This window comes from Vicia villosa, linkage group LG5, assembly GCF_029867415.1.
Source record: "Vicia villosa cultivar HV-30 ecotype Madison, WI linkage group LG5, Vvil1.0, whole genome shotgun sequence".
Taxonomy (NCBI): Eukaryota; Viridiplantae; Streptophyta; class Magnoliopsida; order Fabales; family Fabaceae; genus Vicia; species Vicia villosa.
In genome coordinates, this window is record NC_081184.1 from 143,799,881 (window position 1) to 143,871,969 (window position 72,089).

Genomic DNA, 72,089 nt, shown 5'->3' on the forward strand with positions numbered 1-72,089 from the left:
TAAATTATTTATCTTTTCAAGTGATTAATAAATTACGTATAGTTAAAAAGAAAGGTTAAAAATATATTCATTTTTAATAAAACGTGATTCTAAATATTTTTTTAAGATAGTCATGGTTCTTAATAAAAAATAATTTTTTCTTATTTTTAAATAAATTCTTTTATTTAAATTAATTTATATTACATTTACTTAAAATAATTATCTAGTTTATGAACTCATAATTTAATTTAAAATGAAATTTTTAATTTATTAAAAATAACAAAAAAAATATTTATTTATTAAGAATCATGTTTTTCTCAAAAAATATTTAGAATCAATTTTATTCAAAACTATTATTTTTTTAACATTTATTTTAAATATATGAAATTGATCAGTGACTTGAGAGAAAGAAATAATTTATTAATATATAGGTATACATTTTAATTTTTTCTTTTCACAATTAAATTATTTTAAATTCATTATTTATTATAATTTTCTTCTAATAAAAATTAAATTATTTTGCACTCATTATTTTGATATTATTCTATTATTATTGGATAATATTTTAATTATGATTATAAGAAAATTATATCAAAATAATGAGTACAAAATAATTTAATTATGATTAGAAGAAAATTATAATAAATAATGAGTGTAAAATAATTTAATTGTGAATAGTAAAAATTAAAATGTGTATCTATATATTAATAATTTTTTTTCTTTCTCTCAATTCACTAATTAATTCCACATATTTAAAATAAAAGTTTAAAAAATAATTGTCTTGAATAAAAATTTATTCTAAAATTTTTTTAAGACAAGCATGATTCTTAATAAAGAAATATTTTATTATTATTTTTAATAGATTTCATTTTTCATTTAAATAAAGAAATTCTAATTACTTAAATTAAATTATGAGTACCTAGGAATTAGACTCTATCACTTATTTTAAGTAAATAGAATATAATTTAAATAAAAATTAAATCTATTTAAAAATAAGAAAAAATAAATAAATTATTAAGAATCATGACTATCTTAAAAAAATATTTAGAATCACGTTTTATTAAAAATGAATATATTTTTAACCTTTCTTTTTAACTATATGTAATTTATTAATCACTTGAAAAGATAAATAATTTATTAATATATAGATACTATTTTAATTTGGCCGTACATATGAGTATATATGTATATGAAATATATTGTGAAAGAATACTGTATTAAATATAGAGTGCATAGAATATCTATATATGGAATTATTTAATTATGTGAGAAAGGACAATATTTTATCAAGCTACATTTTAATAGCCATTAGATTTAAAACAAATCAAAGGTTATAAATGAGTGTAATAACTAGTGTAACTCATTGGTGTAATTTGATCTCTCCTCTCTATATATACATAGGGCATATCATATGAGAATGACATATTTATATGAGAATGTGAGAATGAATCCGAACTATTGGATTTTAAAATAAATGGCATGGAGATTATGAATGAATCTTTTTTTTCTCTCTCCTACTTCATTTATTTCAAGATACAGGAGAGAGAAAAAAAGATTCACTCATAATCTCCACCATTTATTTTAAAATCCAATGGTTGAGATTCATTATCACATTCTCATATATATATAGAGAGAGGAGGGTTATATTGACTCTAAGAGTAAGTTATAATAACTTATAACACATCTTGACCATTAATTCTTTTCAATCTAATGGTTAAAAATAATAAGTCATTAAATTTTTGGAAACAGAAAACTATTTCTTATTATTTTTAACCATTAGATTGAAAAGAATTAATGGTCAAGATGTGGAGTAAATTATAATAACTTACTCCTAAAGTAAATATAACCCTCCTTTATATATATATATATAGGAGGGTTATATTTACTCCAGGAGTAAGTTATTATAACTTACTCCAAATCTAGACCATTGATTCTTTTCAATCTAGTGGTTAAAGATAATAAGTAACTAAATGTGGAGAGAGAAAATTATTACTTATTATTTTTAATCATTTGATTGAAAAGAATCAATGGTCTAAATTTGCAGTAAGTTATAATAACTTACTCCTGGAGTAAATATAACTCTCCTCATATATATATATATATATATATATATATATATATATATATATATATATATATATATATATATATATATATATATATATATATATATTCAAGAGTAATTTATTAACACTTTATTGATTCTTCTCAATTTAATGGTTAAAATTAATGAGGATTAGTTTTCTCTCTCCATATTTAATTACTCATTAATTTTAATCATTAGATTGAAAAGAATTAATGTTTAAGATGGGAGTAAGTGTTGATAACTTACTCTTGGAGTAAATATATCTCTTTTATATATATATATATATATATATATATATATATATATATATATATATATATATATATATATATATATATATATATATATATATATATATATATAATAGAATGTCAAAATTAGACTTTTAATTTATAAAAAACAAATTTGGAAAAAAAAATATATTTAAAAAAACATTTTATAAATATGATTGTTAAAAATAATTTTTTTTTTAAAAGCTCAAACCAACATGCCATTATTTGATAAATAAAATTACTTCTAATTTTATTTAAAATATATAGTTGATACTTTAAATTAATTTTTAAAATAAAAGAAGTGGCTAATATGAATCTAATCCAATGATAAGCTATACTCTCTGTTTAAAACTCTTTAAAAACAAGTGTTATAGTTGACATTTTCACACAAATTAAAAAAATATGATGAATAAAAGAGAGAATGACAATTTTATCAAATTATTCTTATTTGTTATTGCTGTATTTCTATTATCATTAATGCAATAAAAAATAGTAAATTATAAGTATTAATTAGAGAATACAATTAGAAGTGACAGTTATTTTGGGATAAATCATTTTTATAAATGTGACATTTATTTTGTGACAGAAGGAGTAATAAAATTTATATTTTTCATTAAATTAACATTATAATTTTATTACTATTATTATTATTATAAATTCTTTTTTTACTAAAACAATTTTGAAATTTTAAAATTTTAGAATTTGCTTAAAAAAAATACTATATCAAACAAACTCATTATCAACCCACAGTAAATTTAATATGTATGGTTAAGAACCCAACCTCAATTTGTGTAAAATAAAATAAATAAGTGATGTGATATTAAATTCTATTATTTGACTGGAGGAGGATATCTTTACCTAACTAAACTCAACGGTACCGCAATGTTCACCTTATTTTATTCCAAATGAGTCACTCATTTAAGGATGGAGGGAGTAATAGTTATTTGACATAACCTAATAAAAAAATGTGATTTAATTTATAATATTATTAAGAGTAAAGACTCATTTTGGTCCTTCACAAAAATTATAGAACTCAAATTAATCTCTAATAAAAAAAGGACTTGATTTAATCTCATACAAAATTTAACCGAGTCATATATATTAGTCCTTTCGTACATATTTTTTTCTACTTTTAAACTGTCACGTTAGATTTTATTTTATTGTTCATTTTAAATTTAAAAATAACTCATATTTAAAAACATCAAAAAAGCCAAAATTTATTTCTAAAAGAATTGAACCAAGAACTTTAAGGCACGTCATATGCTTTGACTATTAGACTAATGTACATTGGTGATAAATTATTCTCATAATTTGCAGTAATATTAAATATTTTTAAATTTATAATGAAAAATACAAATTTTAAAAGATAAAATGATAGTCATTTTAGAACTACACAAATTGTTCTTAATATTTTTCATGATGAATGCATAACTTAATAATCCATAACAAACATTCACTTATTTACTTATTTTAAATAATTTATAAATAAATATTTACTTATTTTAAATAATACACAATTTAAAAAATTAAATTAAATTAATAAAATGTAAATTTTAAATATAATTAATCAACCAGAAATAAATAAAATAGGAATAATCAACATTTACCCTGTCATATAGGCGAGATTCGGGTTACCCCCTATAACTTATCTTTTTTAGATTGCCCTTTGGAAATATGAAAAGTTCTATGTTTTTGACCCCTATGACCCCCCTGTAAAATCGTTTTTTTATTTACCCCTAGTTTTTCACTATTTTTTACACGCTTAGTAGGGGTACCCTAAAATTAAAGGGGGGCAATCCAAAAAAGATAAATATAGGGGGTAACCCGAATCTCGCCTATATGGCAGGGGGTAAATGTTGATTAACCCAATAAAATAACACAAAAATAAATATTTATTTTTTTAAATTAAAATAAATTAAATAATTATTATTTAATTTTAATAATAATTCTATTAATTATTGAAATATTTAATTAATTCAAAATTAAACAATCAATTAATTTTAAAAGTATTATTTAATTAAAATAACAATAACAATAAATTAATTTAATAATAATTCATGTTAATATTTTTTTATTAATTATATTTATGATTTATATTTTATTAATTTTATTTTTGAAATTTGTGTATTATTTGAAATAAATAAATAAGTAAATATTTATTCTGAATCATTAAGTTAAGTATTTATCATTAGAAATATTAACAACGGAAACAGATTGATATAATTATAAAGTAACTACCGTTTAATCTGAAGAAACTTAGGTTTGTATTTTTTATTTTTTTAAGTTTAGAAATGTTTAATATTTCTACAAATCATGAAAATTATTTGTGACTAATGTATATTAGTTTAGTGATAAAGACATAGGATGTGACTTAAGATTATTGGCTCGCTTTTTTCAAAACTAGGTAAGTATTTAAAAAATGAAAATAAAAATAAAATTTAACGTGACAGTTTAATCACGGTTTAAAAGTAGAAAAAAATCGATTTGAGAAAAATATTGACCGAGCGACTAATATGACTCGGTTAAATTTTGTAAGAGATTAAATCAAATCTTTTTTGTCGGGGATTAATTTGGATTTTGTAGTTTTTGTGAATGATCAAAATGGGTCTTCACTATTATTATTATTATTATTATTATTATTATTATTATTATTATTATTATTATTATTATTATTAGTATTATTAAATTCTTCTTTTACTAAAAGAATTATTAAAAAAATTAAAATATTTTAATGTTTAAAATTTGCTAAAAAGTACTATATCAAACAAACTCATCATTAACCCTCATCATTCGACATATTTTCACATCCTTAAAAACTTTAAACATTCATTGAAAACTTAACATCACTTTTTTCAATTAATTTTTTAAATCATAATGGTTATTTGACATAACCTAATAAAAAACGTGACTTAATTTATAATATTATTAATATATCACTGCAATGTTTTATTAATAAAATTTGACTACCAAGAAAGTTTCAATTATCAATTGGATGAAATTTCTTACTATATTTATTACAATTCAGGTTTGAAAAACATGTAGCCACTGGTTTTATAAATCCATATGCTACATTGGAGGAAATAGAACATCTATATATAATGTGTGGTAGTGCATGTGACTTATATTTAAATCTGTTCAAAATTTTCATTGACCGAAAAACATCGCGATGAATGTCTCGACTATTTTTGTTGTATTGATGATCATGACAATTTATCATGTTCATTGTCGTGAAGGTCAAATGAGCGCAGAAAAGATAAATGTACGTGTTGAAAATGATTTGCAAGTTGACACTGTTCTTGCTTTACATTGTCGATCAGTAAACAATGATCTAGGAGAAAAAACACTTCACAGTGGACAATTTGTGGAATGGTCTTTCAATGTAAATCCACGCATCATTACTCTCTATTCATGTGACATAAAATGGAACAATAAGCAACAAAATTTCACAGTTTATGAATCAACAAAGGATGAATCAACATGTGCATCCAAATGTTATCGCGGTATTAGCGCACAAGGAATTTATTTTTTTAATGAATTTAAAAACACTTGGGAAAAGCGATATCCATTGAATTAGTCTATTTTTAAGTATGGATAATATGTAAAATAAAATCAAATAATTACGTTGATACTATTATCTATGTTATATTTATATCTCAATTTTAAATACTGTTGTGACATTTTCCTTACCCAGACGTCATCCTTTTTCATCGAGGCAAGAAAAAAATGTTGTGTGTGTTTTTATGGCTATAATATATTATTGTTTCACATGCATATAAATTTTTCTCAATTCAAATTCTCTCTTTGACTTGGAAACAAGGTTTTATAAAAAGTCACATTACAACTTTGTCTTTTGATAATGTTCAAATTGATTAAGAAGGTTTCTTTTGATTTTAGAAAAAAAATCTAGGAAGAAAAGAGAAAGCCTATGCATGCATTGTATAAGTCATTAAAGAAATCCAATAGATTTGCAATTTTACGTTGTTTTCTATGACTTTATTTCATTTTCTAAAATATTTTTAAAATAAATTAATGCTAAGAATGACTGCATGATGCGATTATATTTTGAAGTCACTATAGTATACTTTTTCTTAAAGAATATGTGAAATTGTTATTACGTCTTAAATAAAATTAATTTAATAAACGAGTGTTTTATAGAAAAGAATTGTCTTGGTTCTAGAATATTGAGGCAACTGTATATTTATTTTAAAAGAATAAATGTTTTAATAATTAAAAAAAACAATTTTGACATTCTAAAACTCAAATATTCATTGTTAGATATTTTAACAAAATAAAAATAAAATTCTTCTAAATAAACATTGTGAGAAACTACTCAAAAGAGCTTTTCATTTTTTTTTATTTCTTGTCATTCATCTAAAATCATAGAAAAAAGTTATAATACTTAAATTGACTTTATGAGATGTTATTTAATCCAATATTTCTATTAGAGATTAGGCTTGTTTGTTTCATTTTATCAAAAATGATTTTTATGGTGTTGCATATTTTTGTTAAAAACAAGTACAAATAATTTTTTAAAATAAGCTTCAAAACGAAAACTTTATGTAAATAGTTATTTTTAAAATGTTACTTTATATATTTTATTATAATTTTTTTTTTGGAATTCAAAATCTTAAAAAATCAGTTACATTTGAAGCTATTTTAAATAGCTTTTCATAATTTATATTTATGTTAAAAGATGTCAAAAATAGATTTTTAATTTATAAAAAAACCATTTTTAAAAAAAATATATTGAAAAAAAATATTTTATAAACATGATTGTTAAAAATACAAATAAAAATCTATTTTTTAAAAAACTAAAACCCACATGCCCATTATTTAATAAGTAAAATTACTTAATACATTATAATAAAATTTATAATTTTTACTAAATAAACATTATTATTTTATTATTATTATTATTATTAAATGTATTTTTTACTAAAACAATTTTTAAAAATAATTTGACCATTTAAAATTTTGGAATTTGCTTAGAAAAATACCATATCAAACAAATTTCGACCTATTTTCACATCCTTAAAAAAGTTTAACATTCGTTAAAAACTTAACATCACTTCTTCTATTAAATTTTAAAATCATTACGGTTAGTAAAAAAAACAAATGTGTCTTATGGTATGTTTAGAATCACATTTGACTCAACAAAATAAAATCACGCTGCAATTGATTTTCACCGTAGAAATAGAGAAGCTACTAATTGAAGCTTTAGAAGAAGTGCTTTTTAGTAGAAGTGCGTTTTTTACTGTGAAAGTGTTTTTTCCAAAGACACACTTAATTTATGATATTATTAATATTCTACGGTAAATTTGCATTTTTAATTATTAAAAAAGTTTCTGACATATTTATTACATTTCATGTTTGAAAAACGTGTAGCCACAAGTTTTATCATTCCATATGTTACCCCGAAGAGTTATACTATGAATTACACTCGCTCATAACTTTATTTCGAATAAATATTTTTTAAAATTAACTGTTGGATTGAAACATAATATCATATAGATCATACCTATAAAATTTGATATTAGTCTATAATGATTTACTATGTCATTCAATTACATCAAAATTAACAATATATTAAAATTCATTTTAGTGTTAATCTTAGGGTATCTTGATGGTATAGTAAATCATTATAGATTAATTTCAAATTTTATAGGTATGATCTATATGATATGATGTTTCAATCCAACGGTTGATTTTAAAAAATATTTATTCGAAATGAAATTACGAACGAGTGAGCTTTTCGATACAAGTGAGTCGGTCTCTTTCTCGAACCAAGCTCTGATACTATTCGTTGGGGGAGTTTTTTCACTAAGGAGCATTGATACATAGTATTGAACTAGACATCTTTGTGAGAGACACACCACTTGTCCACATGGGTAAGTGGGTTCTCCCACTTATAAATGTTCAACTCACCACATTTCTATTCAATGTGGAACTATTTCTCCACTTACTTACACTTGCATTATTATTCTAACATGTGAATTATGGACTCACACTTGAGGGGGGTGTTAGAATAATAATGCAAGTATGAGTAAGTGGAGAAATAGTCCCACATTGAATAGGAATGTGGTGAGTTGAACATTTATAAGTGGGAGAACCCACTCACATATTACCTTAAGGTTTTAGGCGGACAAGTGGTGTGTCTCTCACAAAAACATCTAGTTCAACATTATGTATCAATGCTCCCTAGTGAAAAAACTTCTTCAAAAATGATAACGTCACTCGTTATTCATGTGAAATAAAATGGAATAATAAGCAAGAAAACTTCACAGATTCAACAAAAGTTGAAGCAACATCTACATCCAAATATTATTGGGATGTTAGCGCACAAGGAATTTTTTTTTAATGAGTTTACAAATACTTGGGAAAAGCGATATCCACATATTTAGCCTATTTTTTTACTATACTTTAAATGTAAAATAAAAAAGTCAAATAATCATAGTCATATTATTATACATGTTATATTTTATTCTCTATTTTAAGTATTGCTGTGACTTTTTACTTACGCATACATGATCCTGTTGGAATAAAATTGGTTTGTACTATATTCTTAAGATTTTGATGATAATAAATGTATTTAAAGAACAATTGGGTATATTAACTTATGTTCAAGTGTCCAGAATCATTGACTAAAATTTATGATTGAGGCTAAGTTCTAGCATAAAAAATTGAACATTAAAAAGAAGCTTGGAGATACTGAATTTGAAAAAAATCATAACTTGAGCATCACACTATGAAGGAGGTTAACTTCTGAAGATCAGGCTTTGAAGACCTGAAGATCTAGACTCTAAAGACTTATACTCTGAAACTAGTCGATGCAAGGATCAAGAAGACTCTGAAAGATCACTATCAGACTCTGAGGTCATTTTGTCTTCTTCTGATCACGTGTGGAACCAGACAAAAATCTATACAAACAGCACAGATGAAACAGATAATTACTTTTGGAGCAAAGGATATTCAAATGTCTTTTGCAAGGGATTAACCATATCAAGTAACATTGCAACGTCTCTGATCAATACTTCTCCAATAGTCACTTATGCAAGAAGTCTTCTTCAACGACTATTTTCTGTCTCTCTTTATAAGGAGCTGAAGACTTAAAGAAAAAAATAACGAACCATTGACAAGCAAAGAGTTGTTAATCTGTCAAATTAAAAGAACAAGTTTAACTTAGAATTTCTTAACAATTGTTTATCTTAGAAATTCTTAAGTCTTAAGAGTCTTTTGTGTTGTATTTTGTTTACACCTCTGATCGTATATCAAGTGTAACACTCAAATAATCTCTCGTTTGTAAGTTAGATTGTTAGAAGTCTCTTGCTTTTATGCTTGAGCATTTGAAGTCTCTTGCTTGTATGTTTTTGCATCTTAAGTTTCTTGTTTGTACGCTTGAGAATTAGAAGTCTCTTACTTGTTTCTTTGAGAATTGGAAGTCTCTTTCTTAGGTATTTGAGAAATTGTAATCAGTTGTGATTATAGTGAAATCTCTTCGAAGTGCAAGAGGACTAGACTACTACTGACTTGTGGGAGGAACCAGGAAATATCGCTTTTGTCTCTCTTTCCTTAACTCTCTAACTCTAAACTTATTTTATCCACTGCAAATTATTATTTATGTATCATATTCTAGAATTTGTGTTCAGAATATGATAAGAGAGTCTTAAAAAAGAAGAAAAAGTTAACACAACTCAACCCCTTCTTGTGTTTTTCTCATTTTCAGTTGGCATCAGAACGCTTGGTATGTGCTCTAGCACTTATCAATGGTACATAAAAAATCCTGAGAGAAAAACATGTCTAGTGGTGATGGATCTGGCGTTAGTAGTCATCATAATGTGAGACATGATTATAGTGCCTCTAAGAAGAATAACTATATTTCTAAACCTTCGGTGGAAATTCTACAGAGTTTGAATGGTGGAAAAGTAAGATGTATACTCATATCATATGTATTAATGATGAGTTATGGGATATTTTAAAAGATGGAAATTCTATTCCAGTTGAGGGAGTAGGAATGGTTGCTGACAGAAAAACTATCACACATGCACAAAAGAATACATATATATATATATATATATATCAGAGTGTATGGTATTTTGGTAGATGACTTGTCTCACTCTAAGTACATCAAGATTATTGACAAATCTACTGCTAAAACCATCTTTGAATCTCTGTTTGCTACCTATGAAGGAAATCAACAAGTTAAAGAGGTAACAACAAATCTTTTGGTCCAACAGTATGAACTGTTTATAATGAGGGAAGATGAGAATATTGAAACCATATTCTCAAGGTTTCAAGTTCAGGTTTTTGGTCTTTAGATTCTGAACAAGATTTATACAACTTATGATCATGTCAAGAAGATTCTTAGGAGTCTTCCTATCAAATATAGACCAAAGGTGATAGCCATCACTAGGCTAAGGACTTGAACAGGATTAGTCTTGAAAGTTTGATAAGTAATCTCCAAAGTCATTAGTTGAAACTTATAGGAGATGAACCTGCAAAGAAACTCAACCTCTTGCTTTGAGATCTATTGGTCAACCTTCCAAATCTCCTCAAGGCTAGGAATCTGAAGAAGCTCCTTTGTAGGAGGTTCTAAAGAAGGCTCAGATGATGAAGAAATAACATTCTTGATCAAGAGGTTTCAGTATCTACCCTAAGAAGAATAGAAGACCCTCAGGAAGAAGTCGTGGCTTCAGAGGATCTCGTTCTAGAGACAAGAAAGATGACCGAAAGGGATGCTTCAACTACAAGAAGCCTAGTCATTTTATTGTTGATTGTCTAGAGTTGCAAAAGGACAAGTCAAAGTAAGCAAGCTATTAAAAAGACATAATTAGAAACAAAGTCTAGAAGAGTTTCATGGAAACATAAGATGAACTTGACAATGAAGAAGAATCCTACAAAGATGAGGAAGAAGCCAATTTAGCTTTAATGGTTTAATTATTTTAATTCAAGACCTTATGAGTCATTATCAAGAAAAAGGCAGACACAAAAATTTTTGAAAAAAGTCAAAGTGAATTAAAATCTCTTCACATTAGATATGATGATTTAGAAAGAAGTCAAAGTGAAAAAGTGTTTGATAAACCTCCAGATAAGTGTGAACTTGCTCTTCAGGAGTTTATCATAAGTGGCTTTAACATGACAAACTTGCTACCATGATATACGGTGTTAGCATGAGTAGAGGAGAAGGAATTGGTTGTTCACAAATACCTATTAATCCAAGGATGGGAACCTTGGATAAACCAATGGAACCTTCTTACTCTAGCTTTGTTGAGAAAGTGATATATTCTCATTTTGTATTTGTTACTAACAAAACAAAGGTTCCGAATCAGATAGAACTAAAGCCTGTAGAGTTCAAGATTCTGAGCAATTCAGAACCTAGTAATTCAAAGTCAAAGGTATTAAAGAATCCAGAACCAAGGACTCATAAGTCAAAACTTTCGAGTAAACCAGAACTCAAGACGACGGAGTCTAAGATTCTGAAAGGTTCACAACATAAGGCTAAGATTAATTCAAATGCGAAAAGCTTTTAAACCAAAAGTCTTGAATGATCCAAAGCCTTGATATATAAATTCTAAGGTAAAAACTAAGAAAAAACCTTTTGGAACTAACCCCAAAGGACCCATAATATTATGAGTACCTAAATCTGAAATAGTCTTTGCATAAGAAATGCTTCAAGGGAGAAGCAAAGCAACACTTATGGTACCTGGACAGTGGCTGCTCGCGAATATGACAAGAGAAAAACATATGTTTCAAACCCTAACTCTAAAAGAGGGGGACTGTAGGATTTGGAGGAAGCCTGAAAGAAATGATCATTGGTATAAGTACTATTGGTAATTCCTCTATTTCTATTAATAATGTTTGGTTAGTAGATAGACTAAAATATAACTTATTGAGCATCAATCAATTTTGTGACATTGGTTATGAAGTAGTGTTTAATAAGAATAACAATATAGTCATGAATGAGTTGAACAATTCCATAATGTTCAAAGGTAGGAGGAAAGACAATATTCATAAAAGTAATTTCTCTTAATTGGTTGATTAGAAAGTTACTTTGCTTTCTATCACTGAGTTATGAAAAGTGGATCTGACACATGTTTAAGTCATGCAAACTAGAGATTAATCTATAAACTTAGCAAGTTAAAACTAGTTAAAGGTTTGCCATAACTTAATTATCAATCAGACGTTCTTTGTGGAGCATGCTAAGTAGGGAAAATAAACAAAACCTCTTTTAAAACTAAAACATTATTTCTACTTCTAGACCTCTACAATTACTTCACATTGATTTATTTAGTCCAATTAAAACTGCATCAATCAATGAGAAAAAATATGAATTCGTCATTATTTATAACTATAGCAGATAAACTTGGATTAAATTTATAAAAATCAAACATGAGTCAAATGATGTATTTAGCATCTTCTGCATAAAAAACAATATCCATTGAATGTGTCTATTTTGCGACTCTACTTCAAATGTAAAACTTAATAATCAAATAAATATACTTATGATATGATACATGTTATATGCATCTCCCTAATTACTATTGTGACATTCTTCCTTATAAGCCATAATTAATCTTCATTCATAAAAAATATATATTTAATTGGCGCCTAATTTATTCATTAATATATTGTTGTTTCTGAAATTTTTGATTTGTTTCTCAATTCAAATTCACTTCTACAACCCACATAACTTTTTAAAATAGTATGCAAGACTAAAAATAATTTACATATTAAAAATGTGTTTATCAAACAACATGAAAACCCATAACAGTTCACAAGAAAAAACAAAACTATAACCAAAATTAAATAATGTTGCAAGTTTCTCCCTCTAATCATTTACACATAAACTATGAATAATCTAAATCATTGCATACCAGTGATTTTTCTCTATTCAGATAGTAAATATTTTTTTTTACCCCACCAAATAGAAACAAGGAATAGCAATAAGCAACTCACAACTGTGCCAACTGTTGTGGCCCAAAATTGACGAGGTTGGCCATCAAAGAGATCAATATGAATATTCATGCCAAACAATCCAACCACCACAATACCTGCGTTGATTATCATAGTTATTGTGTTGAATATTACTGATACTTGTAGTAGTTGGTTTCGTTTATCATCCAACATTATGTTAATGTAGTCCTCTGTGTCATCCACATACTCACTCAACTTAACCAAAGTAAAAAAAAAAAACATGTATCAGTCACATTTTCAATCAGTCATAACCGTTAAAGTTATTCGACTTTAATCATATCTAGTGAAATACTTACGCTAGACAATTTTTGCAAAATTCCATTTATTTGTGCGAAATATGCTTCTAAGAGCATCTCCAATTCTTCAACATTAGGCTTAGATTCATATGATTTTTCTTGAACTGGTTCATCACTACAAATTTAAGAACAACTTGTGAGCATGTACTCATATAAATGATATACAAAACTATATTATTTACTAGTAGACAAGTGTTAACAGTTTGCACCCTTGGTATATATATTCATCAAAAGGTGAATTGCATCCTTCTTTTATTGGTGTTTGATCCATTAAGTGAGCATCAGACTTTTGTGACAAGTACATTTCAGCCATGTCATTATCATCATCCAACAAATGTTCTAGTTGATCTGCTACCTGTTCAATCCAAAATTACTTTTAGTCTCTTTTTTTGGAAGAATTAAAAAATGATCACAAATATTTGAGCTTGATAATTGTTTACCTTTTGCACACGTCCCGAAAGTGCAACCAAACGATTCTTAATCTGTCTTACACGTTCAAGATTGAGAGTACTAATTCGAGAAGTCAATTCATCCAACGCCGGATAAGCCTCTTTTTCCAATCTTTTAGTCTAGTGTAAACACACAACACAAATCATAAATCATAAGAACCATATAGAATATTTATAGTTCTACCAAAAAGCTATCTCCAATTTCGAAATATCAATGTATAGAATTCATGCAATGATGCAAGTCTATATACCTAACATGATAACATGCAAAATAATAACTAAAATCAAATGGTAAAATCGTCGAAATTAACATATATTTATCGGTCGAAATCCCCTACATACCTCAGATTCAAGGCACGTACATGCAGATTCAATACACGACTCAAGAGCTCTGAACTCAAATGGTAACGGTTTACGATTAGTCTCAGCCGCTACAACAGGTGCACCATCCACAAAACTCCCCTCCCATGCATTTTTCGGAGAATCATCGCCGATCTGCGACGTTTCTTCCAATAAAGGTTTCTTTTCAGGATCACCTTCCACGCCATCAGCAACAGATATAGACGTTTGAATATTACACGGAACACGCTTTTGAAGATCTTGAAGGAACCGAATAAAAAAAGGGCTAGAAAGATTAATCAAAAGCACTTCATTTGACATGATGATGGCTTTAATATGTTCTAGGTTAACAACAATGGATTTCTCTCGTCCGACAATAGACGAAGGGCTCGAAAGCGCGGGATCAAGAACCCTAAGATCGCGCGCCGGTAATCCTGTCCGTCGCATGATCGAGTGTTTGTCGATACTCTCAACGACGGATTCGCCTGTTTTTGAAACAATCATCCAACTCATGATTTCAATCGCAACGGCTTTTCGTCTACCTCCTCTAACGGCCATTGTTGCGGTTTTTACCATCTCTTCTTCTACGATGTTATTGAATCTACCCATCCAGCACCAACGTATTCAATTCAAGACAGAAGAATGTAAACTGATTGGTATGAATGACTAGGTCTATGGTTTTACGAGGTTGTCTTCCTTACATCTTTTAGGTTTTTATTCTGATTTTCAGGTACGGTGTACTCCGGTTATATTTAAGAGAAGATCTGGGTGATTTGTTATGAATAAATATGTCCTTTTTTTTGGTAACAAACAAATTTTCTTTAAAACTTTTTGACTTTGCAAGGGAATTTCCTATTTTTCTATTAAAATTATATTGATGATAAGATAGATATTAATGAATTTTTATTGAATAATAATGTACTATCTTTAATTTATTTATTTTATTTTTAATAATAATAATATTTATTTTATATATTTTTTAAATTAATAACAAAAACATTTATATCATATTTTTTATATATATGTAATAAATATTTGAAAAACTAATAGAAAAATAACAACAAAGAAATGAAAATCTATCCAAATTATAGCTATTTTGTTTAAAAAATTACAATTTCTTTTAAAAAAAAAGAGAAAACTTATATACAATTTTCTTTATATGTGTTTTTTATTACTTTTCAATAAAAATATAATAAGTGTATAATTTTCTCCCATACATATGTAATTTTTCATATTTTTACTCCCTAAACGATAGTTAAATACACTTGTAAAAAATACACCTAAGAAAGTATATTTATGTTTTTTCCTAAAAAAAGAATTTTTTTTTAAAAAATAATTCAAATATTTTTTATAAAATATTATTTTAATATTTTATCCTTTTAATATAATTTTTAAATATTAAAATTTTACAAAAAATATTTTGAAATATATTTTTGAAAAAATTATATAATTTTGACTATATTATTTATGTCACAATTATTATTTTTTTAATTTAAAAATTAATATTTTAGAAAATTTATAAAAATTATTTTTAAAATATAGTTAAAAATCTATTTTTTTTAATGATATAACAAATGTGTCCAGCTTATATAGTAAGAAAGTTTTTTTTAATAAGATTATATTAAACCAAATAAAATGATACAAAAGAGAGGGAGGACCCAAACCCTCTCAAGAAGAAATGAACCTAAAGAATGGCAATCCTAGACTATTCTTTACAAAATGAACCCTCAAAAAAAGAGGAAAGCAACTGTAGTTAGTGTAATTAGAAATCGTTAGACCTATATTCGTCAAAGAATCTGCGGAGCTGTTTCATTCTATAAAAATATGAGAAGCCACAAAAGTCATATTATCAATGATATTAACACAATTCACCCATCTGGTACGGATTGTCTAGACACCTTGAAAGGAGGGGAGAAATCACGAATCACCGCTAAAGAATCCGATTCTAACCAAATTTTCCCCCAACCCTTCTCATGGGCGAACTCAATAGTTAACATAGCACCTATTCATCAATGAGAAAGTTTGAAATACCAATAAAACTAGCAAAAGCCCCAAGAAACCTACCCTCGTAATCTCTAGCAATACCGCCACAAGCCGAAGTACCCAGATTGCCAAGATAAGCACTGCCACAATTAAATTTAATCAAACCCACGGATGGGGCTTCCAGATAACTTCCACAATCTTAGGAGCAGAAAGAGGTTGGATAATGATTTTGAAATTCTTCAAAATCGCAAAATCATGCATATTTATGAAATCTGGAGAACATAAATTATTACCTACCAAACCACAGTAGAGACAATACCAGCAATAGATGAGGCAAGGGAAAACCGAACATCTCTGAATCTAAAATTATTGCGAGCAAATCAAATAGCATTGAGCAAATAAATCACAACAACTTTGAAAACAAGCTAACATTGAGCACTCCAATTATGCTCCACGCCTCTCCAAATATCATCCTAATTGGATATACAAAAACTAAGGTTCAAAACCGACCCCAGCCAACACTATAGCTTCGACGCAAAAACACAATCGAAGAAGAGATGAGAAACATCCTCCTCCATCCTAGAACAAAGGCTGCACATAGAGGGCAAGGAAAAGGACCTCCACGCAAGCTGCTCATCCGTAGCAAGCTTACCCAGTAAAAGACGTCAGACAAAGAAAGATTTAGACGACAAGATTTGTTTCGCCCAAATCCATCCCCACCAGTCCGAGACAACACCATGAGAACGCTTGAAATCGTAAGTATCTTTAAGAGAAAGGTCTCCCGATTCAGAATAATTCCTGATTCTCTTATCCGGGCGAAGGTCGAACGGAATATGACAATTAGAAATTCTGACTTGAATGGAAAGAGGAATGTTGTCGTTTTGAAAATTCCAACGTCCATTAAGAATAAAGGTGTTGACAAAGAGGTCTTTAGGAACCACCATATTTCCCATCTCTAAATACAACGGTGTTTCGCACCAAGATCCAAACCAGAAGCGAACGGAGGAGCCATTACCAATTAGCCAAGAAGAATTATCGTGAATAACCAGAATCCCCGCCTTAATGCTCGACCAAATCGAGGAAAAAATATGATTACTGATAAACTTGCCTTTCCTCCAAACACGACCTCTATCCAGAATAGCCCAAGGGTCCTCCAATCTCAGAAATTCCCAGGCCAGCTTCAGATTAGCAGCCGCATTAAGATCGACCAAAGATCTAATGCCCAAGCCTCCTTCAGAGTAAGGTTTGCAAAAAAAAAAATCCAAGCCGTTGTGACAATTTTGCTCTTAGAAACATCTCCACCCCAAATAAACTAACATTGAATGGATAAGCATACTTTGAATCGAAGATTTGACCAACTCCACTCTACCCGCAAAGGAAAGAAGAGAGCCCTTCCAAGACATAAGCTTAAGAATAATTCTATTCGCAATAGGAAGAAGAAACGAAGCCCGAGGCTTTCCCTTAAAAATGGGGACACCAAGATAAACAAAATGAGAAAGCCCCACCTTGAAACCAGAACGAGAAGCTAAAATATTCAACCGAGAGTGCGACATGGCACCTTCATAGATAAAATATTTGCCACAATTGACAACTTGGCCGGAAACATCAGCATAAGATTGAAAGATCGAGACCAGATTGTTTAAATTGGCAATGCTACCTTTACAGAAAATGAGCACGTCATTCGCATATAATATGTGAGAAGGAGCCTGAACATTTCTCAGACCCTTGATCATAGAGATAGAACAAGAATCAACCGCCTCATTAATTTGTCTACTTAACACCTCCTCTGCCAGGCAGAAAAGAAGGGGCAAAAGCGGATGTCTTTGGCGAACCCCCTTGAACAATTAAAGAAGCCATGAAGCGCTCCATTAACCGAAACAGACATCTAAGCAGAAATCAGAATGCTATTAACTCATTGACAGAAAATCTCATTAAAACTGAACTGCTTCAAAACTTTAAGAAGAAATTTCCAATTAAGAGTGTCAAACGCCTTCGTAATATCCACTTAGTAAGAAGGTTATTTCTCAATAAATTGGTTATTAGGGAAACACAAAAGAAAAAAAAATCTATTACAAGCTAAACTTAAATCACACTGGTGGGGCCCAAAACATTGCTGCAACCAATACGATTTTCTTACCTCACCTTTCCATCCAATAACACCATGCTTATATCTATATCTTTGTATTTATAATTTAATATATAAAGACAAAATTTTATTTTAGTAGTCCATTTATATTTTAAATGTATTTTTATTTTAAATTTGCAGTCAATTACCGATTTATAATAGGTTATATGTATTTGTTTTATTATATAATTTTTACTATTTATTTTTTATTTATCTTATATTTTAATTTAAAATTAAAATAAATAAAACATATTATTTATATTTTCATAATTGTGAATATTAAAAAATAAATGGACAGAAAAGTACAAAAGTGTTTGCATGTCTAAACGCTTATTATTTTTAATTTGTGCCTATGCTCAATATTAGACAAGTCAAGCACCATATAATATTACTTTATTTCAATTCTTCTCGGTTCCAAGAGTTGAAAAACAGCAAAAAAAAGGAGTTCACGATGAATAAAATTCTTATATCAAAGCGGCGTCTCCCTCTCTGATGAAGTTACCAATGACCTAATTTCCCTTGCTCTTCCTATCCTATCCTATGACTTCTTTTTACCCCCATGAGTTTTTCCATGAAAGAAATTGCATCCTCTATGATTCAACCAAACCTACTAACCCAGTTTCTCATCCAATCCATGTAACAAAATTCAAATCTTTTGTAGATACGGTTGGTAATGATTGTGTTATACCTCAGAGTCAGGTTCAGGTTCCATGTATAAAGGGATATATAATTTCAATAACTATATCTAAAGAATAATACCAGCTAGGTCTCCAAGCTTGCAAACATAACCTTCATGGTAGGATCCTTTGGCCAAAGGGTTCTATGCCTCTCACAGTCGCTACTGTTTGTGGCAAACTAGCTCCACAATGGTCCAACATCAACAAATGGGGCATTATTTCCTTATATAAAGGTTGTTATGAGTTTTCCTTTTTGTGTCTTGAAGATGTGCAGTGAGTCAGATCCTTAAGCTCATGGAACCTAAACCCAGGGATTTTGAAGCTCTTCCCTTGGTCAAAAAATTTCGTTCCATCTAATGTGAATCAAAATTCTGCTCAAGTATGCGTGAAAATTCATGGCCTCTCTCAGGAGTATTGGAGACCAACGATTATTTTTTCTATTGCTAGCAGTCTTGGTACACCTATCTGCATCGACTCCACTTCAAGTAAATCTTTTTTTGATCGTACTTTTGGTCACTTTGTGTGTGTTCTAGTGGACATTGAGTTGGTCAAAGATCTTACATACAAAATCCTTGTGGAAAGGGCGAGTTTTGCTTTCTTTGCAAAAGTTGAGTATGAAAAACTCCCAAATTTTTATACTCACTGTAAGGTGATTGGACGCCACTATGAAACTTGCATAATGCGTATTGTTATGGCAACGACTAAAGGAACTTCAAAAGTGGATAAAACACATCAGCAGAAAGTTAACGAGGAGGTTAACATTGAAGCTTAACATAACCATGTTGATGTTGAAAATGAGGTGCGCACCATTGAGATTTCTATCACTGAGCCTGTTTTCGATGTCCCTAATGAAGAAAACACACAGGTTGAGCCTGCAATGGAGCCACAAAATCAAATCACAGATGTTGGAAATAATACAAGTCCTACCCAAGTACAGGTTAACTTAGTTTTTTAATCTACAGGCCATGTTTTGGAACCTAATATGTATTATAATCACTTTAGTTTTGAGTCAATCCATACATGCACAATAGTGTTTTGAGCATGTGTCAGACTCCCAACTTTAACTTAATAAATATTTTTTAAAGCAATCTTGGGTGAATTTATCAGAGTTGAAAGATGATGAGTTTTAAAGTGAATCCGAGGAAGACCCCAACTATGAGCCTCCTGACTTTCATGTTTCTATCTATAAGTCTTCGAAAAGAAGGTTAAGATTAAATCAAAGGCAAAAAGTAAAAGTACAACCTCCAAGAAGGAAGCCTTCAAGCCTTTACAGTGAATTCCATCTACTAGAATTTACGGGGCTTAGCCAATGACCGTACTAAATTGGCTCTAAAAAATTATATAAAAAATCACAAACCATACCTTTGTTTTGTTGCGGAACCATGGATGAACATTATTGACCTTCCCCCAAACTCTCTCAATTCCCTTGGCCTAAATTTTTTAAACAAACCTTCGTCCCAACTCCCTCCCCAACTCGTGGTTCCTTTATAAAACAGATTAGAACCCCATTGCGATCTCTATTTCGGAACAAAATGTTTCTTTCACAATTTCCTTAAATGCTACTGCGATTGGCATCTCTGCAGTCTATGCCTCTAACTATTACCTTTCTAGAAGAAGGCATTGAGCATACATCCCTCTTATCCTTGTTAATCGCCCTTTGCCTTGGTGTATCATTGGCTACTTTAATGATATTACCGGTGCTCATGAACACAAAGGTGAACATTCCCCCAATAGAGTGCACATAAACAACTTTAAAACCTGGCCTGATCTTAACAACCTTGTTGACTACTCTTCTAGAGGCCCTTTTTTACTTGGCATAATGGTCGTTTGGGTCGCGGATTGGTGGAACGCAAGTTATACAAAGCTTTTGGAAATCAACTATGGCTCTCCATGGCTAGTTCTATGTGTGTATCGTCCCTCTCTCGTTTGAGATTTGGTCATCACCCCCTTTTGCTGAAAGCTAATTTTTCAACCAATTACATTCCTCTTCTTTCAAATTCCTTAGCATGTGGACACTTCATGATAGTTGTGAATCATTGTGAAGGTTTAGTCTTCTAACGTTATTGGTTGTCTTATATTTATTCTATCCAAGAAATTACAGTTGCTTAAACTCTAGTTAAAGAACTGGAATCGCGACATATTTGGGAACATCCATAACTTGGTGAGAAAATCTAATGATAAGCTCTTACAAATTCAAAACAAATTTGACCAAGAGGGTTGTTTTGCGGTGCTCAGGGACCGTGAAATTTTGGCTCTACATAATTTAGAAAAAGCTTTGTCTATGGAGGAAAAATTCTTGTTAGATAAGTCTAGACTTAATTGGCACCAGGAGGGAGATATAAATACTGCCTTTTACCAAAGAGTGACAAAAATAAAAAATTCCAAGAGTACCATATCTGTTCTAAGAAATGGCAATACAACTATTCAGGATCCAGAGGATATTGTTATCCATGTTGTTGAGTATTTTACTAATATTTTCTATTTTGCAGATGACCCGTAAGGTCTGGATTTGGTGGATGATCTGATTCCTAATCTTGTAAATTCTAATATGAACAAGCTGTTAACTTCGTTCCCGATGGCCGATGAGATCAAGAGGGCAATCTTTAATCTTACTAAAGCCAGTGCTTTGTGTCCTGACGATTATGGTGGTGTTTTCTATCATATATACTAAGAAGTTATCAAATATGATGTGTGCAATGTTGTTACCCAATTCTTTCATAGTGGGTGGATTTTTCCCAATTATAACTCAAACTCCATCATTCTTATTTCGAAATCCAAAGATGACGATTCCATGAATAACTTTAGACCTATTGCCCTTGCAAACTTCAAATTTAAGATCATCACCAAATTTCTCACTGACATGTTAGTCATTCTTATGCCTTCAATTGTCGATGTGGAGCAAAGGACTTTCATTCAAGGTAGATACATCAGGATTGTGTGTGCATTGCCTCGAAAGCCATCAATCTCTTAGGCAATAAATCATTTGGTGGGAATCTTGCCATTAAAGTGGATATTCCTAAGGCATTTAATACTTTGTCTTGGAAGTTCCTTCTTAAAGTACTCAAGTCATTCAGTTTCAGCAATGTATTTTGTAATTGGATTCATAGCATTTTGGACTTTGCTCATCTTTCAATCTCTATTAATGGAGCTCAACATATTTTTTTCAATTGCACCAGGGGGGTCAGGCAAGGTGACCCTCTCTCTCCCTTACTATTTTGTATTGCTCAAACTCACCTAATAGGCTGGGGTAGTTACTAGTATACTGCAACCCTGAAAAATCATCAAAAAAAATGAAAATTCTAACTAGACTCTAAACTAAAATTGTAAAATTGATTAAAGTGAACAAAGTCCCCGTCAACGGCGCCAATTTGATTCGCTGTCGCACACGGGTCAAAAACAAGTAATTAAAAATTGTAGTTAGGGAAGCGACACTGTAGTTGAATCGCAAGGACTCTTGAATGATTTAACCAAGTGATTATAACAAAGGGGGTTTTTGGTTTCGATTAAGAATATGTTCAATTAAGATTATAAAGCTTGACTATGAATGAGAATAACATGTTAATCTACTAGTTTGACATCCAACTTATCATCAATTATTACAATTTCAATTCCCTAAGAAGCTCCAATTCCTATTCGATTGCAACATTGATAAAACAAGTGTCGACAATACTACCTGAATTATGTTCCTATTAACCGAATTAAGTAAACGGTTTACTAAATTAGGCAAATAGTTACAGATAGCGCGGATTAACGAAAAAGATATTTAAACGCAATTAATTTAAGAAACATGCATCTCACAAATTTAATTCAATCTAATCTTTAAGGAAAAAATTAAACAAATATAATTTCATAAAACAAAGAAAAAATGGAATTAAATTGAAAATAATAATAACCTCAAAGTTTTGTGGAATTTGAATTCAGCAGATTAGCCTTTAGGAATAATTCTCTTTTACCTGAATTTTGTGGGGTTCTTCGTAGCATCGAGATTGCGAATAACAAAGGTTGGAATCATCTTTGGATGAAATCTAATTCCATTACTGTTGTGAAAGCTTTCTCTTATTTTAAATTGGATTTAGTTCCTTGGCAATTGAGATGCCAGTGGTTGCTTTGCATTATGATTATTTTGAACATATCTTTCGTCATCACTCACATTCATAGAGAAGGCAATATCTGTGCAATTTTTTTTTTGCTTTTTTAAGCTGCACATCAACGTCCTTTACTCTTGTTAACTCTTTACTGATTGACATTAAGAGTGACTATGGGTGTGTTTGGATTGACGTGGATAGAATTGATTCTGAGAGAATTGAGTTTAAAATAATTGATTTATGTTTGGATACAATGATATAGAAGTGATTGTTATCAATTAATGTTATTTAGATAGTTTTAACAAAATTGATTTTGAATTGTATAATTACTAAAATAGTAATAAATTATAATACAAATAAAAAAGAAAAGAAATAATTGATGAAAATTAAAGAGGGTAAAGAAGAAAAGTTTAAAAGAGGGGGACAACTTCTCTACCCATCACAAAAAGATGGGTAGTGTACATTCCACCAATTAGATGACACTATTTAATTTTTATGTATTTAATTATTTATTATATAGAACAATTGTTTGATGTTTTCAATGCATTTTACACTGAAGGTAACCTTACCCACCTTTTTGAGGTGGGTAAATAAGAATTCACCTTAAAAGATTTGTAATAAATAATATATAATAAATGTAAAATTGATTCTACTAAATTCAAAAGTTAGAAATTGTAGCTTCTATTAGAATTATTTTTGAAAGACGAAAATTGATTTTGAAAAAGTATTCAAACAAAAAAAACAACTAATTTTTAAGTTAAAGTAGATTAGAAGTGCTTTTGGAGTTTAGAGAAGATATTCAAACATATACTATGTGAAAAATAGGTCACAATTGTTTTCTTTTATTTATTTTTTTTATAAATTTTAATAGTTTTGAGTGGATTTTAACCTTCCACTTTTTTGTGTATCAATTTCTTTTAATATATTATCTTTTATTCAACCAAAAAAATATAAAAAATTATTTAATTCATCATTTTTTAAAAAGTCAAACACAAGAGGAAAAAAGGACAAAAGGGTACCCTGGTAATTATAATAAAACGCGCAGGCCATGCCCCATGCCTACGGTGTACCCAACAGGGAGGCCGCGTGTTAAACAACGTAAAGCCCGCCCTTTTTACGTTTCTCTCTCTCCTTTTTGATTTTCATATTACTAGTATCTAATTTAATAATAATTTAATCTAATAGCTTATAAATTAAGTAAGATGAAACACAAGGGGATCGAAATAAAAATTCAAATCCAAGATCAAAACGCTAAAGTAAACAAAATTACAATAATACAATAAAATAAATAATAACAATAATATTATTATTATTGTTATAGAATCGCACTAATGTTTCCTTGTAAGAAGGGAAAGAGAGGGGTTGTAACCGGATTCTGTTAAGCTCCGATTCCTCTCTCGCTCTCTGCAACCTCTCCTTAGGTTTTCCTCCTCCTTCTTCTCCGATGACGACGAAAAATTCCTCTCCATTTTGCGTTCTTCCAAATTGATCGTGTTAGGTACATCATAATACATTTTCTCTCATCGCATCTCTAGATTCTGTTATAGGTTACATCTGTATTTAATCTCTATTATGCGCAACGATTCTGGATTCGCTTCGGAGATTTTTACCGTTTTGTTCAGCAGTACCCTACGTGCCCTACAATTGATTAAGCACTTTCATAATAATTTGATTTTCGTATTAATCGCTTTTTGTTTCATTTATGACATGATTTAGGAATAGGAAATTAGGAATGATGTGATAATATAATTAATTCCTAATTCTTGGTTCATTTTTATTTATTTATTTATTTATTTATCATATGATTCTGTTCACTGCATCAAGCTTGTGAACCTCATTCTGGAATATTGGAATAACCAACTGTCATTTTCTCTTTAATTTTTTATTTCTACCCTGCAACTAGTCAATTTTTTGATGCCCATACTTTATATTTATTTTTGGTTATTATTCTGTCAGTTAGATAACTTTCTTTTTTTATCATTATAATAATGATTGGGGTTTCATATTGAATGGTCAGGTTGTGCACGTTTGGTAGTTAAGTTGAAATGTTAGATTTGGGAATTTTCATTTTGAGGTTCATTACGAGCCCAGATGCTTCTATTGCTTCTATTTTTGGATGGCTGATCACTGGATCGTTTGGACTTGTGGCCGTCATATATGCTGTTCTCAAGTGGCAGAGAAGAGCGTCGTTGAATTGGATTAAAGCTGCGGCTAGGGAAAAGAAGAAGGTTTGGAAGAAATTTAAAGTACCGTTATCGGATCATTTGTGGGTTGAGGATTTTACTTATGGGGAACAACCATCGACTTGTTGTTTCTGCTTGACTTCTCTTTGGCCTTCTCAAAATTTAGGTGCAACAGCTACGCCGCATACTCCTCTCCACCGTTGCTCGGTTTGTGGTGTTGCAGCTCATTTTCTTTGTTCTCCGTTTGCTGCAAAGGATTGTAAATGTGTGGCTCAGGCTGGTTTTAGTCATATTAGACACCATTGGTCAGAAAGATGGGTTAATGTGGATGATCATCATGAGATGTCTGCCTTTTGCTTTTACTGTGACGAAGCGTGTGGTGTCCCGTTTGTCAAGGCCTCTCCTACATGGCACTGCCGTTGGTGTCAACGCCTCATTCATGTGAAATGTCATAACAAATTGACTAGAGATTCTGGTGATTTTTGCGATTTGGGTTCTTTGAGACCAATTGTCCTCTCTCCTCTTTGTGTCAAAGAAGTTGATGAAGATCAAAAGGGAGGAAAGCTAAGTTCTATTATAACCTCTTCCGTCCGCGGTCAAATTAGGAAGCGGCGTAACCATAATAAAAATGGAGGTGGTTGCCATGCTAATGGTAAGTCACGAGGTTCCTCCGTTGCTGATGCATCATTATTAGAATATGTGTTGAATGGTCTCCACCGGAACAAGTACAATGATGGGAAGCTCTTCGATCCCACAAACAATGGTAGAGTATTAGGGAATGGTTTAACTGCTACCCCTGGCCAAATCAAGAAATACACATTGGTTGATTTGCCAAATGATGCAAGGCCGCTTTTGGTCTTTATCAATACCAGAAGTGGCGGCCAGCTCGGGCCTTCTCTTCACAGAAGGTTGAATATGCTACTAAATCCTGTTCAGGTGATTACTTGCTTCTTATTAATAACATGCCTTTTATGGAGTAGTGGCTGGCATCTTTATTTATTTAGCACATTGCAATTATATCTTAGATATTTTAAAGAGTGAGATTGGATCATATGATTTAGGAGTTTGTTTGAGAAGAATTCTTTTGTGATCTTAGATTAGGAATAACTTGATTCCAAATCTATCCTTTGCACCACCTTGAATATATTATACACAAATCCGTTTTTTCCGATGACTCTGCTAAAAGCCAATTGAAATCTTACTTTCTTATTTTTCTACAAATATTCGCGGCAAAGAAAAATAGTTGTCGAACAGTATGATAATATTTGTTTACCTTCACATTTTTAAAAGAACAAATATTATTTTTTTGCACATTATTAATTCTACACATTGTGCTGATTGTGACATATTGGCTTTAACATTAATACATTATGTGATTTGGGTGACTGGATTCATGATGTTTAAGTATAAAGGATTTATTACAAGTAAAACTCTAGTAGAAATTTCCTTCTTGTCCCGTTGAGTGTAGAAAACAAAACCCTATCCTTCTGGATCCCACTGATGGAAGGACAAAGACCCCATTTGTGAACCATTCTCGTAGCCTTTGGTGCCACTCTCTTGGGTTTGGTTAACCTGATAATTCTTTTGGACAGCAGCTGGATAAATTCATAAATCCCACTATTGTTGCTAATGAAACGCCACAGCGAAAGTTCAACTGGATAGTAAACTTCAACTTCTACAATATTGGACTGATTTTTGCTTCTTTCTAGTTTTTCCAGCATTGTTTACAATGACTAATTTGATTTTAAATTTATTTCTTGCCTTGCTGATACACAACCCGTTGAACTAGTCACCTAACTTTCTTGCCCAAGAACAAGATTTTTGGTGGATGTCTCCCAGTCCTTCATAAACGTTTTTTTGTTGCTGAGATAAGATCATCTTTGGAGAAGACCTCCAACTTGTTTGAATCACCGCGGAGTATCTTTACCCCTTGATCCATCAACCTTTTAGACTCGCTAACCCCTTTCACACCCTTCTCTATCATAGAGGTCGTAGTCTCTTCTATTTCTTGGTCGCAACCAGAATTCTGCTTCTTCAGCATACATTTAAGCATCTTCTTAAGCTCAAGACAATGCAACACATGATTTCTGGCTCCATTTAAATCTGCTTCAGAATATTCCACTGCTGCTGCTTGTGATCCCATCCGCGGTCCTCTTTTGGCAGCACCTTGAGATTCTTCCTTTTCATGTCATCCTTGTCATCACCCAAGAATTTGTTGAACTTCGAATTGTCATCAATTTCTGAAGAAGTTTTTGCATCTGGAGTTTTCTTACCATATTGCAATTCCAACAGCAAGTTGTTCTTTATCTGATCCATGTCAGGGACTTTGCTGAGTTTTTCTGACTTTTTCCAGATTTTTTTCATCTTCTGCAGAGTCTGGCCGCGTTCATCCACACATACTCTCTTTAATAATCTCAACTAACTAACTAACTAACCATCTAACTATCATAACATCTTTTAACTACTTTAACTATAATTTAATTTCCACCAAAAACCTTGTGGCTATGTCTTGAATCCTACAATTCCTAATTGCATTAACTTTGTTGGGTAAGTTATCTTAATCTGTTTGTTGTTTATGAAAGTTTATAAGTGAGTGTTTTGATGTTTTTATTGAGTAGTTTCTGTTAATTTTCTCATCAGATAGCATCAGTCAGTATTCTTTTGCATGAGAAATTCAGTAAATTGTGTTTTGTTACTGGTTTCTGTTAATTTTCTCATCAAACAGGGCATTATTTAAAAAAAAACTGCTTGAAATTCTTGTTCCCTTATGGTTGATATCCGTATGATATTAATATAATATAGAGTAATGCTTCGTTGAATCCCACTAAATAGTTCCTTAAGGATAATTTAACACTGAGAGTGATTGTCTTCTTACTTTTGTATTCTAGCAATACTTGTCTGAACATTAACAATGAAATGTCTTCTTACTTTTGTATTCTGGCAATACTTGTCTGCACATTTTAATTTTTTTCATGTCATATCAATTCTAATGGACATTTTCTGGTTTGGTATTTTACTGCAGGTCTTTGTATTGAGTGCTTCTCAAGGTCCTGAGGTAGGCCTTGAATTGTTCAAAAGTGTACCATATTTTAGAGTATTAGTATGCGGCGGGGATGGCACTGTTGCGTGGGTTCTTGATGCTATAGAAAAACACAATTTTGAGTCACCTCCACCTGTTGCAATTATTCCCCTAGGCACAGGAAATGATTTATCCAGGGTACTTAATTGGGGAAGAGGCTTCTCTGCACTTGATGGACAGGGTGGGTTGACCACGCTTTTGCATGACATTAGCAATGCAGCAGTTACTATGCTAGATCGTTGGGAAGTTAAACTTGCAGAAGAAAACTCTGAAGGAAAACCTCATATAGTGAAAACAAAATCCATGATGAACTACCTAGGTACTTCACTGAAACAAAAAACTATCTAAGATTGTTTCTTAATAATTACTGACATCAGCTTACTTTTATAGGCATTGGATGTGATGCAAAGGTTGCATATGAATTTCATGTTACTCGAGAGATAAATCCCGAAAAATTTAGTAGTCAGGTACATATTCTCCATTTTTTTTAATCGCATGTAACATTTTTTTATTGAAGACCTCTGGTTATGTTTTAATTCTCTGAAGTCTTATCTAGGGTAGTTAACTTATGCAATCCTTGAAAAACCTTCACTTTTTTGGGTATATTTATTTCTGATGTTAGTTCTATTGACAGTTTTTGAATAAATTACGATATGCGAAAGAAGGAGCAAGAGACATCATGGACAGAACTTGTGCTGACTTGCCATGGCAAGTATGGCTTGAAGTTGACGGGCGAGACATTGAGATTCCCAAGGTTAATTACCGATACTGATAATTATTTGCACATTCATGTCAGCAAATTATGTTATGAATAACAGAATATTGCTGATATAAATTTATATAAAGAAATTTTTTAAAATTCTTCTTTCCATTCATATGCAGGATTCAGAGGGCTTAATTGTGCTAAATATTGGGAGCTACATGGGTGGAGTAGATCTTTGGCAAAATGACTATGAGCATGATGAAGATGATTTTAGTCTTCAATCCATTCATGACAAAATGCTTGAGGTAGTGTGTGTTTGTGGAGCATGGCACCTGGGAAAACTTCAGGTATAGTATACTTAATCAGTTAATCTTACTCAATTATTGAAGTGTTATATATTAAATGATACGATTGAGTATATAGATTAATCATTCAATATAGCATTTTGAATACCAAAAGTACCAAATTGATTAAACTGTAACATAAAAAAGTGCCACTCTCCCTCACATTTATCCCACTTTCTGGTGATAATTCCTGAACGACTTAATCATTCCACTCATTCTTTCCCGACTAATACTGCACCAACTTCCTTGTTTGTTAACAATCATTTATTTTTTTCGTTTCTCCGCTGTGAGGACAGACTCTGGTTCCTCCAAATTTCCCGTATTTCTTTTGTCAAGTGTGAGTAATAGTCTTATGTTGTATATAAAAGTGGATATTGAGCATACAAATGAGAGATTCCATATACTCAATGTCTTAGGGTTTTTGGTGAAGATGTGGTGTCTACACCATTTCTATAGTTGCTCTTAACTCAAAGTAACGATCTCCCATTGTTGTAGGCTCCCCTCATGGGCTAATATTTTCATCCTCTATAGTTTATACATTTGCAACCCGTTCTTGGTTGGTCCATTTCTTTTAATTTTTGCAGTCAACTTGCGTTATAGGTTTGAATAAATCAATGAAGTAATTGAAGTTTTGGAAGAATGTTGATCTTAGTCTTCTTACTTCTCCATAGAGTATATTTATGATTTCATATAGACTAAATGCTAAGTCGTGTCCTAAGGGCGAATGTTAAGGAGCTAGATATAGAAACATCCGTCTTAAAAGTTGTGCATTTGATTTTTTTTTTATTTTTAAATTTAAGTATTTTATTATTGAATTCCAAATTTAGATTCCTTAACTTGTGCCCTACTAAATGGTTATGGTTGATTTTCTGCGTAGATTGGACTTTCTCAAGCAAGAAGGCTAGCTCAAGGTAAAGTGATCAAGATACACTCTTCCAGTCCTTTCCCAGTTCAAATAGACGGGGAACCATTTATCCTACAACCAGGCTACATAGAGTTAACTCATCGTGGGCAGGTAATGATACCCTTCCGTGTTTTTGTAATAAATTTCATGTTCATTACTATGATAGGAGCTTTTCAAACATAAATCCATTAAGAATATTGAACACAACAAATTTCACTCTTATATGGTGATTAATATCGCTGGCTTTTATTTGCTATACTCAGGTATTCATGATGAGGAGGACTTCTGAAGACGAGCCTAAAGGGCAAGCAGCTGCTATAATGACAGAGGTTTTACTAGAAGCCGAGTCTAAGGGCATTATTAATACATCTCAGAGAAAAGTTCTTCTCAAGGACATAGCCATCAATCTTTCTTAAGATCCATTTCATGTTCAGCCTTCTTAAATAGTTGCCCATACTTGGGTTTTTGTGCTATAGTCCTTTTTTATAGGACCTTTTTTGGTAATCTCCAAAAATATATATAGAGAAAGGTATAGTTACACTTCCACGAAGCAGCTAATGTAAGAAAGAGTGAAAACTGTTGCGTCTAACACACCCTACAATGTGTATATTGCAACCCGGCGTATTACATTTTCTTCAATCTTTGTAGTTATACTACCACCACCCAAATTAGATTAGAGAAAAAACAACTGATATGCATATATGTTCATGGGTATTGTTTTTTTGTACAACACTGTGTGGGCAGGGCTCTCAGCAAGTTAAAAAACAGCTTCCAAGGGTCTTGCTTTTGTTTATTTATTTGATAAAAAGTGTATTGTTTTTTATTTAGTTGTTAAATACTTATTACTTTTTTCTTTTGAAACAAGTACACAAGAACTCTTGGTGATGACAAATATCTCTTGAAGTTTAGTTAGAAATTTTGTGTTGGAATCCAGTTCTGCATATGTTGCCCTGTTAAATTTTTTAAGCAAGTTTTGTTATCCATTGCGGTTCTCTCCAGTTCAAAAGATTAGTTTGTTATCTATTATGGTGCTCTCCTGTTGGAAGAATCAGTGGATTAGTTTATGCAGTTATAAAAAATACACTATCCTAAGTATACTGTACCCAAAAATCATTATTATGGTTTTTCAAATACAATGACATAGCAAGTATTAGCCTCTTCTACATTTTAGATACTCATTATTATGGTTTATCTATAACAATAACATAACAAGTACTAACATTTTCTATAGCATAGTTGCTCCATTCGTTTCAAAATGTGTTGTTTTACCAAATGTGTTATTTAATCATTACTTATGTACACAATTTATTTTGAAAAAACAAAAATGAAGTATATAAAGAAAAAACCAATCTACTCAAGCACAAAACGAAAGTTTAAACAGAGTTTGATGAGAATATTCCTTGTGATTGTCTTTAGTGAAAATCCTATTGTTGGCCTGCTTCCATATGAACAGAGGCATTTTTTAGCAATATGATTTTGTTCCAAATGATGTTCTAGGTCAGTTCAGGATGTAACTAATCTTTGTGTCTTAGAATGTTATACCCATCTTTCACATAATTAATTATCACAATTAGGGATTCACGTCCAACTGTGAGGAACATTTTTTTTTTAAAAAACAATGTTAACTAGCAAAGAACTATACTCTCTCCCATGCACCTCCTCCCATGCGAAAAGTCTCTTCCGCTGCCCTATACATCCTAATCCCCAAGCTCCCAAATGTGTTTTTGTCGGTTTCTATTCTCCAAAAGTTTGCAAAACCTAAAACTAAGTGTCCCTCCCTCCGGCCAAGGGTCATTCCAAAAAGACGACTCTTCCCTATTATCTAATCACCAACCCTGAGTCACTCCCACTCTTTTCCTGACTTTAGCCAAGTCACTCCACCACAAATGACTTACTACCTTTCTCCTTTAAACTCCCCCATTCTACCCTATATTTCGGTTCAAGGACATTTAAATCACAACCCACTCTGATCAAGTTGTAATCTTAACCGTCATTTTACTATTTGTTGTGAAATAGGTTTTTGATATATTGAAATAGTGATTACAATGCTTAAAATAATCTTACTTAAATTGAAAAGAAAAATAAATCTAATATGCTTTTTTAAATGGGCCTTAGACTAATAATACAAGTTACAATTTGTATTTAATATTTACAACACCCCCTCAAGTAGGTGAATGGGCATCAATCATCCAAACTTGTAAAGACGAATTCTCAATACATCCCACGAGTCTCTTATACACCGCACAAAATTTCAAAAATGTCCCCAGTTTTCATAGATGTATCTCCGGAAGCACATTTTTTTAAAAAAAAAATTGGTTTTTTCCGTAGATGCATCTACGGAAGCGTCAAAACATAGTGGAACTTGGGATTTTTCCAATTAATTGGGAAAATCAGAATGTTCCGTAGATACATCTACGAAACACTCTCTTTTCAACTCTTTCCGTAGAAAAATCTAAGGAAGATTTCATGAACTTAATTAATTTGAGATTTTATCAATTAATTGAGATATTAATTTGGGATTTTCTAAATTATTTTGTAACTTAATTTGAGATTTTTCCAATTAATTGGAAAAATCTCATGCTTTTGTATATGTCATAAACTTAATTAATTTGAGATTTTCCCAATTAATTGGGAAATTAATTTAGTATTTTCCCAATTAATTGGGAAATTAATTTAGGATTTTCCCAATTAATTGAGAAAATCCCAAGATATACTATGTTTTAAGGCTTCCGTAGATACATCTACGGGAAGATTCCGTATGTGCATCTATGGAACAAAACAACGTTAAACAAAAAAAAAAAGGTGCTTTCGGATATGCATCTACGGAAGCATGAAGGTAAATTGGTCATTTCAGTGGTGCGTAAGAGACTCATAGAGTGGGATGGGAAATTGTCACTTGTGAAAAGTTGGTTGAGTAATTTTTGTTGGTAAATCCTCCATTAACACATACCAACTGATATTCAGAAGGAATGTATGCAGTAATTATCCATCCATTTTCCAGTTTTTCTTTAATAAAATGCCACTCAATCTCAACTTGTTTTGTTCTATCACGTTGAACACGATTATGTGCAATATGGATGACCGATTTATCATCGCAAAACAAATTTACAAGGACTTCACATTGTATCTTCAAATCTTCTAACACTTGTTTCATCCATAATAATTCACAAATACCTTCTGCCATAACTCTAAATTATGCTTCGACGCTTGATTAAGCAGTTACACTTTGTTTCTTACTCCTCCAAGAAATCGGGTTCCCACACAAGAACATACAATATTCCGAAGTAGATCTTATATCACTCATTGAACTTGCATAATCAACATCAATGTAAACTCCATAATAGTCTTCCACCTCTTTCAAACAAGACCCATCTGCCTGGAGTGGCTTTGAGATACTGTAGAACACATTCTAAAATTTGCAAGTGTCTCTCCCTTGAATCATATGCATAAATTGGTTGACCACAATATCTACATATATCGAATTCGGTCTAGTATGTGCCAAGTAAATCAACTTTACCATGAATCTCTAACACTGACCCTTGTCAATTGTGGCACTTCCCTCCTCAAGGCTTATCCTATGATTATTTTCAATGGGAACACTACTAGTTTGTATCCAAGTTCCATGTTTCATGCAAAAGATCAACTACATATTTTTTATGAAAGATAAAAATGCCTTGTTTTGAGTAGACTACCTCGATTCTGTGATAAATTTTCTTTGAATATTTGTCTCGCAACTAAATTATCACATGTAACAGTAATATCATAAACAAGAAGTACAATTAATTTTTCTCCTTGTGAATGTTTGAAAAACAAAGTATGATCTCCTTCATTTTTCTTATAGCCCAAACACACCATTGCCTTTCTGAATCTACCAAATCAGGACTGAGGTGATTACTTTTAACCCATATAAGATAATTTTCAATCGACAAACATTGTTGTTTCATTGGTAAGACCAAAGCCAGATGGAAACTCCATATACACCTCATTCTCTAAGTCTCCATGTGAGAAAACATTTTATTTACATCAGTTTCACATAGTTCCTAACCAGAATGAGCAACAAGAGATAATAATATAAAAACTATATTCATCTTTTCCATAAAAGCAATTGTCTCCTCATAATCAATTTCATATGTATGGCCTTGAAATGATCAAGGGTGCCACATGGCTTCTGTTTCACCGTATATATCCACCTGTAACCAACTAACTTATTACCTCTTTGTCTCTCAACAATTTTTCAAGTCTTATTTTTTTCAAGTGCTTTCATTCCCAATTTTATTTTTCAATGCCTCTTAAATAAATGATAGAATTATCATTAGGTTAGCTAGTGCAATAAAGTTCTGATACTGTGGAGAGAGTTGCTTAGAAAAGGCAAAATCAGAAACACGATATATATATATATATATATATATATATATATATATATATATATATATATATATATATATATATATATATAGAGAGAGAGAGAGAGAGAGAGAGAGAGAGAGGTATATGATTTTTTATTCTTTCTCAAAGAAATAGGAAAAATCATTTGTGCCAATATCATAATTATCATAAATCTAACAATCATCGACAGAAGAATATTTTCCAGTACTTACCTCTGATTTAGACGATTGAATTTGTTTTTGGAAGCTTTTTTTATATTTACTAAAAGATACTTCAGTACGGTCATAGTTAGCAACCGTAGTGAAATGTACCTAGAGTGAAAGGCTTCGAATCCTAGCACCAACAATTTTTCATTTATTGTGACAAAATGGGCTTGACCTTATATATCACCATGGTTCTTATAAACAACTCTGGTGTAAGGTGTAATCATTTTATCACGGTTCATATTATCAACAGTGGTGAAAGGTCTTACATATTTACATATAAGCAAAGTTATCTTCCGCTTCAGTACATAACAATTGTCACTCTCAAAACAAAAACCCTAACATATCTCTCATTCGTCTCTCTCATGTGAAAACCCCAAACTCATGCAACGAACTCGTCTTCTTCGAAGATAACGGAGGTTCGTTTTTACAATAGTTTATGTTTCAAAATCAGTTTATGTATTATTGTTTACGTTTCAATAGCCTATTTTATAATGTTTGAACTTTCTGCTTGTTTTGCCTTGTAGGTAGGGAAGGTGAATGAAAAAAATAACGAGGATGAAGCTAAAGTTAGCGCTACAAAATTGTGTAAAAGACCCATAATGACATCCACTCTCACTTTAGCATCTTCCTTCTTTCATTGTGGATGCCATTATGGGACATGTACGTTTATGAACTATTTTCTGAAACATTTTATTTTATTGTTGTTATTAATAAAAGTTGTTTGTTGTATGTATTTTTTGTTATGTTTTGATGATTTTGTTGTTTTTAATAAGAGTTCTTTGTTGTATCTTGTATTTTATTGATTAATGTTGTTGTTAATGTTTGTTTAAAAGATGAGTTTATTATATCTTATGTGGTTTGAGTGTTTTTCCAACCCCTTACCAAATATATAATTTCCCGGATTGCATTAGAAAATTATAGTATGATATATAAATTAGAAAACAAGTTACACTGTTCAATGCTAGACAAGAATTCTTCAGCCCATTGTCTGCATTTAATTCTGTAATCGTTAGAACTTAGTTTAATGCTTATAGTTCTTCAAACTCCCCTTTATCCACTTCTAATTTTGTTTGCAAAGTAAATAATATTTTGCAAAATGAATTAGAGGTGAAGGAAGGAAAGGTTGAAGAACTAGGAACATTAAATAAAATTATAACTATTAAAGAGCAAAATGCGGATAAGTGCTAAAGAAATCTTGTCTAACATTGAACGGTGTAACTTGTTCTTCTAATATAACTTAATTTGTCATATTATAATATTCTAAATCATATTAGAGAATTATATATTTAGTGAGAATTAGAGAAATAAGCATTCCATATAATTTATAGGGCTTCCAGTGGATGCTAACTCGATAAGGGAGGGTACTTTGGAGCCTCTGATTAATTAATCATTGTGAGGTTATCTTCTTGAAATGTAAGGTTTATGAGTCTTAGGGGAGAGTGGTTCTTCTGAATCTGATTATGAACTTTATCCTATTTTCCTCCTTTCTTTTATGAAGATTACAGTGTCGACGTGGAAGAAGATTATCGAGAAGCAGAGACGTTTTCTCTAGGGAGTTCCAAATGTAGGGTCAAGGTTTCTTGAGTGAAGTGGGTGGATGTCTGTAAGGCCAATAAATTAGGTGGGTTAGGATTTAAGGATCTGAGGCAAGTTAACTTGGCCCTTCTTAGTAAGTGATGTTAAAGGTTTGTGAAGGGTTAACCCTTATTACAGAGGGATATGATTACCAAGAGATGTTATTTCAAAGTGATAAATTCTCATATAAGGGGGAGGGAAATGGATCTTATGAAGGTTTCTTATTGGCTGAGAGATGTTTCTATTCTCGGTTCTATGCTTATGGAGCCGACTAATTGGATTGCCTCCTTGATACGTAAAGTTGTTAAGAATGGGCTAGAGACCCATTTGGCATGATGTGTAGGTTGTGCCAACTTGTCGGTGTCTGCCTTTTAAAAGGTTATTTTTTATCTTTGAGCATAAGTCCTAATGGTGGGTAGGATGGGGTTCTAGGAAGGTAATACTTGAGTATGGTATTTTAATTGGAGGCGTAGTTTGTTTGTTTAGCCGGAAGAGTTGTTGGACATTTTGATTTATTTTCAAGAAGGAGTGGCCAGACAGGATCATAAAGATGTCTCAGTTTGGATCCATGATCTCGTTAGGGATTTTATGTTGGGGTTGGCCTATAATCGCCTTTCCACCTTGGATGTTAGGGTGAAAGTTAGATAAATAACGTGATTCAAGGGTTGCCTAGTTGATGAAGAGTTGGAAGCCCTCCAAAGTCTTTGTTTTCTCTTGGTTGTTTTGCTGGATAAGTTGGCGACGTTAAGAGTCCTACATCAAATTATATATGACCCAAACATGTCCTTACAAGAGGGAGCAATTCTCACCCTACAAGCTTGTTTTGTATGGTTGAGTTAAGCCTAAATCATATTTCCTAATATGATATCAGAGCCTCATGATCCAACAGAGGTATCAAAGCCTGATTCGATCGGGGCTAGGCGGCGTCTTCTTTTGAGGCTATTCAACGAGGAATGAGTCCCACATCATATGTAAAGTGAATGTTAAACACTTTATAAGTGATAAGACCCATAAATCCAATGCCTTGAGGTTTTGAGTTAATATATGATGTCTCTCTCACTTAGGTGGTTGTTCCTAAATCCTGATGTCATGATCCTTGGACCCACTCATAACCCATCAAATGTTAAGAAATGTGGTTTAGGCCTAACTCAACCCTACAAAACCGACTTGCAAGGTGAGGAGTGTCACTTCTTATAAGTAAATGCTCCGGCCATATATTGTGTATGAAGAGGGGTGACACTCTATAAAAACTCTTTCAAGACTCTATCTCAATCAATGTGGAACTTAGAATATTTCCAATACACCCCTCACCAACACTCTTTTTGGGCTTGGTGCATGGATTCTAAACATTGGAAGCCCATGGTCCGATTGATAGGCTCTGATACCATATTAGAGTTTTGTCAAACTTATCCCTATAAAATTGGCTTGTAGGGTGAGGATTGTCTCCACTTATAAGGACATGTTCGAGTCATATATTATCCAATGTGAAACTCTTAACACAAACCTCACGACCAGGATTGGGTATCTAGAGCGTGTAATAAATCATAGGTGGCCCAATAGCGGAAACCTGATAGCAAGTGGCCCTCCATATCTTAAATAAGGCTCTATTTCCATGTTAAAAAATATGGTTAGGCCTAACTCATCCCTACAAAACCGACTTATAAGGTGAGTGGTGACACTCTAAATGAACTCTTTCAATGCTCTATCTTCAACCAACGTGGGACTTAGAATATTTCCAATGGATGATGAGTTAGGTCCAATCACAAGTTAAGAGTTCCATATCAAACAATATATGGTCTGAACATATCCTTATAATATGTGACCCTCACCTTACAAACTGATTTTATAGGGTTGAGTTAGGCCTAAACACATTTCTAAACATGGTATAGGAGCCTCATTTATGACTTAGTGGGCCACATGCTATCAAATTTTCGCTACTGGGCCATCCATTATTTATTTCCACACTTCATATGTTCAGTCCTTGGCATGGGGCGTGTGTTAAGAGTCATACATCAGACAATATATGGCCCAAACATGTCCTTATAAGTGGAGGCAATCCCCACCCTACAAGCCGATTTTGTAGGGATAAGTTAGGCCAAACTCTAATATGGTATCAGAGTCTATCGATCGGATCATGGACCGTCCACCACTTAAAATCCACGAACCAAGCCAAAAAGAGTTTTGGGCGTGAGGGAGTGTATTGAAAATATTCCAAGTCCCACATTGATTGGAGATAGAGAATTGAAAAAGTTTATATAGAGTGTCACTATTCACCTTACAAGTCGGTTTTGTAAGGATGAGTTATGTCAAACTCTAATAGGTGATAAAGCAAAATCTATGCAGACGCATAATTATTCTTGTTGATAGTGGGGTGGGTTTGTTGTGTGTCTGGGTTAGGTAGAGTCCGCGGATAACTTGTTTATTCTTTATGTCGTTAAAAAAAATTGTCGAACAAACCATCACTAAAAGTTATACCAACAGTTAGTCATAACCGCCGCAAAAAGGCCCCCCCAACACATTAAGTAGTGAGAACTTTCAACTGTCAGTTATCTTTTTAGACTCCCAAAAAACTCTTTATGATGAAATATACTTGGTATAAAGTTTTTAAATGGGTGGCTTTAAATTTAGTTTCGATTTGCCATGCATTGATTTGGACTATTTGAAACATGCATAATCATGTATTTTTTTTTTCCGAAAAAGCTCGTCGATTTTTCACTAGATGTCTATGATTAATTGCTTTTCTTAAAAGTGAGTCCCTTCGCACTCTTCAGGTTTTGACTTCTCTTTTCTAAACTGGAAGCAGGACCCACTCCCGTGCTTAGGCTTATAGGAAGTACTGAGTGACCAATTGCCCTCTCCGTTTTTGATGGAGCTCTCTCATGCCTCCCTCAAGTTTGTTGGGGGGAGTTACTAGGAGTATTGATATAAAGTTGATGATTATGCACCTTTGTGAGAGACACTACTTATCCACCTAAAACTTTAAGGTGATAGATGAGTGGGTTCTCCCACTTATATAAGTTCAAGTCACCACATTCCTATCAAATGTGAGACTATTTCCCCACTTACTCACACTTGCATTATTATTCTAACAAAACTTGCTTCTTCAAGGGAATTCCTTGCCACTTTTCGTCTTTTCTAGTGATTCTAGTTTTTGGTTGGTTTGACTTGGTTTTTTTTTTTAAATAAGTTTTGACTTGGTGTTTGTTAACAGCATATCTTGTGTCTTTTTTGTCTTCCTTTTTTTTTTCGTTTGGCTAGTACTTCTAGTACTTTTGTATTTTGTTGCTTGACTTTTTTATGCCTATATATAAATATTTAAAAAACAGAGAAAAATATTTATAATATAATTTGAATAAGATAAAGAGAAGACAAGTTAATTATTTGATAAGTTAATTATTTGATTAGGATACCAAATCATATGCATTCATTTCATACATATTCCTATAATATAAATCAGATAATATTATACCTAATTCACTTTCTTCTTTTTTCTTTGTCGTATATAATAATAATAATAATAATAATAATAATAATAATAATAATAATTAATAATAATAATAATAATAATAATAATAATAATAATAATTATAATTATAATTATTATAATAAGTTTTATACTTAAATAGAAGACAAATGTAGAACAAATTGCGCTATCATACCTAATAGAGATATATTTTACCATGGGGATTCTACAAAGTTTTCTTTGAATTTTTTATTAGAGATTGTTCATCAAATTATAGTTAATTCGTTTTACTGTCAATTTTAGTTTTCTTTATTTTAACAAAACTTTTATTATTGAACAATTCAAATACCTTTTCTCATTCAATATTATGATTAAATTTACAAATTGTATCAATTTGATACATTTCTAGAATTGTACTATCACTGAAATCAAATCACTTAATATAAAAATTAACATTGGATACTATTTTATCTTGTTAATATGATTCTACTGCATGCAAATGATAGTGAAATTTCAAAATAGTCCATGAGATATTAATACTATTCTGTTTCTCACTGGCATTAGGTTGCAGTGTAGTAAGAAACACAAGACCTCAAATGATAATAAATTGATGTGGAAGCTGTCAACAACAAATAAAGGAGAGTGCAATGCAATACTATTGTTATTTTTATCATCAAAATAGCTGTGTCTTTCTCTCAGTTTCATTTCCCAAGAAAAGTCAGATACTGTATTTATTTATCATATCATATCAATATCATACACACACACACTCTCTCTCTCAAATGGTTTTCATTCATTCAATTTCAAAACGCCAAAACATTTCTGATCACTATTACTACTACCATGACTCACTCACTCTATCCACCAAAAGATGAAGCTGATAATAATAACAACATTGCTGATCTGAGCTTTTTTCCAAACATGGTTTCTGAATTTTCAACAACTTTATAACCTTCATAAATACATTACACTAAAACACACACAATTACATATAGAAGCAGAAACATGACAGTACTCTCTATTTTGAGGCTTAGTTTTGCATCATCTATGGCTATATCTATCTATCTGAAGTACTCTTCATTGCATCACAATGGAACTTGCTTGCTCATACATATCTGCTTTTTCTTCTGCTTTCTTGGAAATTAACAAGATATATAATGGTGAAATGGTGATCACAGTACACAGATACCTAGCTAAGATAAGCTAGCTAGTTTAGCTTCTCCTGATTCTCACTTCTTCTCGTTAACTGTTCCAGCACATCTCATCTCACTCACCTACTAACTTCAATCAATAATTGATCATTATTCATCACTGCCATAACCATAACCATAACCATAACCATAACCATAACTACTTCACTACATAACAAATATAAAACCATTATTAAACTGTGAAATGACAATTGAAGAAGGGTGATGATACTGTTATAGTTATAACTCATAGTGTTATTTGAAAGACATAGCTAGGTTTATGGGTTTGCAGATGATGAGAAGGAATTTCACTTGTGATAGGTTTTGACACTGTTGATGCTTTCTTGCCTTCCCCACGTGAAACAAACATTCCTGCTGCATTTGAGGGAGAGGGTAGGGGCCTGGCCATAATATTAGCCATAAATTATTATTATACCAGAAAACTAGAGAGATTTGTGCACTGTTCCTCTTTTTAAATCACATAATCTATTGTCTGAAAAGTTTCAGATCCAGAAAACTTTTATAGCGGTTTTCACTTTTAACCATTGCAAAAAGTACTGCACAAAATCAACTCCTTAGAAATGGCACTGTTCTTCTTTCTTGCTTGGAATTCTTTAACACTGCTTATAACTTATATGTTCAAATCAAGTTTAGTTTAATTAACAAAGCTAAGTTGATGCTGATAATTAGAGTAGAAAATTCTGACCTAAAGATATGAAGGAGGAGGAGAAAGCCTTACCAAAACCTTACTAACAGAAGATGATGGAGGAATTGAAGGTAGCAAAAGTTGGCTAGGGGGAATGAAGCCTGGTCCGAGATTGAGTTGAGAGTTACTATAAGTACTCATCGATCTCGGTGACCTCGAGCCAGACAACGTTCCTCTCAACCTAACTCTTGCATATAGGAAGAAACAGAAGATGAAGAAGATGAAATAGTAAGATTTTGAGGGGAATGAAGCCTGGTCCGAAGCCTTATAGTTCATACAATTAAGATTGAACTTGTTTTGTGAAACTGAAAAGCCTCGAGCCAGCCAACATTCCCCTCAAATGAAACATCTTCAACTCTTTCTCACTCTTTGATGATGATGAAAACCCTAACCCTCACATACCTTCTTATATATAGCAAGGTGAGAGAGAGGCACATTTAATAGTGAGTGTGTAAGAGAGAGATAGTAATAACTAATAAGCACTGACTCACTCACACTACACTAATGCTGCTTTTTACTTACTCATTCACATGTTTCTAAATTAGCTTATGCAAAAAGCTCTTATTTTCAACTAACTACGTATAGGAGTAGTTAAGCAACAATGCCACGAAACATTCTAAATAATTTTTTTTTTATGATTAATTAGCTATATTTGGTAAGGCTAAACCACTAATTTGTAGAGGATATTTATATTTTATTTTTATAAAAAATATATTGTATTATTTGAATATTTATATTTTATTTTTTATGACAAAAGTATTATATTATCTAGTAGTAGGGCACAAATGTTTTATTTGTTTTAAGATAAATATTGTTTAGGTTTTGGTATATTTATACTCACAAATATAATAAAATTAATTTTATTGGTTATTGTGTGTTTTACACTATCATGTAAATCAAAATAAAAGGTTGGGAATAGTAAATATAATTATAAATAGAAGGCCTAATTAATTTTATATTAAAAAATATATAATAACATTTGTTTAAAATATATTCTTTTTATAAAAATGACAATTATATTAAAACGGAATGAGTATATTTATATGTTATTTCATTATTTTATAATGACTTTCAAATATTTATTTATTTAATTAAATTCATTTTTTACCTTTCATCAAATAATATTAAATAAGCTAAATTACAGTTTTTGTTCCTCTATTTTCGTGTTTTTACGATTTTAGTCCCTATATTTTGTTTTTAAACGCTTTTGATCTCACATCTCCACTTTGGCTACAAAAAACGCCTATGTGTTGACGTTTTTTTAGTCAAAGTGGGGTGAGGGATCAAAAGTATTTAAAAACAAAATAAGGGACTAAAATCGTAAAAATACAAAAATAGAAAATCAAAACTGAAATTTAGCTTATTAAATATTAATGAATATTGTAGGCATATTAGACAGAAATTTAATAATGTTTATGTTGAATACATTTTATAAATATGTGCTTTTAGAAAAATAACAATGTACATATTGTTAAGTATATATTTTTTAGAAATATATATTTAAGATGCATCATCATTACTTGTTACTATTAACTTCCCAATCACAATGGTAGGTTGTTATAAAGTACGAAAATTCAAATGAAAATAAATTTATATTAAAACTTAACTATTAAAATTTATTTAAATAAAAATATATTAGATTAATATAATATATATTGTTAAATATAAGATACATTTAACTGCTAAAATTTACTTAATAAAAAATAAATGATAAGATACATCTTAATCTCCTTTTTAAAATGTCTATCAACAATTACTCTGTCTTCTCCGTATATAAAACTCTTTTAAATAGTTTGCGGATATTGATAAAGAAAACATTATTTAATATTATTGTGCTATAAAAATCAAGTATCAACTATAACATTCAGTAATGGCAAATTTCTTGTTGATGATGAATTCTCTTATAAAAATAAAAATTAGAGGGGATAGAAGAAACATTAAAAAATAAGTAGAATCTATTGTTTTTATTGTAAATAAATAATTTGCATTGGAATAATCTGATGGTGCCGGTGAACCAACCGACCTGTTTACCTGCTACCCACAATTGCTCAATCACAGTCAAAGAGATAGAACAAGACAAAATGACTATATTTTACTTTGAATATGTGATTTTATTTTAATCATTACCTTATTATTTTTTTAGCCTTTTCTTATCCCTACTTTTAATTTCACATGTACGATACTAAATGCTTTGCCTACAGGACCATATTATATTCTTCTTAACAAAAAATTTATTTATGTGAATTTATATTATAAGATATATTTTTCTAATCTCTTTCATAAACATATATTGTACTATACTACAAAATTTAGGGAGTAAATAAATAGTGCTAATTTTTATATATTTGTTTAAAATAATATGCTGACATTCATACTGTATAGGAGAGAATTTCTCACCCTAGTTGGATGGTCTAGTTGAGCTATAGAGACAATAGTCTGTGCTTTTTGTGTCACACCAATCGTTTCAATTATTGGACTTGACAAGAAAATTACATTGACTCTATTTCTTTTGATCTTCTTTTATATGATTTGTACGTCCTGCTGGGTATAGTTTTATTCACATTCATATTAGTTTGGCTGGCATATGCTCCATTGTTGTGGGTATTGTGTGGGGAGAGAGTTTCCCCTAATAAGTTCAAGGACATCTTTCATATAATAGTAACAATTAAATATTAGGTATATGTATATATTTTCGATAGAAAATAAAATTACAACGGAAAGAAAACAATCAAGTTTTTAGAACTTAACCGATTCAGAGGATTTTCTTTTATGGATTAGGAGACGAAGCCGGTCCATAATTGTAAACACATATTTTAATTTATTAGAGAACAAGATTTTGCGTCCTAATCGATTAGATAATCTTTCTAACCGATAAGCATAAAGCCATAAAATATTTTTAAGAGTATTTTGAAAGAGATGAAATTTTCTTAAAATATTTTAAGTGTGGGCGCATTATTTTAGTATCATGTGAGCTACTCATACTTATTACACACTATTGATCCTAAAAAAACAAAATTACATTAAGGTATGTAATTATGCGACCTTTCAAAGATTTCATGATCAATTCCTTTGATCAGGGACGGATGTACGTACAATAAAATGGGGGCAATTGACCCCACATTCTTAAATTCATTTTAAACATTAACCAAATAATTTAGTCTTTGACTCCACTAAAAATATACTCAGGCCCCCACATTTTACATGGCATCATCAGTGAGACATTGAAGTCTATCCATCCTTTATTTTTACACACAATGAAAACAATGTTATTTTGGTGAATATAGTACAAATTATTATATATGATTATATTGTTTGTAAATTGAGTATTATTAAAAAATAGTAAAGTAAAATATAGTAATTTTCTTATTTGTGTAATAAATTGAAATCTAAGAATATTATTTTTCTACATTAAATGCTTTAAATGAAGTGTTTCTTTATAAACTTATATAAATAATTAAAAGATAAAATAAATTTAAATTATTTTAAAATATAATATAAATTATTTTAAAATTAAACAAATAAATTAAGAAAAGCTTATAAAAATTTTATAACTTGTTTTCAATAATTTTCTTTTCTAAACAATTTCACAAAATTAATTATGCTATAAAACAAGCTCAAATAAATTTATTTTAAAAAAATTTAAATAAATTTTTTATTAATTTATTTAAACAAATTTTAGTTTTTTTATTAATTTGAATTTAATTTATTTATTAGAGTGTTATATTTAATGATGTTAAACTTTTCAATACTTTTAAAATATAAAAATACTACATATATAATTATAATTTTAAATTTAAAAATATCTTTATAATTTTTAATATATATGATTTTAACCAGTGAGATCAAAATTAATTATTATAAATATTTATTTAAAATATATTAATGATAAATTAAAATATGCATTATATATAATGCATATTTTAGTTTATCATTAATATATTTTAAGTAAATATTTATAATAATTAATTTTGACCCCACTGGTTAAAATTTCTGGATCCGTCCTTTGATGTTGATCTTAGCATTTGATTTACTTTGCACAAAACATCATAACCTTCTAGCTTCTCTTTTTGATTTACTTCAATTTTTTTCTTCTTTGATAATGCTCATGATTTTTTTGCTTCATTATTTTGTCATCAACAAAACCACAATCAAATCCGTAGTTACCTACACAACACATAGAATAACAACAAATGGTTTTGAAGCCACTCCAAGAGTTCATCACTTGAGAGGGGGTACCACCCTCGCACTACAAGAAAACATTTTGCCATGTGAGTTTGCCAGGTGAAAAGCATCTAGCAAAATAATGTACTTGTGGGGTGATTTTCACCTCGCAACACAATTTTTTTTATAAAAGAAAAGAAAAAGATTTTCCCTTTCGTAACTGATGGGTGAAATTTGATTTTTTTTTGAAAATAATGTAGCGAAGTATTATTCACCCCGCAACTAAGTTTCAAAAAAATGGGGGGAAATTAAAGGTTGGAATTTATTGTGTGTCAGATGTGGTAGGTGAGCGTTTGACACTTTTTCAAAGGCAGACATTGCGGGGTGAAAGTCACGCCGCAAGTCCCAATGCCTCTTTACATTGCGGGGTGCAAAATACTTCGCAAGTGTTTTTTCAAAAAGTTGATAGGACAATGTCTGAACTTTATTGATGGCACTGAGCACAGGGGAGGCTTTGAGTGACACAAAAGTTGCGGGGTGGGAGTCACCTCGCAACTCTCAACGATAATAAATGTTGCGGGGTGAATTTCACTTCGCAACATTATTATAAATACCCGTTTTTCTCTTTCATTCTCCACACTCCATTTTATATCTTAGTTTTCCAAATACCCATTCTCTCTTCCCCACTTACTAGCTACGGGTTCATCATTTTATACACCCAAAATCTCTTAAAATTTTCATTTTTATCACAAATCAAAACCTCAAAGCCCCAATTTTATAGCTAGTTCAACATTTTGTCATCAAACCCATTTTTAAGGTACACATCTAAACTAAATTAGTTATTATTTTTGAAATATCATGATAAAATTTATATGATTTTGTGTATGAAATTTTTGTGATTTGGTTGAAAGGTTGGAGTTTATGTTTTTAAAGTTTTATGTTAGAGTTTATGTTTTTAGGGTTTATGTTAGAGTTTATGATTTGATTGAAGTATGATTTTGTGTATGAAAATTTTATAATTTGATTGTATTATATTATACTGCATCAATGTTAAATTAGTCATATTATACTGAATTAATGTTTTTAGATTTATGTCAATAGTTTGTTTTTTTTTGTTTTTTATATATAAATAAATATTATATTTTAAAAAACAAGATAACATACGTTTAGAAACAGAAAATTTTGATATTATGTTAAAAACTTATTTTGTTTGTGTTTTTTATATATAAATAATGTTTTATGAAAACATAATAGTATTATTAATATTATATTTTTAAAAAAAATAGTATTAGCATTATATGTAAAAAACAGAATAAAATATTTTCCAAAATATTTTTTTTTATAAAACAGAATATTTGCCAGGTGAAATTCACTTAGCAAGTTTCTAGATATTTAAATTTGCCAGGTGAATTTTACCCCGCAAGTTTCTGTCAAATAAAAATAATTCTCTCAAATAAAAATAATTCTCTTACACCTAAAGTCCCTAAATGAAGTACCCTCGTCCCAAGATCCCATGCCACCCATTAAAAGATCTCCATGGTTTGATACCTAAAACAACCTTGGGAAACAATATTTAGAGGAACGGGTCCTCACCTATCGGTTTTTTCAAACATTCTTCTCAAGACCGCCAAAATGAACATGTCTTCCTTGAAAGCCTTTTAAATGACCCTTAGGAAAATAACATATCTAGTCGTTGTATGGTTGTAATACTTGTGTTACTTGCAATTCTTTTTTCCTTTGATATCTAAAGTATGGAGGGATTTTCCTAACCATATAATAGCCAAATATACTTATCTTTAAGAATAAGATAAAATATTTGGCCCACTATTATGATATCAAAAGGGTACTATATTATCTTTTAATGAAGTCGAGCATTACCCATACCAGGAGTCAGGTCCTAACATAAATAACTTTTCCCTTTTTGAATTTCAGTTTCTAGTATGTCCTTTTGGCATCAAATGTCATATCATTAGTTATAATCCTCTAAATTTATGTTGGAGACTAGGTTTGGGTATCACACTTATCTAGCACATCTTTTCTCTCATTCCTAATCAATATGTGGTGCTCTAGAAGGCAATTTGTTCAAATCATGACAAACATGACTAATCCGTTTGTCTAATAGACGTGGTTGTGCACCATTAACTGTCATTGGTGCATATGGGTGAGTGTTATTGAATACAATTTTTTTCATATGGTGACAAACATGCCCAACCAATTTATCTTTTAAATGTGGGTGTCTGCTATTAATATCCATTGATGAATACTCAATATATGAAAACTGGACTAACCAATTGTTAGGCTTCATTCAGAAGCTCTTAATGAAGTCAGTTATTGATTCATCCACCAGTTATTTTAGGGTTACTTGATCTTCAATATAAGGTTATTTAAACCTATTGTGGAAACACCTTTGCATGTTTGACCAAGTATGTATTGAATTTGGTGAGAAAGAAGACTTTCATGAACATGTTGTTCATGTTAATGATAAATGGAACATATGAAGTTTATGGCAATTACTCAAGTTTTTGTCATAATATTACATAGTAAATATCTCAAAATACTCCATAATCAACTGTCATTTTCCCCAAAATGGAAGCAAAGTCAACAATTTTGTAACCTATGGGAAGAGGAACCAATATGTCTTCCTACTTAAGATAAAACTTCTTATACATTGGCCTATCCATGGAATGAAGTTCGACCCCAAAATGAATTTTGATTGTATCGTCTATAAGGTGAGAATCTAACACATGCTATTGGGAAATCTAAAATTTAATAACGTTAGTGGCTTGATATGTAATTTCGGGATTTTTTTGGAATCTATGTTAAATATGAATCTGAGATGGGGGATTTCTCCATGGTTTCTCTTTGTTCAATTCTATTTTATATCTTACAAGTGTATGATATAAGGAAGTTTACCAATGCAACCAACGATGGAGGTGTTGTCAAACCCACCAAGGGTGAAACGAGTACATCAAGTTATTGTAAGTATATAGTGAGATTAGCTGATACATCTGTGAAATTTTAAGATAGGGTAAATTATTAAGATAAAAAATAGCTGATAAAAAAATAGTTGGGTTAACACTCGCAAATAGAGAGATGTGCCTCACTATATCATGAATATTAAAATACGAGCAAACATATTTGTTTTGTATCAAAACCAGAATTAATTGGAGAACGGTGGTTGTGATGAGCAACGGAGGACTTGAGCCTCAATTGCGGTGAAAGAGATGTTGACCTGCAAGGTTAGCAATGACCACTCAAGACAATATGTAAAGATGAAGAGTGAATGAAAATTGACTTTTAAAATTTTGTACTTGAAATTAGCGCACATGCCTTTTATATAATGGAGTGGTTATAACAACTCATTATTCTCTAGGCGTGGGATGCAGGAAATCGTTGGATTTACCTTGGCCCTAGATATCCTATACACTTCTCTATGGTAATTTCCATGTGGGATGAGCAATTAAATGAATCCCTGTTTTTATGGGTTGCAGGCGATGGCTATTTTGGTCAGCCCTGTTGCTCCCCAATCCCTTGTCTTTGTTTGGAAGTGCGAGGTTTTGTGGGATTCGCCCATTTCGTGCCAGTCACACTTTAGGTTAACCGGAGAGTTGGGGGATGACATTACTATTTTTAGGAATTCACACCATTAACGCGCCCCCAGCTTCTGCATGAAGGAATCATCATAATAAAGTCTCGCCCGAGGGACTCAACTTAAATTCTCGCCTGAGGGACTCAATTTAAAATCTTACATGAGGGAATTAACTTAGAGTTTCACTCAAGAATAAATTACCTTATGTGTAGATTAAATCATATTCTCCTCTTCGAGTCCTTGTGCTTGAGAGGTTGTGTACCGATATAATATTATTGGACCCCAAGAGGGAATAAACTATGGAAGGGAGGAAAGCTAAATACACTGACGAGGAGAGAGTTACATATAGAATTACTAATTTGGCCAATACGAGGCGAATGCACTCGCCGAAACTTGGTGATAGGTCACCCTATTATGCTCAAGCTGCGTAAGGTAGGCCCATTTACCCAATAAACATTGGTGATGACGTGGGTGTGTAATGAGTAACTAGAGAGAGTTAGTCGATGGAGGAAACTGTTCTCTCTATGATCCAATGAAGAACAAGTTTTTCCTTAACCATTTCCTTTGTAGTGGAGCTAGTGAAAAACTGCTCCACCAACTCTGTAACCCTGGCCCACAAAAGCATCTATGAACACCTCAGAATTAGGTGTGAGGGAGAGGTCAATTCATTACACTCAAACACTACATACAAAGCTTCTCACTGTTTGAATAATATAGCAAGTGTGAGTAAGTGGAGAATTAGTCCCACATTGGATAGGAATGTGGAGACTTGAGCATATATAAGTGGGAGAACCCACTCACCTATCACCTTAAGGTTTTAGGTGGAGAAGTGGCGTGTCTCCTACAAAGGTGCTTTTTCCTCAACTTTGTATCAATGATCCCTACTATAAACTCCCCCCAATATGGTATCCAGAGTCTGGTTCGTTAAAGGGACCGAAAGGGACTTGTATCAAAACGACACCCAGTAAGTGGTGTCCCATTGCAAGGTGTCAACGGTGGTACAAGTGAGAGAGCATTGTGGACTCACACTTGAGGGGGGGTGTTGGAATAATATAGCAAGTGTGAGTAAGTGGAGAATTAGTCCCACATTGGATAGGAATGTGGAGACTTGAGCATATATAAGTGGGAGAACCCACTCACCTATCACATTAAGGTTTTAGGTGGAGAAGTGGTGTGTCTCCTACAAAGGTGCTTGTTCTTCAACTTTGTATCAATGCTCCCTACTATAAACTCCCCCCAATACTCACCTCTTTGCGTGAGCTGCGTAAGGTAAGCCCATTTACCCAATAAACATTAGTGATGACGTGGGTGTGTAATAAGTAACTAGAGAGAGTTAGTCGGTGGAGGAAACTGCTCTCTCTATGATCCAATGAAGTACAAGTTTTTCCTTGACCATTTCCTTTGTAGTGGAGCTAGTGAAAAACTGCTCCACCAACTCTGTAACCCTGGCCCACAAAAGCATCTATGAACACCTTAGAATTAGGTGTGATGGAGAGGTCAATTCATTACACTCAAACACTACATACAAAGCTTCTCACTGTTGGAATAATATAGCAAGTGTGAGTAAGTGGAGAATTAGTCCCACATTGAATAGGAATGTGGAGACTTGAGCATATATAAGTGGGAGAACCCACTCACCTATCACCTTAAGATTTTAGGCGGAGAAGTGGTGTGTCTCCTACAAAGGTGCTTGTTCCTCAACTTTGTATCAATGCTCCCTACCATAAACACCCCCCAATATGGTATCCAGAGCATGGTTCGATAAAGGGACCGGAAGAGACTTGTATCAAAACGACACCCAGGAAGTGGTGTCCCGTTGCAAGGTGTCAACGGCGGTACAAGTGAGAGAGCATTGTGGACTCACACTTGAGGGGGAGTGTTGGAATAATATAGCAAGTGTGAGTAAGTGGAGAATTAGTCCCACATTGGATAGAAATGTGGAGACTCGAGCATATATAAGTGGGAGAACCCACTCACCTACCACCTTAAGGTTTTAGGTGGAGAAGTGGTGTGTCTCCTACAAAGGTGCTTGTTCCTCAAATTTGTATCAATGCTCCCTACTATAAACTCCCCCACTACTCACCTCTTTGCGTGAGCTAGCTCGAACACCACGACAAATCCTAAAAACTTTGACATTCCTTAACTAAAAGGATTTGTCACATATTGTATTTATAGCAAATACACGAAGTGGGCCACATTGCTTGCGAGGCGTTTAGTGATAAATCATATTTTGCATTTACTCCTTGAAGTTAATTAAATTCTTCAAATATAGTACACTTCAAATAGTTGGAAGGAAGGAAGACAAATACAAGGAGTACGATAACTCAGTAGAAAAAACCTCAGATAAAGTTGATAAAGTTTTTCTTATCAAATTCATCTTTATGAAAAATTTATGCGATTGATCACCTAAACTTTTATAAAACAGTTCACAAGATTTTGAAATAAAATTTAAAGTATGTGTTTGTGTATAATTAAGTCTTAATTGTATGATAGACTAAATTCTGTATATGCAGCTTCTTTCAAACTTTAAATATAATATTTATTATTAAAATTAGCATGAAAATGAACTCAATTAATTTTTGTAGTAAATAACTTGAAAACATAACCGGTGCGTGTACTTTCATGTTTTACAAAATATGGAGCAACAACAATTGTTGAATATTCAATTGATTTTAAATGTATGTATCTACTCTCCCGTTTTTTATTATAAATCTTTTTTGAAAAGAAAATTTGTATTTAAATATAAGTTGTTTTACAATTCTAATAAATAATTAATGTTATTTTTCTTTTTTTTTGACCAAAGCAAATTTAACTTCTTTCATTCAATAAAATAGTTTCAATACAAGGAGGTATATAATTGACAGAACTACGTCGAGACCAAGAATTAGCCGCCTTTGTTAAACAATGAACAACTATATTCGCTTGACGCTTAACAAACTCTACCTCGAAGTTTGGAAAATCGAGTAACAAAAGTTTAATAGAACGAATAATAAAACTAAATCGATATTTATTATTCTCTCCTTTCAATTATATAAATTTATCTTCCACATGTCATTAATGAAGGATAATTTTGTAAAAACCTTTATAATTTTTCATTTTCATACAACAATTATTATTTTTCTTAATTTGTGTGAAAAGTTTAAAACGACTTATAATAAAAAACGGAGAGAGTATCATTTTGTATGTTTGAAGTCATGAAAATGGTCAAGATATTGTATATATTTCTAGTTGTACCCATTTGACTATAAAAAACTTACCTTGTGAGATAAAGATCCTTTGACATCCCATTTGAGCTTAAAATTTACAATTTTTGTGTTTCAAAACATTACAACCCCTAGACTTTAAAATTTAAAAAAAAAACAAATTCTCAACCCTTTTTGTCTTGAAATAATAGAGTTTATTTATTTATTTTTTTATGTAGGGTGTAATTCAAGTTAGGAAGAATATGATAATTGAAAAAGAAAAGCCAAGTTGATAAAAATAGTTAAGGCAGTGAAAAGAAAAATACTAGTTAGAAAAGGAAACTTGAGAAATTAATTTAAAAATGAGAAAAATGAAAGGAAGAAATTTCAAGCATGTTGAAAAAAATCATCAAATAGAAGTTATAAAATGGTTGAACAAAGAGAATATATAGTTCTATATAAATAAATACTCTCTTATTATTAATATTTTTTTACTCCAAAAATAAATAATAAACTTTTGTAGTTTAAAGTCTTTAGTGATATATGCCTAATTACGTATTTCAAGATATTGTTTAAATATACTTCAAAATTGAATTGCAATATTTGCATTATTTAAGGTTTTTTTTTTTACCCACCTTCCTATGGGGTCACCCCAGCGAAAACTCCATTTTACCCCGCTTCGGAAATGCATTTCCGAAATTTTTTTTTTAAAATTTTTTCCAGACTTCGAAAGTGCATTTCCGAAAAAATTTAAAAAATTGAGATTTTGACTAATTTGGAGATGCATCTCCGAAACAATAAAAAAATCTAAAAAAATCCCAAAAATTAATTTTAGGATATTAATTAATTCACATATCATAAATTTGATATAATTTATGAGATATAAATTTGATATAATTTATGAGTAATGAATAATAATATTTATATATTTTGATATAATTTATGAGTTATGAATAATAGTTATTATATATTTTTATCCTGATTCATATTTTAAAATTTAAAATAATTTTAATTAAAAAAATTAAAATAATTTTACTTACAAAATAAGTTATAATTTTTTATTTATATATTTATAATAATTGTTATATATTTATGAAAAAAATTTTAAAAAATGAGTGTTTTAATTTATAAATTTATATAATAATTATAATAATTATTATATATTTATAAAAATTATTATATATTTATATAATAATTATAAAAATTTAAAAAATGAGTGTTTTAATTTTTAATAATTATTATATATTTATATATTTATATAATAATTATTATATATTTATATATTACATATTTATATATTTCACTTACAAAATTAATAATTATGATTATATATTTATATATTTCTATTCTGATTCATAATTAAAAGTGAGTTATAATTTTTTATTTAGTTTAAAAAAATTAAAAAAAAATTTTATCTTAATTTTATTTAATGAATAAATTTTATATTTAATTTTATATAATTCAAAATTTACTTATGAAATTAAGATGTTTTTGATTTATATAAGTTAGTAAAATAATTTTTAACTTTAAAATTGTTTAGGAAATTTTGATTCACCTTGATTTTATTGATTCACCTTGATTTTATTGATTCACTTTCATTTTATACCTATTAATTGTATTGATTCACCTTAATTTTAATTTTTTAATAATTATTGAATTTTTTCGGAAGTGTATATCCGAAAGATTCCAAGACCAATTTGGTCTTGGAATATTTCTGATATGCATCTCCGAAAATACCCCCTCTCCCAAAAAGGGGTGTTTTCGAAAATGCATCTCCGAAAACTCAAAAAAAGGGGGTGTTTTCGGAAATGCATCTCCGAAAACACTTTTTTTCGTGTTTTCGGAAGTGCATTTCCGAAAACACTTTTTTTTCCAATAAAAGTACGTTTTCGGAAATGTATTTCCGAAACAAGGAGTATTTTCATAAATTCGTCAGAGGTGACTAAGAAGGTTAGGAGGTGGGTAAAGAAATTCTATTAGGAGAATTAATTAGCGAGAAAACTTAGAGAGCTCCAAGATTTCCATAAACAGAAAGCTCATGAGGCATGATAGACATATTGCCTGACAAATCAAGATGGTTTAGTGATATGTAGGGATGAGGTGAAAGAGACTATAAGGTTAAGGAAATTATGCTTGTGAGACAGTGTGACTAGGGGTGTAATCGGATTGATTTTGACCAGTTTTTAGTCGAAAAAAGGTCTAAATCGATGATATCTTCATCAATTTAGTTTGGTTTGGTTTTTAACAATTTTTAAATATGGAGCCAAACCAAATTAACCAGTTTGGTTTGGTTCGATTGACCAGTTTACAATGTTTTTTTTTTTAAATTATATTCATTAGTGTATTCTCCACTATCATATTTTTTCAGCGTATTTAATGTATTTAATGCAAATTTTAAAAAAATAATACATTTCATCATTTCATGTAATTTATTTCATGCTCTATTTTTCAAACAAATTACAAGTTGCTATTAATTCATACGAAACAATGTTATGATTTTCATTGCATCAATAAGTTCAATATCAATTATTAAAATCGACATTTGATATCAGAAAGTTGAAAAAAAAATTGAAAGCTTCACAAATAGAACACAATAAAACACATATCAATTAACATGTTTCACAACACAAAACACACGTCAAAACTATTTTGTAACAACAAACAAGACTAGAAGGAATTTTATTGAAGAAGAAACAAAAGATAAATAAAACTAAGTATGAAAATTAACGAAGAATACTTTAACACAAAAAAGGCGACCATAACATATAAAAAAGATGGTAGAGAAAGCAACAGTTGTGGTAGCCAACGAGAGCAGCAGTTCATTGAATTTTTTTTTTGTGATTTATAGTTTCTACTTTCTATGTTTTGGAGTTTGGTTCTAGATATGTGTTTTGTTGAAAGGAAGGAAGTGTAAACAAAGTTGACGAATTATTGAACCGATACAAAATTTGAGCTTAATTATGGATGAAATTAAAGATTAAAGCATAATTATATCCATTGGTCTGGTTCATCGGTTTGGTAGTTTCTATAAACTAAAACCGAGAACCGAACCAAACTATATCGGTTTTTATTGGTTCGATTTAGTTTTAGAACAGAACCAGAAGAATTCGGTTTGGTTTGAGTTATCGGTTTAATTAGTTTTTTCTGATTCGCTTACACTCCTACATGTCACACCCTTTCAGGGTATCATTGTCACTTATCAAAACTCAATATGAATGAAACATGATTTAAACGAAGCAACCCAAATATAAAGATTCTCCAACAATAAAAAAAAAAAGAATGATGAACGAAGTGCTTCCTTTTTTTTAGTGTGGCTCAAGATTTGTAGAAGAAGTCGAATAGTGAATTTAAGATAGTTGAGATTTGTTAAAAGATTAAATATCACATCCAACACAACACAAATGCATTCTCGAGTTTGTAACAGCACTTGAATGCACTCGAGCAGGCCTAGGCGCATTGCCTACATATTCTATACGCATAGGTGTACATGGAGGTCTCTCATGCAACGTGTTGGTTGCACAAAGTGCATTAAATAGGTATGGTTCCTATGCTATCTGCTCCCACTCAGCGCTATAACAAAGCCCTCGTTTACTGGACATGTTCTCAAATGTGAATTTTTTCAACAATGTGTATTAAAAGGCACGGCCAGTCCAAGGGACAAGAAACCTAGGCTAGGGCTTTAGACCTCAAAAGTCTTGACTTAAAGAAGGCCTCAAAAAAAATTTTATTCACTTATGAAAATATATAATGATACATTATCATTGTTGAGTTGGTAAAATGTAAGTCTCTTTTTCTTCGATCTGGTCTTGAGTTCAACTCTTAGCAACATCAAAATCGCCTCGAGACTAATAGCAAGGACTAAGAGAAAACGATTTTGGGCTTGCCAAAGACCCATTAAGACTGGCCTAATGCAAATTCCTAATCCAATAGAACGTACCATAATATCTATTTTAGCTCTATTACTATAGGAAGGTATAGTCTATGTATGCACAGCTACTGCATGCAATTCATAAACTCATAGAAAAGTGCGGCTTTTAAATGATCTGAGTCGATATTATCGTTTGAGAAGCCATATCATCATGGGAATAAATCCACAAGCTAGCATCAAATAGCATGCATACAAATTTTTGTCTTTCACAACCTGTGTGTTTAAATAAAAAGAGAAGAAAATGAAACTAGTAAGATTAATTAAAAAAGATCATAATTTGATGATGATTGGTGTAATAGTAGTAATAGTAATAAGGGTATGGCTGTGATCGTGAAAAGTATGTAGCATGAAACAAGTCATGGGAAAGACGGCGAATAGGGAAGAGTAAATCTCAGCCGTTGGATTATAGAATCCAAGGAACAGAACGGAGGCGTTGGTGTCAGCGGGAGCGTAGGATGGGGAGGAGGGAGTAAACAAACAGCCCGAGTAACGAGGAACATAACAAAGACCGAACCAACCAAACATGATAGTAATAATAATAAGACTATGATTCATATTCAAAACAACAACAATAACTGTTATAGCAGCAGCGGCATTTACTACTCTTATTCACTTGACGTGGACTACTCCAACCAATACAACAGACTCAGTCAAGACTCACTCACCCACCCCAATTCATGCCTTTTTCTCTTCTATTCTATTTCTATACTTTTCTGCTTCACACTTTACGCCTTCTTCTCTTTCTTTTCCTTCTCCTCCAAGTTTCATTTATACAAACAAGAAAAGAAAAGGAGATGTACTCTTTTACTTAAATTAAATAAGAATTATTGTGCCAAATAAAATTATACAGTCATTGCATATCAATTAATTACTTTAATTTTTTAAAATATATTTCTTTAGATGATTATTATAAACAAATTTAATTTAATTTATTTATTCAACAATTAATATATTTTTTTTGTATTTAGATCAGATATATCAGATATATAAACATTAAATTTATTTAAAATAGTGATTGAAGGAGATATATAAATACAATATTTAAGTTTTTCTTAGTATAAATTTATTTTTAAATTAATTGAAATATTTTCAAGATTTTTTTTTTTATAAATCCAGTAAGCACCACAAATAGTGGTTGGGCATGTAACAATGTAAGTGATACATGTGTATTTTTTCAAAATGATCATGTATTCGAGTACTTGACAAACAACAATTATACAATTTCCTTATTCGGCTTTTTGGAGAGGGTTTTGGCTTGATTCTTGCTGTCGTTGATCTTTAATTGGTTTCTCTGTTTCTTTGTTCTTTCTGAATGTATTTTTGTTGTTTCATTTATTTTGTAGTACTTTTGATACTCTTTGTTTTTTTTTTGTTGTTGTGGTTTTCTCATGTGTTTTGTCTATTATTTTGTTATTTTGTAAATGTACTTGTGTTGATTTTTGTAACAATTATACAATTTAAAAAAAAAAAGTTTTTTTCCTCATTTGAATGTCCTAAGGAAAAATTAATACTTTCTTAGTGTTTTAAAATAAATGGCATACTTGCTTATTTTAATCATTATAAATACAGAATAAAAAATAATAAGTGAAAATATTCATTGAATAAATCACTTGGAAAATAAAACATAATATATAAATTTTATTAAACTATTTTTTACTAACTATTAGTATATTCTAATTATTATAAATGCAAATTTAAAAAAATTATAAATTAAAATATTAATTAAATAATAAAATTGAAAAAGAAAACTTAAAATTATATTCAAAACTAAAAATGAGCCTTATTTTAACACGAATAATTTTTAAAAATATTTATTTTTTTTATTTTTTATTTTTTTTACCACCATCGGTATAGTCCGGTTCGAAGGATCAGCTCTGGTATCAAGTGGGTCAAGCCTCCTCCCGATCGCAGTTGCGGGGGATCGAACCAAAATACATTTATTTTGATATTGAAGAAAAATTATTTTATAAAAATATCGTAAAAAATAGTAAATTTTTTCTTATTATTGTAGATTTTAAAAATGTAATGAAAAATAAATAATAAATCTAATTAAAAAAATAAATTGAACTTAAAAACTGGGTATAATAATTTTAAATTTTTTTAAACATTCAAAAATAAAAGTCATGTTAAAAACAAACCATCACCGGCGCGAAAAGTTTGAGAAGAATAGTGGATAAACAGAGAGTCAAAGCCCTGGAAGTGGAATGGACGGCTGAGATTGTCCAAGCATGGTACGGTGCAGGCATCGCCATGTGATTTCATTAAATGCTCGTTGGTACGGCGGAGTGTGGGACCGGTAAGAGGAGACAGAAGCACGTGCTTTGAATTTAAGGCAAACTCACGTGGAGGGACCACCGTAGATTTTTGGCTTTGCTAGAGTGTTGTTTTAGTAGGGACCACCGTTTTCAATTATGGGATCATCATAACCCTTATCAGTGTGTGTATGTATCTTCAACTTCCTTATTGCGCGTTTTACGGAACCTCTTCTTTTTTGTTACACGGTTTTTTGGAGTTATATAATCATCATCCAATGATTTTTTTGTTTATAGATACCAACATTAATTAATCAAATTTTAGAGTGTCATTATAAAAAACATGAATGTGTTTGACAAATAATATTGTATTAACAAATTTATATTTTCCAATAGAAAATTAACTACTTTTTTATAAATTTGTATTGTGTATTTGTAAAAGAAAATGCAAGTCTTTCTGTTCTACTAGCTACAATGAGCTATTTAGTTTATTTAATTGATTATCTGTATGTTTGGTTATACAGTGAAAAAAAATTATAGTGAAAGGATTTTGTAAAATTTATTTTGTTTAAAATGAGTTCTGATCTAAATTGATTTATATTTTGAGAGTTTCATACAAAATTGAATTCAATAATAAATTTTAATATAAAAATTATATTTAAATTCAAAACTACAAATTTTTGTTTAAAAAAAATTCAATTTCAAATGCATAATTAATTCTATTTTACTTTAAAAGAATAAAACACCTCAAAATTATTCCAAAATCATTTAACCCTTTTAAATTATCCTTTATCTTCCAAAAGTTGAAACAAACAATGTTTGTCAAACATATACTACTTATTACAAAAATTGGATCCAAATGAAAGAGAGATAAATATTTTATTAAAACGTGTTTCATATATATTGGTATAATCACTTTAATCATGAATACGAAATGAATTGTATAATTAAATTATAAATATTATGAGTAGTGGTAATATATAGTTTAACATAAATAATTCTTAATATTAAATTAAAAAATTGAAAAAGTCGGTCATTTTAAAACAAATTCTTTTTTTAAATAGGTTATTGTTGGAATTTAAGTCTGAAAGTTGTGTTAAAGTCTCACAATGGAAAAAATGTTGAATTTATAATAGAAGTGACTCATGCTCTATTGTCTTACGATTTTTTATGAATATGTGGTATCAAAATTTTTTTAACCATGAATGTACTCTAAATAGTGTCAATGTCTTTGTCACTTTATAAAAAATTTCAATATCTTAGTTATTTCTTTATCACCATACTTATATATCAAAAACAATAATAAAAGAAAGAAAAAGAATTGATAGAAGCCATAGAGGTATTTCTTTCTTCTCATAAAAATTGTTATATTTCAATTGTGTAAAATTCTTGTAAAAATAGAAATTATGTTAAATTTCATAACAATACAAATTAGTATTATTTTTTAAATTAATTTATTAATTATTGTTATTTAAGTAATTTTATAAATTAAAAGTTAATAAAGAAAAATATAACAGTAAAAAATGTAATATTTGAAAGTGATAATTATTTTTAAAAAATAACAAAATTATGCTTTATCTAATACTTATTATAAAAAATATTTTAAATTTTATTAAATAATTAATAAATTTAGCCTATAATATAAGTTAAAAATATTAAATAATTAATAAATCTAAAAAATATATTTTTTATAATAAAGATCAAAAGAAATATTTTATTAGATAATGGCTAGTTCAATTTGTTGAGAAATTTTCTACTGTCCCCATACTCAAATCTAATTTTCAAATAAGTTCCCATTCTCCACTCAATCTTTGTTACGATGAGAAATTGAAACTCAAATTCGTGCTAAATGGGTCGAGTAATCCTGCCTGACTTTCATTCAAGCACTGTAATCAATTTTTTTAAATAGAAATAATCAATTCCTCAACTATCAAATTATATTACAAATTAAAACATGAAACAATCTAATTTTTTTTTCAAAAAATACATATTAAATATTTCAAATAATAAAATAAAAAATAAAATATCAAAGGATTGACTATATACAACAAATGTTCTATCTAAACTATCAATCCCAATTAATATAATTTGAATGTGTTTGGAATGAGTGTTAATGTCTATTATCCAACACTTTCTCCTATGTACATAATCAATGAAAACTAATTTAATTTCAAATTCAGTCTAAGTTGGTTTTCAAAGTCAAACTCTAAACGGATTCGAAAGAATATCTATAAATACGGGTTATAATATCATGTTTAATTAGAATAAAATCTTTAAATTAAGATGATACTATACATTAGCAAAATATGATAAAAATTAGTCTTAAGATGGATGAAAAATTGTGAAATGATGGGCTTGAATGAATAAGTCTCAATTCTTGAGCCATAAGCTGAAGTGAACAGAAAAGCTATGTCCCAATGTATTGACTTATCATCACAGATATATTTATTACAAATCCACTTTATATATCAAGATCTGTGCATGTCAAAGCCTAGGAATCCAAACATCTTTGGCTTTTCGACAACTGGAATGGAACATACATTTTCAACACACTATACTCCTCCTACAAATCATATCACAACAAGCTTTATGTTTTTAAGGACAATTATTTCTTGATAATATTGCATACTTATTACAACACCATTTTCAAATTTACATGGAACAAAGAACGATATCTGTTTAATTTCTGACACCACTGTCATGTCGTATTAAATTTTTGTCTATTTTCTTGTTAGTCAAACCAAAAAGATGAACTGCAATATTCATATTGAAAATGAACCTACTGTCGTACTACAATGTCACTTGATGGATGTAATGTATAGGCTCTTCTCTTTTGGTGTGAATTGTAAAACTAGACATAAACAAAGAATAATCACAAACAATATATAAATAAAAAATAGGATGGGATCATATCAGCATGTAGGGTGACAATTCACAACTACTAGTAGGTTCGTATAATTTTCACCAACTATGATTAACTAAAATTAAATGCAGCTGCCAAGCTTGTCACGAGGAATAAATATGTTATTTATACTCTTTAAATAAGACAATAGTTTTGAAATTTTTTTGAGAAACTTTACTATCAATGTTACATTATACAAGCTTTTGCTCCATTGATGGTGTCAAGGTAGAAGATGGAGTTGTAATTGAATTCAATTACAATCAAGAATAGAATGCATAAGTTAAGAAATGTGGTTAGACCCAATTCAGTCCTACAAAATTGATTTGGAAAGTGAGGATTGTCCCCACTTAAAAGTATATGTTCAATTCATATATTGTCCTATGTAAGACTCTTAACACACACCCTCATACCCAGGACTAGACAACTGAAACGTGGAAATAAATAGTGGGTGACCCAATAACGGACACCATAATAGATGGCCCACCAGAATTTAAATCAGACTCTGATACTATGTTAAGAAATGAGTTAGGCACAACCACATTTCTTAATTTTCTGAATTGTTGCATTCCCTTCTTCGCAGCTAATTATTGGACCTTAGCTAAAATAAACTATAAGTTATATACAATACATTAAGCAAAAATAAACTATAAGCTATATACAATACATTGTGTTAATATTTACCCTAAAACGTGTGCGTGTGTGTGATTTAGCGGTGAAATATCTGGGTTCTGAGAGTGTGCTTCTCTCACGGTCTTAGATTCGAATTTTGTTAGATACAAGTGGATCAGATTCGTTTTGTGACTATAGGAACATATCTAGCTAATTGGGAACATATCTAGCTAATAAATTGCATATTGACACTATAGTGACGCTATTGGGAACATATCTAGCTAATAAATTGCATATTGACTTATATTTAGAGACACACACTTTTAATGAGACATATAATTAGAGACGAATGAGTAGTATATACTGTATAACAAGAGTAATTTTTGTATGGACACGACTCTAAATCCACATTCTTAGACATAGCCAATAAAAAAGAGTACTTTTTAAATTTATTTTAATTTTAATTTTGTTTTTTATTGGATTCATGGGGTGGTTGAGGTTATGAATGAGAGAAAAATCAGTAATTATTTTTTAATTAATTAAAATTATGTGATTGGTTGTGTGTAAAACAATTTCTTAAGTATGTGTCCACCTAAGAATTTTCTGGTATAACAAATTGGAGAAGGATGTAAGATAATTGGAAGTATGTTGTTTAAGAAATTATAAAAACGAATAAAAATTTGAAAGAGATTTTATAAGAAAGGATAAAGAAAATTTTCAATAGAATCTCTTTTTTTTTAATCAGAAAAATCTGATGATGGCCCAAATCCAATTTTGCTTGGGCTAAAATTTTACAAGGTATTTCTTTGAGAATTTATCGTGTCTCAAATTTAATTTGGCACCTCCACGTGAGTAGTATTTTTACCGTTATGTTTTTTCTTAATAATTTCGATTTTTTAATTGCCGGATATTTTAAAAAAACCCACATACTTTGAGATTATTTGCAAAATATCAAAAATGTTTGGTAAAAAAAGCATTGTTTTCTGGTGATTGTATGAAAAAATATTGATTTTTTCAAATATCTGATGAATGTATATTGGAGATTTTAAAAATCTGATAATCTATATTAAGTATAAGATATATTAAAATATATGTTACATACCAAATTTTTAGAATATTTGAAAAATCTGGTAGGCAATGGTGAGTTTTGAAAAATCCTTAAGTTTTTGAATTTTTAACAAATATATATATATATATATATATATATATATATATATATATATATATATATATATATATATATATATATATATATATATATATATATATATATATATATATATATATATATATATATATATATATATGATTCAAAATGTGCTACAATATCAATACAAAATAAATTATTGACTTTCTAACTTCTTCTTCCCAGTGCCTTATATGTCTCGCATTTGTTATTTCCTATGCTCTTGCACCTTCACTACAGTTCTGTCTCCAACGGTCAATGACGGAAGGTAATGAAAAATCGGGTTTCAACTTCACCTGAACCCAATGTGTGCTATTAACAAAATCAATTGCAATAAGCTTATGTTTACTCGCAGCTATGCATGGAGATAACATTAATGAGAAAAAAGTAATGTTGAGGTTCCTAGACAACGAGAACAATAATACATTGTATCTAGAAGCAATATGGTAACCCATATAAAAAATCGTCATCCACTTCTCACGACCCTGCACACCCAAGCTAGATAATCGTAATGAACTCCTAACTTTAGATTCAATGTCATAGAACACATTGGAATACATTTGATGGTGATGATAAACTTCAGCATCTAATTGCGTCTGAACAAAATGCCAAGACTCTTCGCCCCATCCAAGTAAAGCTGCAATAGCACAGAAATCACAATTTTCATCTTGACCCACATCAACAATGTCATCAATGTACAGGTGTAAGAAAACATGAAATTGAGACAAGTAAATAAGTTTTGAATACTGTCTAGACGATTGACTTTCAGTTGGTTTTGTACATGATCTCTTTGTAGTCTGACTTTCCTGCGAATCCTCAGCATACTCCAACTAAAAAGGACCACGATGCACATCACTCTCTTGACCCTTTTCACTCTTTTGATTTCACCTCTTTGGCTTGTACTTCACTAGTGGTGGGCACATGGATGTTATGGATGGATGTGTTATTTCCAAAAAAAAAAATCTTCAACACCCTCGGGCCTACAATATCTAGTGTACTAAAATATCTCTTCAACTTTTCATACTCTTCTTTTAAATCCAATTGTGTCATACTATCTTCTTGAGTGACCTCATAATCTTCAATGTATAATTTCTTCAAAAACACATGAATCAATTCAACAATGTTTAGAACTTTCAACTGAAACTTTATATCTTTGACTGATGAGACATGTGATATCTTGTTTAGATGCAATAATTAGAAACTACTAAATAATTGCAATCAATTTTTTCTTTGAGAGTTGTCACCGAAAACTTCTTGAATCATTAACACAAAAAATTGTTTGACTAATGGAGTTGTCATCTTTTAAACCGTTTGATAATTATAATCACTAAAATCAAATGATATATCTGCACAACCCATAGATTCATATAATGGGTATGAGAAATTTAATTTCCTTTCTTAAAAGAAAATTAAACTCACATCCCACCGCAAGAAAATGTTTATTGCTAGAGAGGCAGTCCCGTTAAGAGTTCTATTTAAGTCCTCCTGTCAATGCGACCCTTGAGTTTTCTTAGTACTCTCTCTAAACCAAAATAAGTAACACTTTTATAAAACCAACAAAACCATCGCCATCATCAGTCTTTGTCCAATATCACATCTGGATCACAAAGAGAATTGCTGGCATCATACATACCTAAGTGGATAGGTGATACAACCAACAAAGCCGGAAATGTTATGTTCGCAGCAATTACACAAAGCCACGCTACATCGTCACTAATTCCAAATAGCTATATGATCAGAATTCAAAAGATAGAACCATGCAGTGCAGAGCTTTTATTCAGATGAATATTTCCCTATAATATAAGCAAGTAACCAAGGGCAATATCTAACAATTTCTATCACCAATATTTTTATGGTATTAAACTTCTAGCTTCAAATAATGGTAGTATATAGATATAGCCATTACTAGTGCCTAAGAGTTTTTCTATTCAATCACGGCTTTTTGTCTTCTAATGGATGAAACATTAAGCATTTCAGTTAGGTCATAGGTGTGAGAGACATCTAAGGGACTGAAAAAATGGTTTAAAGAATCAAAACAACCGTAATCCGATGCTAAAAATGAAATATAGAAAAAGTAAGCAAGTTCTAAGCAATTAAATATCGACTATGGGACGTTTAAAGAAAAAATAACTATAGCTTATGAGACACCGAACACCAAAGCGGAATACCACTTTCATTAGAAACCATAGCATAAAAGGTCTATGAAGAAAGAATTGGTATAACTAGTTAAAAACCTGGCAACAACTTACAACATATAGTCAATGTTTTACAATTACCAATAAATTCACATAAAATATTGCAGCTGCAGCCATTGGGCTTGAAAGGAAAACGAAAATAATTGGACCCAAAATATAATTCTTATTGAGAATTTCTTTTTATACCTTGTAGGGGTGAAAAAACTGCTAAAAATCCTAAAATATTCTTCAGAAATGCATTTTTGAATGAACCAAAAAATAAGTATTTTCGGAGGTGCATCTACTAAAACACCTTTAATATTTGAGAAAGGTGTTTCGGAGATTCCGAAAGCACCCCTGAGAGTGTTTTTCTTTTTTGAAAATCATCAAAGTTTTAAAATGATAATAAAAACGATAATAAGCACAAAATGTTATTCTGACAATAGTTAAAAATAATACATAAATCGTTCTAGAATAAAAAAAACATAGCCTACTGCGAATGTCTAATCCTCACCTCTGGCCCTTCCCCTGCCTTCTTTATTCCACCGCAGTCGCTGCCTCGCTTACCACCCTCTCCATGACGGCCACCGCCTCGATACCACCCTTCACAATAATCCCTAAGTCCAAAGCCTCATATCCAATCGTCTGTATCCGCTGATAGATAGACAAGACATCAGTGGCAAGGTCATCCTGGATCTGCTGGTTCTCCAAAATCTGCTCATGAGCTGGCCTAGGTGGACATCCAGGAGTATTCGGTGTCATGATACGGTGTGACACTGTGTATAACCATATCGTCAAAATCCTCAAATCCTCAAAGATGTCATCGAGATCCCGGCGAACATTGGAGTCAGGGCAGTCTAAGATGGAGATCAGGGCATGGTCTGAACATAGCCTAACTGCGGTATGCATCACTATGGAAGATACCTGACCATAGTGTCGGTCCCACATGCCAGCCACCCGGAATACAAAGAGATGGAGAATGGGATAATCTCTATGTGATCCTCGAACGGCGTTCATAGGAAGTCATCATGAACAGTCCAATCAAGATACACCCGGAACGGCAGCACGACCTGATTCCCTATGTGAGGGAGATACATGGAAGCCCTCGGTATCTCCTATGTATAGTCAAGATTAAGATCAAAACCATATATGTGGTGGAAGTGAGAAATGATTCATCCCTGAAAACAAATAAGAGACATGTAAGAAAAAATTAGTAATAGTAAAATAAATTTGATAGTGGGAATGAAAGGTATCGTCAGTAGTGTGCAACAGCCTGTAAACTACCTCGTCTTAGTTAAAGGCTTCATTCAGCTTTTGGTATAGGTAGACCAAACAACCGGCCCCCCAGTTCCACTCTCTCATCGCATCCAAATTCATGAAGTACCGGAGATATGTTACATCCACGTAGTTAGCACTTTTGTCCACAAAAAGGAACGTGCCAACTAAGAACATGTAGTAACACCTCAAAACACACTGACGGTGACACTGAACAAAAAATTCGCCGCCCTCAGTCTCGGAGTCAGTTGTCGCAACAAGGTGGTTGTGATAATGGTTTTTCAAGAATGAGAACTTCGCATGTGCCCCATTATTCAACGAACACTGCTCAACTTATTTTTCTAATTAAGCACCCAAATACTCAACCATCCACTCAATGGCAACATCACGAGTGATGCGAGAGTGGTTAAGGAGACTCCCTCGGATGGGAAGGTGTAGTAGGCAGGCGACGTCATTTAGAGTGATCGTCATCTCTCCAACCGGAAAGTGGAAAGATGATATCTCCTTGTGCCATCTATCTATGAATGCCTCTGCATTTTGTGACTAATGGTGTAGTAACCGAAAGAACAATGTCCGAAAAGTCTGGAGGCAATAATGGCCTCCTTGAACCATTTTGCAGTAGGATGATGCAGAATGAATATTTTGCGAGCGTGGTTCACGAACTTTAGTACTGTCCGTTCCTGTAAAATAAAAATTAATATCAAGAGGGAGGTGTAATAAAAAAAAGTAAAAGTGTAATAAAAAAATATACTTGTCCAGTAGAAACATGTCGTGCGACATGATCGGAGTAATATATCAAGAGGGAGGTGTCAGAGGGCCCTCCTAGCTAAGCTAGAGCAACATGCACGGGTGCCGGAACACGAACCTCCTCAGGTGCAGGAACATGAACCTCCTCCGGTGCCTCCTCATTATGCTTAGATGAGGATGCACGCAATAGACGACTCCTAGGAGCATAATTGGTTGGTCCCTCCACTTCCTCCCGCGGTATCCGACCGCGTTCTCGACCCCTCGCAGCCTGTTCAGCTCTCTCACATCGAGCGGAAGTAATTTGGGTTGGCCTGCCGAGTCTAACTTTGTTCGGGTTGTCAATCATGTTCCTGAGAAAAACTAATCAGACTCAAATGAAAGGAATAAGAATAGCAAAGAAAAAATTTAAAAAAAAAACAACTCAGGCATCATTTCGGAGTGCATCTCCGAAACCTCTCAGAGATGTTTTCGATGATGCACTTCTGAAAACACTTGCGACAATCATTTTTGAACTTCACCCTCAATCACCTAAAAGCCTCATTTTTTACACTAAATAACCACATCATACAAGTAATACTTCAACCTATTAACTATAAATGATTCAAAACAACTTATTATAAATATACAAAGTAGAAAAAGGACTTTTGAGAAACTAACTCAAATTTGGAGCTTTGAGTGTTGTTGAAATGAGTTGATATTAGGAGTTAAAATGAGTTGTCGCTTGTTGGAATGACTAGAAATCAGTTGAGAGTTGTTAAAATTTTAGATTTTTGGGGTTTTGGGTATTTGAGAGTTTGGGTTTGAAAACTTTACAAAAATGAGGGGTTTCTGCTGTGGGTTTAATCTATATACTTTAATTCAACTCAGACGATCAAGTCAATGACGATCGTAAGTGTGAGATTTAGAGTTTAAAATATTGTGTATCTGAGTCTTATTCATTCCTCTTACTTTATAGTGGAAATCTAGTGTTTAGAGGTCAAAGAACCTTTGTCATGAACACATGTCTTAGAGGACAAATGTGAGAGGATCTCGTAGAGCCTTTCATCAAACGTCCCCCTTACAATTAATCAACCTTGATTAGGTGTACTTCTACGACGTGGTCATCTCATGGTTCTGAGGCCTTAGAACATTCTAGGCCAATTTCATCAAACATCAAAAAATCCAATTGCACCATCATCATCATCTAGTCGTCCTTAGGGACGACCAACCCTAGTCTAGTACACTTGTAGGGTGTGTCCATCTCCTGGCCTTCCTCATTTCTTGAAAATTGAGTGATATGCAATCCGGTGGATTGGGAATTGACTCGGTATGAAATAGTTTGGGTTCTCGAACAAGTTTAGAGAACCTATAACCTTCTTTATGACAGTTGTCTCATAGCGCAGATGTCATGGAATCCTATGATTGTTCCTTTCTAACGTAGGAGTCTTTCAACTAGGATTCTCTAAGCTTCTAGAACATGCATATTCTCTATATCACTTCTTCTAATATTTGCGTCACCCATTTCTAGACAAATAATGCTTAACCCAGTCCGAAATAAATTTATAAGTAAGATCATTTAATAATAATAATAATAATAATAATAATTCAGAAAGCATACACATCAAATATATATTACAATTTTTATGGGTATAAAATGTGCCGATTTTATAAATAGTGAGTATGGGAATAAATTTTGGAGAAAATTTAGATATAATTCTTTAGACGTGTTTTATATATTTTTTTAATGAAAATATGACAAATATAGATAAAATATCTTTTAAGGATTGAAAATAGAAGAAAAATGCATATGTGTAGGAGGAAATTATACATTTATTATATTTTTATTGAAAAATAATATAAACTACACCTAATAAATTATATGTAAGTTTTCTCATTAAATTTTTTATCATCTCTTTATCTCAAATTATTTACCCTTTTAGATACTTAATGAATGAGATATATCTTGGGGAGTTACTAGGAACATTGATACAGAGTTGAGGATCAGTGGTGGTTTTAAGGCCCGACCAAGTTGGACATGTGCCCAGACTTCCTACAATTTGTTTTGGATCTATGGCCACTACGGCGAAGCAAGACCGCGACTTCGGAACCTAAATTTGCAATCTAATTATTTGATGTTTTAGAGTTTTGTCTTCTTTATTATGTAAGTTACTTTTTATGGTTCTGTTTTCATAATTTTGAGTTAATTTTTCGACACAATTTTGAGTCAGTTCTGATTGTGCGCTTTGAGTATTGATTCTTAATACTAACATACAAATTATGAAGCTAAGTGGATAAATGTTTACCTATTAAAAATGCAGAAAAATACGGCTTTTATTCGTGCTAGCAAGGTGTTCCATAGAATGCTTTAACCAATTGCTCGCCTCTTTTTGCTTCAATTCTTTCACTTCATGATGTTGAATTATTGTTGTTGTTGTTGATAATTGTTATTGTTGCATGTTGTGGTTTATGAATCGGTATTGAATTGTTGTTGTTATTACCGTTTTGCAACTTGCGTACTAAGTATTCGGTAAATTGCCTCAACCAAGTTTCTTTTCCTTTTTGACATCTGTTTGTTACGAATTATGGTACTGAATCGTTATTATTGATTTGTTTCACTTCGTTTCTTTTCCTTTGACTTAATTTTATGCTTTTCTTCACTAAACACTGATTTGTGGTTGTGGTTAAATTTTTTTATAGGCTATAGCAACTACCATTGCCTTAACTAAAAAGTATGGAGCTGGTATTTTACCCAGGACAAGGCATCTCTCTAGATTCATTCTTTTGGATGAAGCATGCATGCAGGTCTTCCTCCATTCCCACCTTCAAATCCCTTGGGTGTTTCTAGTATAGATGATGGGCCGAATCATGGTGGTGGTTTTTGATAGAGAGTGGAATTTAGTATTTAAGTTATTAAGAATTTATATAAGTAGTAGTTTTATTTGTGTTGTTATTTATTTGGGCCTTTATTAATATTTGGGCCTTTTAGTTTGTTATCCACTAGTAACATTATATATTGTAGTCTCATTGAGACATTAGAATATCAATCAAAGAAATCAAAGTTATCTTTTATTTTTAATTTCCTTTACTTTTAGTGTTCTTCCCCTTTTAGTTAGAAAACCCTAATTTTATAGTCTTGATAGGAATCTTCCTATCAATTGGTGCTTTCATCTTGAACTTCAACCTTGCTTCCATGGCATATCCATATTATCATTCATATATCCCATACACTCCATTCATTCCATATCAACAACAACACATAATTTCTACTTCACCTCCATTTTCCACATTCAATGAACATTCAAGTTACTCTCACTACCAACCTCAATCTCAAGATTTCTATTCCCAGCTAGAAACCCTAAAACAATATTTGATTGAAACTCATGAAATCAAAAAAAAAAATCAAGAGAAGAGTTGCAGGAACAGATTCAAAATTTGAGTCTTTCTCTCAAAGAATCACAACTTGCTTACAAGGAAAAATCATCATATCTATACAAACCACAACCAAGACAATCTAATTTGCATTATACCCAAAGAAAACGCACAGCAAAGTTTCAACAAGAACAACATGAAGAAGAAAAACTTCCTGATTCACTAAAATCCTCTCCGACGGTAACTCCGGCATCTTCTCCGGTGATATTTCCGACGCCGGCAACATTTCCATCTCAGCCTTTGAAACCACCTTTAAAACCTCCTAACAGAGATTCATCTCAGCCACCACTATTGAAACCGATAAGTAATATTTCATCTTTGTCACCACCACCAAAACCACCGCCATTGAATTTGTTAAGCATGAAAATTACTAAACCCATTTCAAATTATTTTTCATTGTCTGGTACTTTTTACAGTGATTATCCGTCATCTCGGGCATTGAGGTACGCAAACATTTCCATGTTTCATATCGTATTACAAGCTATTATGATTCCAGCAAATTTAGTTTACTTTTCACCGTTCAATTTGATTCTCTTTAGCAAAAGTAAATCTCAGTCGTTTAGTGAAAACACAATCCGTGTCAACATTTACCATCCACCCATTGCACAACACGTGTTTTGTTTTTATTTTCTTATTTCACCAAGTTTGCTTATGGAGAATAAGTGGTCCCCCAAC

At 31.0% G+C, this 72,089-nt stretch overlaps 2 protein-coding genes and 1 long non-coding RNA gene across 3 annotated transcripts; 1 reads left to right on the forward strand and 2 right to left on the reverse strand.

Annotated features, from left to right (window-relative positions):
• Positions 1-13,100: 13,100 nt before the first annotated feature.
• LOC131607645 (magnesium transporter MRS2-F-like) lies at positions 13,101-15,187 on the reverse strand. Its single transcript, XM_058879624.1, has 5 exons — positions 14,396-15,187; positions 14,045-14,173; positions 13,814-13,959; positions 13,605-13,719; positions 13,101-13,503 (listed from the first exon to the last, which is right to left on the reverse strand). The coding sequence occupies exons 1-5, from the start codon at positions 14,999-15,001 to the stop codon at positions 13,222-13,224; spliced, it is 1,278 nt and encodes a 425-aa protein (XP_058735607.1). The 5' UTR covers positions 15,002-15,187; the 3' UTR covers positions 13,101-13,221.
• Positions 15,188-24,487: 9,300 nt separating this feature from the next.
• LOC131602917 (diacylglycerol kinase 2) lies at positions 24,488-31,298 on the forward strand. The gene is made up of 8 exons (XM_058875141.1): positions 24,488-24,760; positions 25,280-26,381; positions 28,468-28,843; positions 28,915-28,991; positions 29,159-29,278; positions 29,407-29,574; positions 30,449-30,586; positions 30,739-31,298. Exons 2-8 carry the CDS (start codon positions 25,308-25,310, stop codon positions 30,889-30,891), a joined length of 2,106 nt encoding a protein of 701 aa, XP_058731124.1. The 5' UTR covers positions 24,488-24,760; positions 25,280-25,307; the 3' UTR covers positions 30,892-31,298.
• Positions 31,299-41,167: 9,869 nt separating this feature from the next.
• Positions 41,168-42,403, reverse strand: LOC131607646 (uncharacterized). Its single transcript, XR_009285371.1, has 2 exons — positions 42,035-42,403; positions 41,168-41,696 (listed from the first exon to the last, which is right to left on the reverse strand). It is a non-coding gene; the product is annotated as an uncharacterized LOC131607646 (long non-coding RNA).
• Positions 42,404-72,089: the final 29,686 nt, after the last annotated feature.

What these genes read in the sequence shown, in the direction of transcription:
- LOC131607645 (XM_058879624.1), bottom strand. Translation starts at nt 15,001, where the DNA reads ATGGGTAGATTCAATAACATCGTAGAAGAAGAGATGGTAAAAACCGCA. An exon ending in GATGAATATATATACCAAGG is followed by an intron (nt 13,720 to 13,813) that starts GTGCAAACTGTT and finishes TTAAATTTGTAG; the next exon opens with TGATGAACCAGTTCAAGAAA. An exon ending in TTTTGCAAAAATTGTCTAGC is followed by an intron (nt 13,504 to 13,604) that starts GTAAGTATTTCA and finishes ACTTTGGTTAAG; the next exon opens with TTGAGTGAGTATGTGGATGA.
- LOC131602917 (XM_058875141.1), top strand. Translation starts at nt 25,308, where the DNA reads ATGTTAGATTTGGGAATTTTCATTTTGAGGTTCATTACGAGCCCAGAT. An exon ending in TGCTACTAAATCCTGTTCAG is followed by an intron (nt 26,382 to 28,467) that starts GTGATTACTTGC and finishes ATTTTACTGCAG; the next exon opens with GTCTTTGTATTGAGTGCTTC. An exon ending in CCGAAAAATTTAGTAGTCAG is followed by an intron (nt 28,992 to 29,158) that starts GTACATATTCTC and finishes TTCTATTGACAG; the next exon opens with TTTTTGAATAAATTACGATA.